This window comes from Pristis pectinata, chromosome 12 (assembly GCF_009764475.1).
Source record: "Pristis pectinata isolate sPriPec2 chromosome 12, sPriPec2.1.pri, whole genome shotgun sequence".
NCBI lineage: Eukaryota > Metazoa > Chordata > Chondrichthyes > Rhinopristiformes > Pristidae > Pristis > Pristis pectinata.
In genome coordinates this window covers 32,836,598-32,908,686 of record NC_067416.1, presented here as the reverse complement: position 1 = coordinate 32,908,686, position 72,089 = coordinate 32,836,598, and the positions used below count along the sequence as shown (strand labels likewise).

The 72,089-nt window shown below is 42.4% G+C and overlaps 1 protein-coding gene across 1 annotated transcript; it reads left to right on the top strand.

Moving 5' to 3' along the window:
- The first annotated feature begins 17,068 nt into the window (after window positions 1–17,068).
- Window positions 17,069–46,865, top strand: LOC127576938 (5-hydroxytryptamine receptor 7). Its single transcript, XM_052027765.1, has 2 exons — window positions 17,069–18,242; window positions 39,304–46,865. The coding sequence occupies exons 1-2, from the start codon at window positions 17,704–17,706 to the stop codon at window positions 40,055–40,057; spliced, it is 1,293 nt and encodes a 430-aa protein (XP_051883725.1). The 5' UTR covers window positions 17,069–17,703; the 3' UTR covers window positions 40,058–46,865.
- The last annotated feature ends 25,224 nt before the right edge of the window (window positions 46,866–72,089 follow it).

The window sequence follows — 72,089 nt, the reverse complement described above, 5'->3', positions numbered from 1 at the left end:
CATAGGAAGCTAAGGAAACAATGTAAAAGCAACAAATGCACTTAGCATAAAATCTGGACTAGAATCAAATAAGAACATAATGCTATTGGATATGAAGAATAGGCCAACTGAGAACAGAAAGATGATTCCCAACAATGCAAGTTTTTGATCCTATCTTGTCAAAAAGGGGAAGCTTACACGTCCCAAGCCAGGCCAGTGGCCCTCCAAATGCAATGGGAATGAACTTCCTATCCTGTGTGGGACACACTGTCTTCAGAATTACTGGGCAGCCAGAGCATGCTTTTGACAAACCACACCTTTCAAGTATTAAACTAGGGAGCCCGGTGGTAATCATAGGACCCAATTTAGCTTTATGGGACAGAACTTAGCAAAGCATGGTCTAGGAAGCTCTGCAAGTGGTGAATTACCTGTATCATGCATTAAAGAGTTTAATGGTGATAAGGAAGATTTATCAATGTGGCCCTTGGCAAAAGTGGACATTAGGAATTGTAAACATTCTTTCCACAAATTTCTCAACTAGTAATACCAATTATTTTCCCGTGAGAAGCATATATCCAGAAAATCAACCATGTAATGAAAATTCATCCAATGCCAGAGCCTGAATTTAACTGCTCACCCACCAACGTCTGTCTGGGTCTTATTAACCAGACCTAAAACATTGAAGAGCCTGACTGTAGCTCTTTAACCTAAATAATATAAATCACTGTAGACTTAGACTGCACAAGATTAACATTGATAGAAAGCAGAAAGCACTTTGAACATCTTCAAAGGTATATGCTGATAGGTGAATCTCAACTGGGAATACAAATTCAGAATATCTATTTTATTATGTATATCCACCTGTGGAATGCAAATAAAAAAAACCTGTAGATGCTGGAAATCTGAAACAAAAACACTCAGCAGGATGGGCAATATCGATGGTAAGGAGAAACAGGATTAATGTTTCAAGTTGTAGACCCTTCTTTGGAACTAGAAAAGTAACATATTAGTTAGTTTTACATTACAGAGAGGGTGGGGGAGGGGATTTTTAGGCAAAAGGAATATCTGTCATAGGACAAGGTCAGGATTGCCATGATGATATGCTGCTGATGAAGCTGTACAGTTGATGGAATTATGAGAGAGGAAACAAACAAATGGATAGCTATGAGGTCAGAGTTGTTGCAGAATATTCAGACCTGAAGGAGAATATTGGAAATGGCCAGCAGGTCACACAGCATCTGTTAGTAGTACAGACAATGAAAGGTTTTCAACCCAAAACATTAACTCTGTTTCTCTGTCCACAGGTTGCTTCTGACCTCCTGAGTGTTTCAGCATTTTCTGTTTTTGTTTCGCCTGTGGAATGTCTCAGCTCAATATCTACAGTCAATTGATTTGTCTTTCCTTTTTACCCGCTAATGGAACATATGGTGAAGATATTAAAGTGGAAAAGAAAGAAAGAACATGTTGTAAATACACAGCAGCTTAGTTCACAACTGGAAAGAGGAAGTGGAGATTAGCAAATACAATTTCATGACACAGGACAGGAAATTTTAGCCTGTCTTCTAATATTACAGTGACAGTCTAGAAGAAGCCCTAGGCAATTTCATCCCTAACCATTATCCTGTCCAACAATGAATTTTAAATTCAATTCCAGAAACTCCCCATCCCTCTCTTTTTTAAAAAAGTATTCATTTTGTTGGGATCTGGGTGTCACTGGCAAGGTCAGTATTTATTGTCCATCCCTAATTGCACTTGGCTGAACCTTTGTGAAGGACTGGTGAAGGTTCTTCCACAGTACTGTTGGATAAGGAGTTCCAGAATTTAGATCCGGCAGGAATGAAGGGACAGTGACATATTTTCAAATTGGAACGGTGTGCAATTTGGAAGAGGACCTGCAGGTGGCAGTGATCTCATGCACCTACTACCCTTCTCCTTCTTGGTGGTGGAGGTCACATGTTTGGCAGGTGCTATTGAGTAGCCCAGGTGAGCGAACTGCAATGCATTTTGTAGATGGTGCACACTGTGTGCCATTGGTGGAAGGAATGAATGTTTAGGGTGGTTGATGGAGTGCCAATCAAGTGGGCCATTTTGTCCCAGATGGTGTCAGATTTCTTGGTAAGTGGAGAATATTTCATCATGCTCTCGCCATGTGCTATGCAGATGGTGGAAAATCTTTGGCATGTTTGGAGGTGAGTCACTCACTGTAGGATAGTCAGCCTCTGACCTGTTCCTGTAGCCATGGTTTTATAAGGCTGTCCCAGTTGAGTTTCTGATCAATAGAGATTCCCCAGAATGTTCACAATGGGATGACACAGTGATGGTAATACCATTGAATGCCAAGGGTAGGTGGTTAGACCCTCTCTTGTTTGAGATGGCCATTACCTATCATTTTTATGGCACTTATCAGCCCATTCCTGAACGTTGTCTAGGCCTTGCTCCTTGCAGGCATGTGTCATTTGCTGAGCAGTTGTGAATGGAATTGAACATTGCTCAAGTGTCTGTGAATATCCCCATATGATGGAAGGTAGGTCATTGCTGATGTGGATGAAGATGACTAGTGCCAGAACACTGTCCTGAGGAACTCCTGCTGTGATGCCCTAGGACTGCAATGATTGACCTCCAACATCCACAACCATTTTCTTTTGTGGAGGTATGACTCCAACCGCTGAAGTGTTTTCCCATTGGTGTCTGTTGTCTTTTATTTTACCAGAGTGTCTTGATGCCACACACATTCAGATTCTGTCTTGATATCGAGGGCAGTTCTCTCACCTCACCTCTAGAATTCAGCTCTTTGGCCCATGTCTGTAACAAGGCTGTAATGATGTCTGGAACTGAGTGGTCCAGGCAAAACCCACATTGGACATCAGTAAGTGTCACTTCATAGCACGTTTGATGAAAGCTACATCACTTTGCTTATGATTGAGAGTAGGCTGATTGGGAGGTAATTAACCAGATTGGTTTTGTTCTACTTTTAGTGAACAGAACATACTCTGGCAATTTCACACATTGTTAGAATTCCTTTTTTAAGAATTCCCAAGTTAGACCCACCGTACCATTTTACTATCTCAGCTCCAGTCCTGAATCAAGATGGTAGGAGATGAGGAGATTCTCATCGTTTAGCAAGTTGCAGTGACCAAAATTGTGTTTGAAGGGGTGGTAGAAACAAATTTAGTGGTCCTGTTCGAAAGGTTTTTTGATAAAAACTTGAGAAGGAAACATTTGCAAAGACATGAGGAGAGAGCAGGGGAGCGAGACTAATAGATATCTCTTTCACAGAGCTGACACATGCATGTGGGCCAAGTGATCTCCTCTGTGCCATATTCTCCGACAATTATTGTTACAGCAGGGCATAATGATGAGATTGCATTTACCTTGTATGTTTGGCCTGTGAGATTATTCTGTGCAGTTTATGGGTGATCCTCCATCCTGAATTACAATTGTTTATAAATGCATAATTAAGTGTATAAACGAGGTGGCAACTCCCAACTTCTTTACACTGTTAGTGTCCCAAACCCTTTGAAACCCACACAACAGCTGTAAATTGTAAGTTAGGTTTTCAGTGACATTGGGAGAGCCCAATTTAGCTGTGTTAATAAAGAGTCCCATCTCTCCATAGTGGGGCACTCATTCACCAGGAAACTTGCAGCCATAAATTGGTTTTCCAATCCCTGTTTTCTCATTTTTAACCCATGACCCTTTCCTGTCCTTTGTGGGGTAATTAATATCAATGCCTCACTGTCCAGTTACTGAAACATTGAGGAAAACGTGGCAATTTTTCTTTGTGTGCTGCAAAAGTAAGAGGAAGTTTGACAAGTGACTCAGAAATAAAATTGGAAGCAACTGTTCTGAAGATTGGAGTTAAAAAAGTCAAAAGAAAGTTTTTTTTGAAATACAAGTTGAAAGAATATCCAACTTTGAAGGATGATGGGCCATTTGTTACACACCACACACAACTTTGCACAGCATGCATTCAAACTAACACTAATCATCTGATCCCCCAATGCAGGTAAACTTAACCTTTACTAAGATTCACTCCACAGAAGAGGAATGCAGTAATTAAGTACAATAAATAAGCCAAAATATGAACAATTAGAGTTTAAAAGAAACTATGCAACTACATGCACGCTGAAGCATCAGAGATTCCAGGAGAAATCAAACTGATTCTTAAAAATCCATCTTCACCTTTTATAAATTTAGTGAGGTCACATGGAAGAACGTCAGCATTCTGACACCATCACTCCACAGATACTGAAACACTGACTCCAGGATAATCAAAATCAGCCCTGCGGTCACTTGTGCACTTTAGCTGCTACAATATGCATGCCACATCGTAAGTGATTCTTAGGCAGGATGACCTGCTGATGCCTTCCTCTTCAGCCGATACCCACCGCATTAGGTTATCCCTGATGATCTCCCATCCAAGAGCCAATTGTGCTTGAGTCTCCATACCTTCTGAGACCAGATGATGCAGTAGTTAGTGCAGCCACCTCACAGCTCTGGGGACCTTGGTTAGTCCTAACCTTGGGGGCTGTCTGTGCAGAGTTTACATGTTCTCTCTGTGGCTGCCTGGATTTTAATAGAACATAGAACAGTACAGCACAATACAGGCCCTTTGGCCCACAATGTTGTGCCGACCTTTAAACCTCACCTAAGACTACATAACCCCTTCCTCCCACATATCCCTCTATTTTTAATTCCTCCACATGCCTATATAGTAATCTCTTGAATTTGACCAATGTACCTGCCTCCACCACCACCCCAGGCAGACCATTCCATGCCCCAACAACTCTCTGGGTAAAAAACCTTCCTCTGATATCTTTTCTCTGGGTGTCCCAGTTTCCTCCCACACCTCAAAGCCATGTTGTAGGATAATCGGCTACTCTAAGTCACCTCTAGTGTAGGTTAACGTCAAAAAAAATTAAAGTGTAATTGATGGATGCGTGTGAGAGAGAATAAGTTGCAGAGGAGTAGGAGAAGTGGAATGAGATTAATGGAGACACAAGAAATTCTGGAGATGCTGGAATCTGGAGCAATACACAAAAAGTGCTGGAGGAACTCAGCAGGTCAGGCAGCATCTATAAACAGTCGACGTTTTGGGCCAAGATCCTTCATCAGGACTGGAAAGGAAGAGGGCAGAAGCCAAAATAAGCAGTTGGAATAGGGGGAGGAGCACGCACCTACCCCCTGAGGCAGGGGATAGGTTGAGTTCAGGTGATAGGCAAGTCCAGGTGAGAGTGGGGAAAGTGGGTGGGGGAGGGGGAGAAGATGTAGTAAGCTGAGAGGTGATAGGTAGAAGAGGCCAAGGGCTGAAGAAGAAGGAATCCAGTAGGAGAGGGCGGTGGACCATGGAATAAAGAATGGGGGAGGGGAGGAGAGGAGATGGGCAGGTCATCAAGGTGGGGGAAGGGAGCCACAGGAATAAGGGAAGGCAAAGGAGTGGTGGGTGGGGGGGAAAGAAAAAGAAGGGGTGGGGTTACCGGAAGGTTACCAGAAGTCAGAGAAATCGATGTTGAGGCCATCAGGTTGGAGGCTCCCAAGGTGGATTATGAGGTGTTGTTCCTCCAACCTGCGTCTGGCCTCAACATGGCAGTAGAGGAGGCCATGGATAGACATGTCAGTATGGGAATGGGATGTGGAATTGAAGTGGGTGGCCACCGGTTGGTCACTGGCTGTTGTGGAGGACGGAACAAAGGTGCTCGACGAAGCGGTCACCCAATCTGCATTGGGTCTCACCAATGTACAGGAGCCCGCACCGGGAGCACCGGATGCATTGCCTCCTGGGATCTGGCAAGGAGCCAGTGGGCTCAATGGCTCCTTTTACGTTGCAATCAGATATTGTAAGATGGAGTCAGCATTGTTAGAATGGCACACATAGAGAGAAATAAATGAAAAAAGATTCTGATTATTTTTGTACTTTGGATTTATTGGAATTTCCTTATTAATTTTTCTTCATCTCTGACTCATTCCCACTTATTCTGCATTATGACTACGCCATTCTTTTCTCATTCTTGGTCAGTGTAATTGAAATGATTTTTTTAACTGTCTAAAAACATTTCTTTTACATTTTTACAGAGTAATCTGTATCTTCCCTCTGGCTTACCCTGCAATTTTCTCTGCATTGCTACAGCTGAGTCACTTTTCTCACTTGTTTCCATTCACATCACATCACTTATCTCTAAAACTTTTCTTTTGCAAATGCAGGGTGTATAAATTTCTCTCAAAGAGCAATGCATAATGTTCACCATGAAAGAGAATACGTGTTCATTCATTTGTACAAAATTATGCTTCAATATCCCTTTTTTTTCCCAGAGTGAAGACGTTCCTAAGACTGATTAGCTTTCACAACTAGTCATGTAGACCTAAAAGAGATGGACAATTTATACACAGTTTTCCTCTTAGCAGTAGAATATTATAAAATATATAATGCTTCTGTCATTATAATACACAATTAAGTAGAATTTCTGCTTTGGATATATTTGCACTAAGGTTCTGAATTAGTTTCCTCTTAATTCAATAGGATTGACTTCTACCATGATGCTTTTTAAAGCCGCATAAAAAGTTGCTGAGATATAATTTGTTCTTGATGTAACTTTGGGTGAATTCTGCTGCAGGATCTGTTCCCACCTCCTGAATATCGTTTGATTCAGCATGGTCAGCGCTATGGGGTATCAAAGAGTCATGGAGTCATACAGCAAAGGAACAAGCCATTCAGTCCACCACATCTGCGCTGTTGAGTGGGCACCCATTCAGATTAATCCAATCTTCCAGCATTTGGTCTGTAGCCTTTTATGCCTGGGAGATTCAGGTGCTTCTCCAGACACTTCTTAAATGCTGTCAGCGATTCTGCTGCCACCACTCTCTCAGGCAGTGTATTCCAGGTACTTACACTCTCTGGGTGAATAATGTCCCCCTCAGATCCCCTCTAAATCTCTTATCCTTTACCCTAAATCTATGTCCTCTAGTTTTATTCACCTCTGATAAGGGGGAAAGTTTCTTGCAGTCTACTGCAACTGTACCTCTCATAACTTTACATGATGCAGTCATATCCCCTTTTAACCTCCTCCACTCCAGGGAAAACAGACCAAGCCTCTCTAGTCTCTCCTGATAACTGAAACACTCAATCCTGGGCAACATCCTGGTGAATCTCCTCTGCACCCTCTCCAGTGCTATTACATCCTTCCTACAGTGTGGTGACCAGAACTGTATGCAGTACTCCAGCTGACACCTGACCAATGTTTTATAAAGTTGAAGCATAACCTCCCTGCTCTTGTATTCAATGCCCCAACTAATGAAGGCCAGTATCCCATATGGTTTCTTAACCATATTATCTACCTGCACTGTGACCTTCAAGGATCTTTGGATTTGTACACCAAGGTCCTGCTGTTCCTCACTACTCCTGAGGACCTTACCTTTCATAATGTATGCCCTAGCCTCATTAGTACTCTGTAAATGTATCACCTCACATTTATCATGATAAAGCAGAAGAGTAGAGGCAATAATCACTGATAAACTGAAGCAACTTCTAAATTAGGACTTGGAAATTGCTATATTACTGCTTACAGATGGGGACAGATTATTGCATCAGGTAGATAGGGACATACAGCACTGAGGCAACTCAAGCTCTCTCAAGTGGAAGGGATCTGCTCATAGTTCTGGAAGAATTTTCTTCTAGTGAACTTACCAGTATTTGTCCCTCAGACAAGCTCACTAAAGAAAATTATTTCACCTGTGTTGCTTATGGAAGTTTGTTGTGTGCATAATGGCTGCCATGCTGCGCTGTATTGCAACAGTTACTTGGTTTTGAAAGCAGCTTGTTGATTGTAGAGTGTTTTGGGAAATACTCATGTTTTGAAAGGTGATGGGTAATGTTTTCTTTGCAGTGGCATTCAGTATACCAACTGCATGTATTCTTCCAACACAGTAATTAACGTCAGTGGAGAATTTCTTCTCGAAGCTTTTCAAAGAAACCATTTTAAAGTGGTCTTAAGGCAATATGTTTTCATCACATTGAAAGAAATCAACATATTTGCTGATACACACTATTATAGTTGCAGAGTTATTATTCCAGTACTTAGTGTTACCTGAGGGAAAGTTGGATATGCCACTGAAGCAACATACACCACCATTGGTTTCTCTGTAATGCAATTTGTTGTTGGTAGATCAGATATATATTGCCTGCATCTTGCTGTTAGACAATCTCCCCTGCAGAGGGTTTCTGCACATGCAGGCAAGGACTTCCTGTCATGAGATGCCAGTCTTTAATATTAGATGAGAGAAATTCAGAACATATGTTCTCTTATCACATTCAACAGGTTCCATGCAAAATTTTAAATGACCCCATATGGTGACTGACTGAAAATGATTTCCCAGAGCAGGTCTCAGACTATTTGGTTTTGGTCACTTTGGGAGAAAAAGTATCAGAATTTTCTTATTGATGCATGGTTAAAGGTACATTGCAGAAACACCAAGATAAGAAAAGTCGCTGCACCTTTCGATGCGATTAACTTTAAATGTGCTTGCTGCACTGGTAGCAGCTGCTCTTATGTCTTAATAGCTGTTTACACCTCTTTGAAATAGCTCACTAACTGAATTTTACCAAAATCGGAAATTGTTTCTAAAGATAACCAAATATATAATTACAGGCTGTTTAGCTGATTCCAATGTGCTGAATCACAGAGATATGTCAGAACTGATGAAGATGAGCTGGTTACTTGGCAAAATGTTCTTTTTATGTTGTCTTAGTATTTGGTGAGGCTATAATAGACTTCTAGACCATAAGGCCATGAGATATAGGAGCAGAATGAGGCCATTGGGCCCATTGAGACTGCTCCAACATTCAATCGCGGCTGTTTTTTTGTCAACCTCATTCTCCTGCTTTCTCCCATAACCCTTAACACCTTTACCGATCAAGAACCTATTTATCTCTGCCTTAAATACACCCAACGAGTTGGCTTCCACAGCCGTCTGTGGCAATGAATTCCACAGATTCACCACCCTCTGGCTGAAGAAATTCCTCCTCATCTAAATTTTAAAGGGATGTCCCTTTATTCTGAGGCTGTGCCCTCAGAACCTAGACTCTCCAACTAATGGAAACATCCTCTCCACATTCACTCTATCCAGGCCTTTCAGTATTCGGTTGGTTGAATAAGATCCCCCTTCATTCTTCTGAACTCCATCAAGTGCAGGCCCAGAGCCAACAGACACCCTGAGGCAATGTTTGGTGGGTCTTTGGTGCTATGAATGATTAAGCAATAATTTGAACAATGACTGCAAGGGAAGGGAGTCTTGTAGCTCGACTTATGAACAGTAATGTTCCATGTTATCTGGAATCTCAGTCAATTCATAAATATTGTTTCTGAAGAAGGATTGTGTCCTCATATTGCCTCAGCTTTTAAGGCATTTCAAAAATATTTACTTGTATCTCACCAGAACTATGGAGCAAACCTTGGTGGCCCAATTTCCCTGAACCATCCACCCACCCATGCTTGGAATCACTGCCTTCCACCCACTCATCTTGTCCAGATATGGAGATCCCATCTCACGAGCCCACTGTATCCTGGAGTCCAGTTGCACTATGGCCTTTGGTGGCACAATGAGGAGCCCTACCCATGAAATGCCCTCCTCCCACTGCCCCACCAGCACCACCACCATGGGTGACAAAGCTGGGAGTGGGGTTTTGCTGGCTGTAACTGTAAATGATTTTTAATAGTTTTAAACATGTTTGACTCTCAGAGACATTTAAAGATGAGTAAAATTCACACAAATAATTAAAATCATTCAGTCTTTCAAATGTAAAATTACTTAAAACACAAATTAAAGATAGGAAAAATATTGAAATGGTAACTTGCATCATAAATCCCTTTTGCCTGCTAAATCCTGTTTGACCTGGCTCAGGGTCCCAGAGATAAGTCTCCAGCAGAATACTGGGGCATTTTGGTAAGATTGGACTCCATTGTTGGAGTCTATGTGAAGTCCAGCAGCAGAAAAAACTGATAAATTCAGAATTCCAAATTTGTCAATAAATCTTGGACTTCTGGGCTTGACATGAAATTGCAGGGGCTAAGGTGCAACATTTCAATGAGAAAAATTGAGAAACACGTTGGGGTAATCGCACAGCCTTGTTTGACTCTGGTTCTCACTGAGATCGGCTCTGTTGTAAACCCACGGGTTAACATCATGGCTTGCATGCCATGGTGGAGCAAATGTAAAACTGAGACAAATTCCCATGGGTAGCTGGATTTTAGGATGGTGTTCCACAGCCCCTCCCAATTGATGGAGCTAATTTAGTGAGTCTGAAAATGTATAGTGGCTGGTGCTGCTTCCTGTACTTTTCTTGGAGTTGCCACATGGTGAAGCTAATGTACATTGTGCCTCTAGATGACTGATTGTCAGACAATGAAGAAGGACCTTGGTGCTGACTTTCCCCATGGTAGACAACAGGGAAGCCCCTCTGTATCAGACTTATCTTCTTTCTTGAAGATAGTCAGGATCACAGTACTTCTGGGGTCTCCTGATATATACTCCTCTTCCCAGATGTAGACAACAAGATCATGGATTTGTGATTGAAGCTCTCCATCATAGTTGTAGGATTTCATTGAAGAAACCATCTACTTATGAGGCTGTAGAGTTTTTTTAGTTAGGGTGTGGCCTTTTCAACTTCTTGTCAGTAAGGTGTGGCGGCAATGCTGGTTCGGAATGGTTGAAAATCAAAAAACTGCAGATGCTGGAAATCTGGAACAAAACCAGAAAATGCTGGAAACATTCAGTAGGACCGATAGAATCTGTGGAAGGAGAAACAGAGTTAACATTTCAGGTTTTCAGGTTAACATTTTTGATTTTCGTTTATTGTTGAAGGGTCTTTGACCTGAAATGTTAACTTTGTTTCTCTTTCCACAGATGCTGACTTGTTGAGTGTTCCCAGCTCAAATAGGTTGTTGTGTGATGGAGTCAAAGGAACTCATGTCAAGTATAGCATTAGAGTGCAGTGGGCCCTGGGGTTTTTGGGCTGTAGATGGCTTTTACGGTGCTGACGAAACCATGCATGTCCTGGCTGTCAGTGAGTTCCTCAGCCTGTTCTCTCTCTCTTCTACACCATTTGTTTGAACTAGTGAGAATAATTCAGAACTAATGGAAGATTATTTAAACTAAGGCAACCTCATTCCAGAACCAAGGTACTTGAACCCCAGTAGTCCAGATGCTGTATGCAAATGGTGTTTGCATGTGTATACAATCAGAGGCTAAGTTCCCAGTCATTGTTCACCGCAGCATACGAAAGGATGCGCCTAGAATTCAACATTTGCACAGCAAAGGTCCTCTACACATTGCCCACCAACAGTAAAAGTCCAGGTGAGTCCTGGAAAACACAAGTCATCTCCAATGTCTTGGGAGCCATCTCTCAACAAAGGCAGACAGTGATGATAAAACTCATACCACCTTCACTATTCTGGAATAGCCCTTGGTCACTTGAGGAAAAGAGTATTTGAAGAGCAAGACCTCAGACCTGCAAAAAAGCTCATAGTCTAATGGACAGCAGTGATCGCTGCCCTCCTAATCAACTCTGAGACCTGGACTTCCAACAGCAGACATTTCAAGGCACCACAAACATACCACCAATGCTGCCTCTGCAAAATCATCCAAAGTCACTGAGAGGGTAAGTGAATCAATGTCAGTGTCCTCTCCTTAGGCCAACTTCCCCAGCTTTCAGGCCCTAGTTACATTCGGCAACAACAATCTGCTGGAGGAACTCGGCAGGTCAAGCAGCATCTGTGGAAGGAAAGGAACTGTTGACGTTTTGGGTTGAAACCCTGCACAAGTCCCAAGGCAACTCCTTTCCCCCTACAGATGCTGCTCAACCCACTGAGTCCTCTAGCAAATTGTTTGCTGCTCAAGATTTCAGCATCTGCAGTCTCTTGTGTCTCCCTGTCACATTCATTTGGCTGAACTGGTCCCGTCACATCACTTGTATGTCTATCTCCAAGCAGACATTCTATTCGAGTTCTGTCATAGGAAGTGATTACCAGGCAAAGAAAAAGATTCAAGAATGTGTGCAAAGCCTCTTTGAAACATTCTCACTTACTCTTAGGAGTCTCTGGCCCATAAAAATTCAAAGTGGAGATGGCGCAATCAGGATGGTATTGAAAACCTTGAGGTCATGCATCAGGAGCACACAGAAGCCCTGCGCAAGCAGTAGAAGGTTCCTACTTTGGCCTCGTTAGACACCTCAGAAACCACAAAACCATAAGTCAGTGCTAGTGTTAAAACCATCAGTCCTGAGAGAAGGCTGTAAAGGAGGAGGAAGTCTGGGAATTACTACAGTTTCAGTGTCTGAACAATGACCATTCCAATCAGAACAACCAGAGTTTGTTATGTGGAAATGTTGGAAAGGGCGCAGAGGAGATTTACCAGGATGCTGCCTGAATTGGAGAGTATGGATTATGAGGAGAGACTAAGGGAGTCAGGTCTTTACTCATTGGAGAGAAGGAGGATGAGGGGAGACATGATAGAGGTATACAAAATATTAAGAGGAATATATAGAGTGGACAGCCAGCACCTCTTTCCCAGGGCACCAATGCTCAATACAACAGGGTATGGCTTTAAGGTAATGGGTGGGAAGTTCAAGGGAGATGTCAGAGGGAGGTTTTTCACCCAGAGAGTGGTTGGTGCATGGAATGTGCTGCCCGGGGTGGTGGTGGAGGCTGATACATTGGTCAAGTTCAAGAGATTATTAGATAAGCATATGGAGGAATTTAAAATAGAGGGATATGTGGGAGGAAAGGGTTAGTTAGTCTTAGGTGTGGTTTAAAGGTTGGCACAACATGGTGGGCCGAAGGGCCTGTATTGTGCTGTATTGTTCTATGGTCCTATGGTTCTAACCTGAAACATCAATGGTGGGAAAGTTACCAGAGGGGATTCTGAGAGACAGCATCTACCTGGATTTCTACCCCACTGTGATAAGACTATTGAACAGTTCCCTTATACAATGAGATGGACTATGACCTCACGATCTACCTTGTTGTGACCTCGCACCTTATTGCACTGTACTTTCTCTGTAGCTGTGACACTTTACTCTGTACTGTTATTTGTTTTACCTGTACTACATCAATGCACTCTGTATTGACTCAATGTAACTGCACTGTGTAATGAATTGACCTGTACGACTGGTTTGTAAGACAAGCTTTTCACTGTACCTCGGTACAAGTGACAATAATAAACCAATACCAATACCAATGACTGATTAGGGATAGTCAGCATGGCTTTGTGCGTGGGAAATTGTGTCTCACCAATTTGACTGAGTTTTTTATAGAGGTGACTAAAAGGATTAACAAGGGCAGGGCAGTAGACATTATCTACATGAACTTAAGCAAGGCCTGTGACAAGGTCCTACATTGTAGGCTGGTTCGGAAGGTTAGATCACATGGGATCCAGGGTGAGTTCCCCAAATGGATACAAAATTGGCTTTGCAGTAGGAGTCAGAGTGTGATAGTGGAGGGTAGTTCTTCAGGTTGGAGCCCTGTGACCAGTGATGTGCCTTATAGAGATATATAAAATTATGAGGGGCATAGATTAGATGAATGGTCACCACCTTTTTCCCAGGATAGGGGAGTCTAAAGCTAGAGGATGTAGATTTAAGGTGAGAGGGGAAAGATTGAATGGGGACCTGAGGGTCAACTTTTTCACACAAGAGGGTGATGTGTATGCGGAACAAGCTGCCAGAGCAAGTGGTGGTGACTATACAATTACAACATTTTAAAGACATTTAGATGAATACATGGATAGGAAGGGTTTAGAGGGATTTGGGCCAAATGCAGGCAAATGGAACTAGCTCAAGTAGGCAACTTGTTTGGCACGGACAAGTTGGGCCAAAGGGCCTGTTTCTATGCAGTAGGGCTCTATCACTCTATAACTCTATGAAATAGCAGCAGTATCCTGCCCAAGGACATTTGCAAAGTAAAAACTGTCACATGGTACAATATTCTGTTTATGATATTTGGTAATTGCTCATTGAAAGGATGTTATCGTAAAATGGTTTCACATTGCAATGACTTCCACTAGCAGTGTATTGGCAAAAACAGATGTAATAATAACAAAAAAATAATATTTTTGACCCTCATGTTTGATTCAGCACTTTTAAATTATTATGTGACGTAGCTTTTACTTCTGTCTAAAAAGTTTTATCTACAGCCATGAAAATGATATTAGCAAGAATGAATATTAAAAGCCATTACTGAGCAAACCTCCAGCAATCATTTACTTTTAATAACTTATCACAGAATTACATTAAAATTCCAGTAATATGAGTTTTTTTTTAACACTTTAGAGATGGCAATTCTGGTAATATAACATGAGCCTAATTCCCTAGTTGCTTATTAATAATTTTATATTGACAGGGCCAATGATTTTCTGTGTTGCAATCATTGTTTACCTTCAGAGTATTGATGAAAGCACCACTGGGAGTGAGTAAAAAATCGTCCTAGGCTAGATATCTAAATTTAATAAATGAAAGATATTGAACATCAAAATAATTATTCAGAAAAGTTACAATAATGCTGTTGATATTCACAATAATAGTCCTCAGAACTAAAAGAAGAAATGTTAGAAATGTTCAGCAGGGAAGACAGCATCTGCAGAGAAAGAAACAAAGATGTTTCAGATTGATGACTTTTCATCTGAACATGAAAGGGTTAAGTAATACATTTTTTTGAGATGCAGAGAAAGGGGGAAGGGGGAAGGGACGAAAGAACAAAAGGAAAATTGAATAAAGACAAGTCAGGATCAGACTTGGGGATCAGAGTGCATTTGGTCTCCCCATCTTGTGAACACTGTGCTATGAGCAGCCAATACAATACACTAAATTGGAAGAAGTGCAACTAGATTGCTACCTTACCTGAAAAGAGAGCTTGGCCACCTGGTAGTGGGAATGCAGGAGCTGCTGCTGTCAAATTCTGTAATTCTTTCTGAAGGCATTGATTAACCTGCAGAGTATTTCCTGCTATGTTTTGGATTTGAAGTATCCACAATATTTTATTTTAGTTCCTGAGAATATCTAACTTTAGCTTCTCTTTTTCATGATGAACTCTACAGGCAGTGGTAATATCAAGCAGTTTTAACAAATGATGGAATATCTGTGCATCTTCTTGTAATTTGTTGAATTTGTTGTAATTTGTGTAATATTCAGTCTTAATTACCAACAATAACATATTAGAACATAAGAACATAAGAAATAGAAGCAGGAGTAGGCCATCTGGCCCGTTGAGCCTGCTCTGCCATTCAATAAGATCGTGGCTGATTTGGCCGCGGACTCAGATCCAACGACCTGCCTTTTCCCCATAACCCCTACTGTGTAAAAACCTGACTTCCCTGGGCTTACTTATACACAATATTACTTCTTGCAACTTTAAATTTTTAAAAATTATCTGGATGTGAATATGGGGAGTGAGGTTGCTTTTTAATCCCCTCTTTATTTTATCTATAGCATCACAACAATTCTGGCTTCTGTGGGGATTCCTTTGAGAAATGGTTTAATTATGGTTAAAGGAGCTGTCCATTGGTTGCTGCGCAGATGAATTGAAAGCATTTACTTCTTTCTCTCATAGCATTCAAATTGAATGCTCTGAGCAAATTCATTATTAATCAAATTATTATGAATTCAGCATTCTTAAGTGGCATTATGAGCTTTGTTCACAAATGGAAAAAAGTGAGATTCTATCTCAATACCACTCAATCAGCCATGAATACTAACTTCAAAATTTTGTGAATACATTTATCAGAAAAAATGTTTTATTTTAGTCTTCTGTACAAAATGGATCAAGACATACCATCACCTTGCTTAAAAGTTTTGATCTATTAGTAATTTTGATGGGTAGAATTCCAATTTGCCTGAATATAATTTCTGCACATTAAGAACACACGAGGTGACAAGGGCAGTGGTTTAGGAAATCATGTTTTGTTTGCGAGGTGGAGTTCACCAGGATGTGGTCTAGATAGGAGGACGTTAGTTATGCGAAGAGATTGGATAGGCTGGGCTTGTTTTCCTTGGAGCAAAGGACGCTGAGTGGTGACCTGATGGAATTATGTGAAATTATGAGAGCCATAGATAGGGTAGGCAGTCAAAATCTTTCCTCCAATAGTAGAGGAGTTTCAAAAAAGAGAACATAGTTTTAAAGTGAGAGATAGGAGGTTTGAAGGGGACCTTAGGGAAAAGTTTTTATTTACACAGGGAGTGGTTGATCTTTGGAATGTGGTGGAATCAAATACATCTAAGAGGCGTTTAGACAGGCACTTAAACAAGGCAAGGCATGGAAGGATAAGGTCCTAATGCGGGCAAATGGGATTAATATTGATGGGCAAAAAGGTCAGCCTAGATGAGCTGGGCCGAAGGGCCTGTTTCTGTGCTGTACAACTCTATGACTCTTTTTAAAATCTACGTGCATTATCAGCAGGGATCCATTAAATATCCCAGCGCTTATCCATTTAGCAACACTCCTTCCCAATATGACAATGGCGCATATGGAGAATTTCAGCCTCACGTAACAGGTCTCTGTTTATCAGTCGGCAACTGGGACTCTGCCAAGAAGCAGATTGCCCGCTGTCAATCTACACTGCAACGGGGAATTCATTTCACTTTGAGAATCCCGCCGGCAGTGAAAGACTGAAGTTTTTTTGTACTCTCCCATTATCGGAGAAAACGATGTCAAAGCAGGAATAATACTAGCGCTTAAAACAGGTGAAAAAAAAGTTTCGGAATGAAAAAGGATAAAGGCCAAATTAAATAAATCAATGCAGAAAAGAGATTAGCCCTCAGAAACAGTACATTCAATCATTTCGAAAGTAACTATTGTAATCCTTGTATTGCCAGTTTGTCTGTGGGAATAATTGTGAGCCCACACTTGTCATGAAGGAGGCAAATGAAGGCAGAGTTTCGGTTTGATTACCCAGCTGACTCAATGTGCAGATTAACCGCAGATCCGCCGAACCACATTTATATCATCTCTCAGCTTTATTCCCTGCCACGTCAGGCTGGCGGTCTATATTTCACACTGTCATCCAAAGTCTTCCAGTTTGCGAAGGAGCTGAGAGCTGCTTTCAAAAGCTGGCTACTAGAACAACAAAAAAAGACATCGACAGGGAGATAAAAAATACAGGTCTGAAATCACTTTGGAGGCGCTCTATGGGACAGACCCACCAATGCACCTCAAGGTACAGCAAACGGGGAAGGGGGTTCAGGAGATAAACCAGAGTGATGGAAAGGGTTAAAGCCGAGCTTGGACCATGTGGAACGTGACCGTACAGAGGGAATTTCCAAGGATATTTGGCAAGGAGAGATAAACAGTGAGTTTTCGATCTAACTTGCGTGTGTTAAACAGCGGAGGAGCGCTCTCTGTTCACCAGCACTGAGAATATGTTGATCCACCTCACGCCTGAGCGAGACTTCGCTTTTGTTCCAAACTGCTCACCTTTGGAGAGAGTTTGCGTAAAGCGAGGGAGAAAAGAGGGGCGGGCCAATTCCTCCACTGCCGTGCCCCGAGTAGAGGGATCTGCAGAACCCGTCCGCTTGCACGGGCTCCCCAACTAGTCCAATGTCCCGCAAAAGTGACTGAGAAGAAAGCTAATCTGCCGAATGATTGGCGCCGCGGGCAGGCAGGCACGGCCAATTCATCCCTGGGTCTGGATTCGCTCTGCACAGTGTGTGAACATCTTCAACGGCAGAGGTTCGGCGCCGACCCAATGCTGTGGGCACTGTCGGACCTGGTGATGGACATTAACGGCAGCTACATCAGCAAGCTCCGCTGGCACACCGTCGGGGGAGCCCTGGAAGAGCTGAACACCCCTCTGATGATCCCTGGCTCGCTGGGATCATCAGAGCTCCTCCACATCGCCCAGTACCCCACGCCCATCGCTGACACCTCCCCGCAGCGCAATGGCACCAAATGCGGGGCGGAGATTCTGCCCTACGGCGACACGGAGAAGGTGATCATCGGGGCCGTCCTGTCCACGATCACCTTGCTCACCATCTCGGGCAACTGCCTAGTTATGATCTCGGTGTGTTTCGTGAAGAAGCTGCGCCAGCCTTCGAACTATCTGATCGTGTCCCTGGCCCTGGCCGATCTGTCGGTGGCCGTGGCCGTGATGCCCTTTGTCATCGTTACCGACCTGATAGGCGGCCAGTGGATATTTGGGCAAGTCTTCTGCAACGTCTTCATTGCGATGGATGTAATGTGCTGTACCGCTTCCATCATGACGCTGTGTGTAATAAGTATAGACAGGTGAGCTCTTCACATACCTGACCCCCAGTCATGTGTGTCGGTGAGTGAGCACGAATGCAAGAGTTGCCCCGCAAAAACTGGGTAAGCAAACTGCAGATCAATTGCTATGAATGGGGGGGGGGGGACTAATAATAATTGCCCCGCTCGTCAGGAATTAAGTAAAACACAATTTCCATACACGGTAACGTGAACTTACCCAGTTTTAAAATTACACTGAAAAGCTTCCCGAACTATTTCGCTGCGTTCGGGTGAATCCTCTCAAGAAAGTATTTGTAAATAGAATACGCGCTTAAGCTCAATCAAAGGGAAGCGATGCAAACCATTTGGGTGACTGGAATGAGAAGGCGGATGAAAGTATGATACTGGACTTTATTCGGTTCATCTAAAAATCCCGCTTTAGCTCATTATTTAAGAGGCTCTTCAGGATGTAGAGAGCCGAGGGTATCCTCGGTCAATGGCATGGAAGAATAGAGTGGGAGCCTCGCTCTGTACCGACACGTCTGCGACAGCCTGTAACACATCTTCACGGTCACAGTGGCTACACCCCACAGACCACCCTTGTAATTGTCTGTGTGGGAGTACAGTGCCCCTGTTAGTGTTTATTTGTTTTGATCTTCACGTAGAAAGAAGCTTTTAGAAACACGCACACATTTTTTTTGCTACCTGTAGATTCAGAGAGCAGAGTGTGTCCATACCCGATGTCCCAGTTGACCTGGAGATTCTCTCGCCGGTTACTGTCCCCAGCTGGAGAAGGAGGAGAGATCTCATTGACAACTGGACGTCTGATTGCACACGTATGTGACAATGAGCGTCAGATTCTGCTCCTTTACAATAGAAGCATCCCCTTTCGGCTAGTGCTACCATAAGGTGCTATTTTGTGGGAAAATAAACGGACCAATGCACATCCTCGCCGGACCTGCGATGTTTATAAAATACACATTGTATGTTGCAATTTCAGATCCTCGAGGAAACAAACTCGAAACGAAGAACGTTATTCAACGTTCCTCATCCCTTTATGCTCCCTAAGTACGCACTGGGAGAGTGTGTACGTGAACTCAAAAGCTCGCTTTTAAATTTTAACAGCAATCCAACTGCACTATTTTTGTAACACCTATATAAAACTCTCAATGCCAAATATGGCATCAACCTCACTGAACTTAATTAGAAACTATCACTTTACGTTTAAAGTACCACAAGGGGTTCTCTTATAACGAATGCACCGGTTATCTTTCCCAGGTAAAACAAGTCCATTTACACATTAACTTAATTTTGCGCATCTTACGCTGTGTAAAAAGACAACGGTTATAAATAAATTCAGTTGATGGCTTTTAGCTTTGGCATTGATGTTTCCTTGAGATTTAACTCACCAGTTTCACTTTTTCTGGGGTACGGGCATGGGAAATTTATTGTTTTCTTACAAAGTAAATGGAAATGGGGATGAAATGATGACAGATCACTAAGTGCGTCACCTCTGTGAGAAATGCCGCAGTACGCTAACGTTGACTTTTGTAACTTAGATTCAAACGATCAATCCCTAATCATTTTAATAGAATTTACAGATTATGATCAACTAATGCATACATTCAACAGGAATATATATTTCGACGATTGCAATACCTGATGACATCCATATGACATGCATAAACTAACTGTAGACTGTAGACAAGATGGTCATGGTCTTACCATTTAGAATCCACAATATAAGTCTGAACTGAGGGCAAATTCCTTCACTGGGAGGATTGGGAGATGATTCTGGATACCCAGACTTTGAGTGCAATTAAGACTGAGAGGGATAGATTTTTAGGGACACTGAGAGAACCAGGGGCCATGGGGAGGTGGTGTTGATGCAGCACTTCAGCCATGATCTTAATTAATGGCAGAATAAGCTCAAGAGGCTGTGTGGCTCACTGCAGCTCTTAGAGTCAGAGAGCTTTACAGCACAGAAACAGGCCTTTCGCCCCAAATTGTCCATGCTGACCAAGTTCCCTAACTGAGCTACTCCTGTTTGCCCGTGTTTGGCCCATATCCCTCCAAACCTTTCCTATCCATGTAACTGTCCAAATGTCATTTAAATGTCATGATTGTACCCACCTCTTCCATGTCCTCTGGCAACTCATTCCATATACCATTGCCCTCTGTGTGGAAAAAGTTGTCCCTCAGTCCTTTCCCCTCTCACTTTAACCTATGTCTTCTAGTTTTGAACACCCCTACCCTGAGGAAAAGGCTTTGGCTATTCACCTTATCTATGCCCATGACTTTATAATCTTCAATAAGTTACCCCTTAGACTTCTGTGCTCCAGTGAAAAGAGCCCCAGCCTATCCAGCCTCTCCTTTAACCCAAACCTGGTAACATCCTCATAAATCTCTTTTGCACCCTCCCCAGTTCAATGACAGATATGCAATACTCCAAATGTGGCCTTTCCAACGTCTTGTACAGCTGTAACATGTCGTCCCAACTCCTGTACTCAACATTCTGAACAATGAAGACAAGTGTGTGAAATGCCTTTTTCACTACCCTATCTACTTGTGTAACCATTCTCAAGGAAATATGTATCTGCACCCTTTGATCTCTCTATTCTACAACAGTCCCGAGGGGTCTACCATTTATTGTGTAAGTCCTGCTCTGGTTTGTCTTACTAAAATGCAACACCTCACATTTATCTGAATTAAACTCCATCTGCCATTCCTTGGACCACTGCCCCAGTTGATCAAGATCCCATTGTAATCTTCAATAACCTTCTTCACTCTACCACCAATTTTTCTCTTATGTTCACAATGCCTACAAATGCATTGGCTACTGGTGATTTCATAGGCTTTGGTGATGTGAAAGTTCATTTATCATCTTTCCAATAAAACAATAGTAACTCATGGATTAAAAATAACAAATATACATATAAATTATAGTAGTGTTATACTGCTTCTCTTTAAACTCTAGCTATGAAAAGTTTGATTGAAAAAAGCAATCAAATAATATATCAGCTCATACCAATGATAGGCACTTGGAAAGACATAGAAATATATTCCAGTAATTTGTCAGCTGAAATTGGGTGAGACCACAGGCATCCTTTAAACTATTGGCAGCAAGATACTGATCAAGGTATCAAAAAACTATTACTGTCTTTGGAATCATATTCTAACTAGATATCAGGCAAGATACCATGGGAGTCCCAGGTATTCTTGGAATAACATTTTAGTACTAGGTAAGGGTATCAGAAGTCTGACAGATATTGTTGTAATGGACTCAATGTGACTTCAGAATCTTTGGAATACTAGTATGGAAAGATATCATGCAGTCATCTGATTTCATTGGAGCCATAGAAAAGTGGGGGAGGAGAGAAAGTAAACAAGGAAAGAACGGATAAAAACATAACAAAAGTGCAGATGAAAGGTTTCCTACTAAAGTATGATGAACCCTTTTGGATTCTAGCAGGTTCAGTCCCTTTTTCTTCTCGGTCACACAATTTAATGTTATAGAATTGCAAATAACTCTGAGAAAAATCTTCATTGTCATTAAAGTACTATTTGTGGGAAACACATGCCTTTCACAAAATTGACTGTTATTTGCTTTTTATCATCTACTTCCACTTCTATATAACTGGATTTCACCCTTATTTGGTGCACTAAAGGAGTGCTGCATTTTCTCTAACACCCAATCAAGGTGAGCCCCCAAAAATGCCAAAATTCATAAAACCCATTAAAGAAAATTAAGATGGTTTTCACCCTGATTTCTGGGTTAAAACATACATTGTGCATTTCTCCCAGGAAGATCCTGCAGAGATCACAGCTGCCACATCTTCGTGGCTTGGGTCCATGAGAAATGAGTCAAAACCCAAAGGAGTAACCGCCATGGCATCCACATGGGACACATGTGTTCAGAGTGTGTAGTCACACAGCTTCTGCAATTGTCCTTCCTTACCTCATGCCTCTGCAAAGCCCAGGCTCATTATTCAGGAAGAGACTACAGTATTATGGGTGAATTTTAAAGTCTATAATAAACATTGTGAGGTTTAACATGAGTAGTATTGGAAACTCTGGCAGACATACGCAAACAGCAACACATCGGTGTTTTAATCAACATTTCTCTGCTGCTCGGTTTGTTTGATTTATTGGCAGTTAAAATTGAAGGCTATAGGTTGCACATTATTGCTTCAGTTTCTCTTGGTACGTGAGTGATACCAGAAAAATATCAGGCCCACTAAGGTGAATTACACTTGGAAATGCCAAGTCCATTTCCCCAATATGCGGGATATCCATTCAGAATGGACACAATTACATCAAATAACTTTTACGTGCAATTTACTCATAACAAATGGATGCTGTGCTCTGATTCTTATGTTAATCTTCCTAAAGGTTAAGTGGGCACGTTTTTGTGTCATTCAGAATGCTACTTCATAACAATGGGTGAATATTTATCTGTATTTCAACAAAGAACATTTATAAAAGTATGATCAAACTTTTAACCTTTGAGTTGTTGCTTTAATATTAATCCATGGATACATCTGTGGGAATAATGGTGGTCTTGTATCGTCTGTTTATTTACACTTGGCTTTCTTGCTATTTCTGTCTTTAAATGGATTCCTTCAGTTCAATTTGACATGCCAACATTGGATTAATGTCAACTTTTGTTTAAGTGCCAGTGTCTAAATATGATATATTACTGATTGTTAATGTCTATTTATTTCTTTTCCAGTTGCTGTTGATTTTGTTAGCTTGTCAAAGCTATTTATTTTTGATGATCCATGCAATAAAACAATAGGGGTTTATTATTCTCAAAGAATATAAGAAAGTATTAAATTACTCAGCTTCAGAAACAATGGTAATCTATGTGAAATTGTGTTTAATTTTGATCCTTTGGTAGTTTCTGTGATATGTTTCAAAATAGAGATATGATAGCCAGAAATTAGAAAGCAAAGAGGCTTTCTCATGATACTGCCAGTCTTCAATAGCCTCAAGGATATCTTCAATGGATTCCATAGTGCATATGGAAATGGATCTTTATGGATAATTGTCCACAACTCCACTCAACATGGCAAGTAATTACCATATTAGACAGGGGCAATTCCAAGCTTTCCATGCACTGGTAGTCAAAATGTGAATGTCCCAGACCTTCTGGTCAATAGTAAGTGCCATATCTATCAAGATGCTTTGTGATGATTTTCAACCTCATTGATTTCAATGGGGATTGCAGGGCCATGGAAAAATAAGCAATGGAGTTATTTAATTATTTTGGCCATTTAATATCTGCAACTGTTGTAAATGTTTTATTTATTTTATGAAACATTATTAACTTAACATTTAAAAGAATATTTACCTCATTTCTATGTGTCACATAATATTCCTGACAGCCAAATTTCCATCAAAGTTGTCAGAGGATTTTAAGGGCGGAGCTTCCTCTGTGTCAGTGAGGCCCTGCTGCCATTTAGGCCACACCAGTGGAGTTGAGAATGCTTTGAGCCAGCAGACTTAGCCTTCACACCAGCACAGTGTGGGCTGATCCCAAGTATCTTATGCAGGCAATAAGATGAAAAGTTTTGGCTCAAGGTTTTCCAGTCCCTGACTGGACAATAATTCATGCACCTTTTAGAATCTCCATTTCGTGATTCAACCTGCAAATAACTGATAACTCGTACTAATATCCAACAATCTTGTGAAGATTTCACTTACATTTTTGAAATTGACGAATTGGCTCGACCTCTGACTCCGCTTCTTAGCTCAATGACCTGGAGTTGCTCTGAATGTAACTGAAGATCAAAACTGAGATTTTTCTGCCAAAAAAATCAATAAATATATATTCCTAAAAGTTACATTTGGACAAACGTTTTCGTGCAGTGGTTGGTTGGAATTTGGAATGCACCCCAAGAGTAATGGAGACGCAAGAAATTCTGCAGATGCTGGAATCTGGAGCAATACACAAAAAGTGCTGGAGGAACTCAGCAGGTCAGGCAGCATCTATGGAGGGAAATAAACAGTCGACTTTTCGGGCCTAGGCCTTTCATCCGGACTGGAAAGGAAGAGGGCAGAAAGCCAGAATAAGTGGGGGGGGAGGGGAGGAGCACACACAGGCAGGGGGATAGGTGAGTTCAGGTGATAGGTGAGTCCAGGTGAGCGGGTGGGGAGGGAGGGAGATGTAATAAGCTGAGAGGTGATAGGTAGAAGAGGCAAAGGGCTGAAGAAGAAGGAATCCAGTAGGAGAGGGCAGTGGACCATGGAATAAAGTATGGGGGAGGGGAGGTAGGCAGGTCATCAAAGTGGGGGAAGGGAGCCACAGGAATGGGGGAAGACGGGGTGGGGGGGTGAAGAAAAAGAAGGGTTGGGGTTACCGGAAGTTAGAGAAATTGATGTAATGGAGGCAGATTCATTTGTGGAATTTAAAAGGGAATGGAGTATGTATTTGGAGGGAAAATATTTGCAGGATTATGGAGAAAGGATGAACTAGGCAGATTGGCTAATGCCATAATCTTCCTGTGATTTTATAGCGGTCATTTTTCCCAAAGCTGTTGTAAATTTCTGATATTATGTATCTCACTGTATTCACATGACATATGTGCACTAACTAGAAATCATGTCCCCAAGCTGAACCTTGAGTCATGCTTTTGAGGTGGAGTTGTATTTGGATTTTTAGTTATTTGGGAGATTTTGTAGAATTCTATTTCCTCAATGATCCAACATTTCCTTATTGTTTATGATATGAAAGCTGTACTTTTCCTTCATTTTTAGGGTTAGCAATCATGTCAATCACCACAATTGATTTAGGTGATTTGCTTTCTTGCCTGCATAAGATACCAACGATCACTTCACACTTACTGGTGTGAAGACCTAGTTTGTGATGCCCTTTGCCAGGTGGTAAATATCACTAAAATGCTCATGGACAGCCAAGGCTTATGAATTAAGGTATCAGGTACATTTATCAGCAATTGATATAATTTGCAATGAAGTACCAAAGAAACAACATTTTAAGAATAATAGAAATAGTGAAAACATTTAAAATGCACCTTGTTTAAAAAAAATGTGATTGATTATAGGCTCTGTAGATTTGATCAAATTCTGCTTCTTGATACAGTAAATTTAATTTGTCTTGTCTTCTCCTGAAACCTCTCCTGGCAGTCCATTATCTCTGGTAAATCTCAATCAGGGACTGAATTATCACCTCACAGTTGATCAGCTGCCTGATTCAGAAATATATTTTGCCTGTTTCAAACTCTAGCCTTCACATCGTGAATAAAATCAAGCAAAGTGCTACTTTGATCCTTTAAGTAAATCCATCAAGTTATTCAATCTCCCTTACATTGACCAATCAATCAATAGGTCACACTTCCAGTATATTCATGGATTCAGCTGTTGCACTAAAGATCACCCTGCAATTGCAGAAAAAAACTATCAATCAACAGTAAAATACCATAAATGCTATAAACATAAAACAAAAAAAATTCAAAAACCTCAACAGGCCAGGCAGCATCTGTGGCAAGAGAAATTGTGTTAACATTTCCAGTTTGATAATTTTATTTTTCTCAGAATTGGAAAATTTTTATTGATGCACCATCCTATCTGGACGCATCACAGCTTGGTATGGCAACTGCTCTGCCCGTGACCACAAGAAACTGCAGAGAATTGTGGACACAGCTCAGCACATCACAGAAACCTGCCTCCCCTCCATGGACTCTGTCTATACCTCTCATTTCTTGGTAAAGCAGCCAGCGTAATCAAAGACCCCACCCACCCCAACAGATATTCTCAATTCTCCCCTCTCCCATCAGGCAGAAGATACAAAAGCCTGAAAGCATGTACCACCAGGCTCAAGGACAGCTTCTATCCCGCTGTTATAGGCTTTGAACAGTCCCTTAGTACAATAAAATGGACTCTTGACCTCACAATCTACCTCGTTATGACCTTGCACCTTATTGTCTACCTGTACTGCACTCTGTAGCTGTTACACTTCATTCTGCAGTCTGTTATTGTTTTACCTTGTACTACCTCAATTCACTGTGTAATGAATTGATCTGTATGAACGGAATACAAGACAAGTTTTTTGCTGTACCCAGGTACATGTGACAATAATAAACCAATGTCAATTCCAATTCCAAAATGAACAGCTTTTGAACTATGGTACAATAGACCTTCTCTTTCATGCTCATTACCATGAATGTGTCCTGACCTGCTGAGTACTTCCAGCAATTTCTGTATGATTGACAGCTCTGTATTGGTGGAGGCCATGTGTGATAAAGTGACGAAAGGACTGCTGCAAGGAGTTCTAATGACACACACCTAAAAAGAAATGGACCCAAAAGAGCAGACAGGAGGGGAAAAGTGGCAATTTGGCATGAAAAGATTCATGTGACCCAAAACTATGGTAAAAGAGAGGGTATTAGGCACCAGGAGCTCCAGGGATGCAGATCATCCCTCTAGCCATGTACTGCTAGGAAAACCTCACCCCAGGCACTCAGACGCACCTCCGGTACTCCCCATGTCTCTCCTGCTGCCATCGTCCATTACCAGTTCCAATTTTGCGAAGGGAAAAGGGAGAGGCATTTAAGATCTAAATTGTTAAACTTTATGTTGAAGTCAAAAGACCAATATATTTGTTTACCAATGCAGAACTAATTCCAAACCTCCCTGTCTTAAATTTAACCCTTATGAATGCAACTTGTGGATAACTGATGGATTTCTAACAGGCACACAATGAATGACGGCTTACAGTAGGGATTAATTCAATTACTTGGTATTGAACTGCCATTTATTTTTAGTGTTTTACTGTCTCTATAAACTGAGCAAGAAGCTGGGAGGAAGAACAAAGAAAGCTGTGGCAGATTTTAGCAGCAATAGGCAACTTAGATCTATGGATCTATTTAAGATGTGTTGCTTTAAGGATTATATTTTGCCATATAGCTGTAATGGGGATTCACAATTACTGTCAAAATCAAACCAAATTTATTTTGCTTCTTTCATCAGTTGGAGGAATCATAAATTGTCAAATCCCACAATACAGTGAGGCAATATCATCATCATGTAAAGCAAGAAGGATTTTCCTTTTCAAAATTGCAGAAGAAACATTAGTGTGTTGAGCTAGCACACAAAATGTGCTTCATTTGTGTAGGAACCAAGCTCATCAAAGGTCTTATTTAGAACTAGGAAACATGAAAGAATGTAGCTTGATATCAGGACATTGATGTTCTGCTGGGACTGTTGCCAATTGAAACCATGTGACCATTTCTTGTTCATGTTTTGACAATGTTGGAAGTGTAACAACAGGTCAGTCAGCATGTGAAGGAGAAGGGAAATACACATTTCCTCAATCAGATGCTGACCAATGAAATAGATATTTATGGCATTTGGGCTTTTATTCCTTTTCAAAGGATTTACAATTTTTCCTGTAGTTGTTATTTTTTTATATGCCTTTCTCTTCTAAAATGGCATTCATTTTATTACTGGACACTTCTTCAGAAAATGTCATAGTGTTTCTTTCAATGTTCCCAATTTCACTGTTGGAGGAATTGCCCAGTAAAGCACCTCACTAAAGTTTGAAAGCAGCCGTGGTGAGGCAGTAATCATACTGCAAATGTCATCCATCCTAACAAATGTTTAAGTGGCTGTTATCGTGGTTCAGAGAGCTATTTGAGTCGTTCTCAGCTGTTTTAATGTTCTCCTAACTGATTTCCACTATGTAACTTGACTCTTCAAAATCTCTCTTGCATGTCTGGCAACACACACCACATCTTGTTCACATATCACCCTTGTGCTTACTGATATAATCCTTCCATCATGTTGCCACTCTCTGCTTCTGTAATAATCAGCCTCACAACTCTCTGACATGTCTTGGCTCCCCAGGTCTAACTTCTTTTACTTCGGCAGCTGTGCCTTCAGCTGCTCCTGCCCGAATCTCTGAGATTCCATCACCCATAAACCTCTCTTTGTCCTTTCCACTTCTCCATTAAGCCACATTCCTTAAAATTCACCTCTTTAACAAAGTTTTTGTCATGCATCCTAATATTTGCTTAACATGGCTCAGTGTCAAATTCTACAAAACACCATTTTAAATACTTATAATTACATGGTATGAGGAGTGAGTTCACTAAGATAGATTGGTCAACTAGATTAAAATATTTTGTTGGTGAAAAGATGATACCAAATACTTAAAGAATATCTGGTGGCATTGGAGGTAGTACGGCTGTCTCACAGCTCCAGTGAACCAGGTTCAATGCTAACCTCCCAGTGTTGCCTGTATGGAGCTTACACATTCTCCCTGTTAGACATGTGCTCTGATCTCCCCTTCTCCCACATCCCCAAGACATGCTGATTGTTATGTTAGTTGGCTACTGTAAATTGCCCTTGCAAGTGGCTAGTGAGAGTATCAGGGTGAGGGGAGGGGGTGGGTGTTGTTAATGGCGGTTGTAAAAGTATAGTTTACAGGGAAATAAGTGGGGGTCTGAGATTGATGGGATTGCTCTAAAAAGCTGGCATGGACTCTCTGGGCTGAATGGTATCCTTCAATGTTGATAGGGAAAATGGAGTTAATTCTCATTGAACATGCATTCCATTAAGAAATAATTATCGAGAAGTTGCCTCAGTTGGATTTCACTCTCTCAGCACACAGAACGTGCAACAAATACAACTAAAATTTCATTTGGATCACCCACAAAATATTGTGAAATTGGGCAAAACTGTATTAAAGATGGTGCCTTTGCCATTTGCATGTAAGATCATGTACCAGAATTGGATCTGGCAGTTTCCATTGAGGGCTTCCTTAGATGTTCACAGTTGTCACATCATTGCTGTGCTGATCATTGGGTAGGGCATCACACTGAAAGAGCACATGGCACAGCACAGAACAGCTGGATAACAGGGTGTGTGGGGCTTAAAGACAGTGCAGCAATGGTGGGGGACAGGCAAAGGGGATTTCCAGTGTGTATGGGCACCACCCCACCCCACCCCCCCACCACCATGTGCTGATCTGACCCAAGTCCCATGCCATCACTGCAAGGGGTGGGCTGAACAAGGAGCCGGTGATTGCAACATGTAGTTCAGATGAGTTTGGTACAAAGAGGCTGTGAACAATGAAGGGAGATCCACTGATGCACTTTCCATCATCTTGACAATTGAAAACTGAGGTTGATGGATGCTGTGTGCAAGTCATCAATGTCATAGCGCTTTATTTTCTCATCTCTGCACAATATACTCCTAGCTTTTCTGTGAGAAGATCAAAAGTTGAGCCCAAAACATCCATTTTCTGTTGGCAATAGACAGGGCTCTATACTGTCTCTATACAGGGCCCTACACAGCAGTGTGGCTAATAGAGCTGCTGCCTCAAAGATCCAGAGAACCAGATTCAATCCTGATATCTGGCATTGTCTGTGTGGAGTTTGCACATCCTCCCTGTGACCACATGGGTTTCCCACAGGTACTTGGGTTTCCTATCATATCCCATAGACAGGAAGATTGGTAGATTAATTCATCACTGTAAATTGCCCCTAGTATGTCAATGAGTGGAAGAATCTGAGCAGAGTAGATGGGAAAATGAGGAAAATAAGATAGGATCAATGTAGGATTGATGTAAATGGGCATTTAATTGATGGCTTGGACTCCATGGTCTGAAGCAACTGTGTCTGTGCTGTACGATTCTATGACTGTATGACATATGCACTACATAATTGACACCAGGGACATGTCAGCAGTGCTAAGGCAAATTGCCCACAGTAGAGAGCAGGCCGATTTCCTTATGGACGTAACCTCACACAGAGATGATCACTAAGCCAATCTAACCTGGGTAAAAATCACTTCTATATGCAATTTGAGTATTAAAAGTTTGCAGAAATGGATGCAATTTCTCGACTAATAAATTGAGAGGAAAAGTGATCCATTTGTAGCTAATCAAAAGTTATTAGATTAAAAGAAGTTTTATAAGCTGCCATGTGAAGCAATGATCCTATGGATTGGGAGAGTTTTGAACAAACAAGCAGAAGAGCATAACAAATTATAAAATCAATAAGATATAGTAAACTTACGATACACCAAATAATAACAGCGAGGACTTGTACATGTGTATAAAAAGGAAGACAAAAGCAACAGAAACCATAGGTTCCTTAGAAGCAGTAAAATGCAAAAAGGTATAGGAAATAAGGGGCATTGATCATGTGGATTGTCAGAGGCTTTTTCCCAGTGCTGAAATGACTGTCACAAGAGGACACAGGTTTAAGATGCTGGGGAGTAGGTACAGAGGAGAGGTCAGGGGTAAGTTTTTTACTCAGAGAGTGGTGAGTGTGTGGAATGGGTTGCCGGCAACAGTGGTGGAGGCGGATACGATAGGGTCTTTTAAGAGACTTCTGGATAGGTACATGGAGTTTAGAAAAATAGAGGGCTATGGGTAAGCCTAGTAATTTCTAAGGTAGAGACATGTTCGGCACAACTTTGTGGGCTGAAGGGCCTGTATTGTGCTGTAGGTTTTCTATGTTTTTTTTACCACTGAAATGAGGTTTTATTATACTAAAGCTACCATGACAAAAACACACTGTTGCAGTCTAACTCCCTTTGCAGCTAGGAATTGCCAATTCTAAACATTGTTAAATTGTGTGGGAAAATTTGCATTTATTAAAATATTTTTGAATGGGTCAGGTATAGCTGTTATGAAATATTAAAGAAAATTAATCTGCAGAAGAGAGGAACAATTGAGTAATTCTTCTTCAGTCCATTTACCTAAGCCATGGATCCTTCCTTTGCCAGCCACAATGCAAAGCTCACAAATTAATTTCAGTGAGATTCCAAGCTAGGAGTGGCCTTTTCCTGGCCAGTTGACAGATCCAAAGATATTGCATGGTTTGCCTCTCAGTGCAATCCTAGGTCTTGGATATTGTGGTGTGTGTGATACAGTGACAGAGATGTCTTTGACTCTGGCATTGGAAGGCAACACAGCCTTCAGAATTCACACGCGGCTGCTGAGCACAGTGAAAGGGAGTGTTATTACACTACAGTCCTCTTCACTCTCCCAACCTGAATGCCCTGAAGTATGTTGATGCTATGGACAGTTCGCTGATGCTTAAAAAAGCATTTTTGCTCTGTGCAAGGAAGGATCAGAGAAACAGGCCTTCACTGGCAGAGAGATGGTGCAGATGCAATAGGATAGAGGCCTCCTGTTGTATAAAATTCTTTGATTATATCTATAACACAAACCACTGTGAATAATTCCCATTGTAGTTTGCAGCAGGGATGATAACTCTTTCATTTAGAAATGCACAAAGCTGTCGTCCGAGTTTGAGTTGATACATCTGAGTTTGGTGTAGTAGTACAAGGTCTGATACACAACATATGTATACTGGGAAATAACATGATTTATTCCCAGCACTGACTGTAGATTAGGATGTTTAGTGTTGCAGTGCTGGCTGCCATATGGAGTAGCTGAGGGGAATAGATAGATGGAGTTAAGGGGAAGGGAGATAAACAAGTAAGGGTAAAGCAATAGGGTAATATGCAGATGTATCTGGATGAAACAATGAGCTGAATGAGATGTTTCAGTGCTGTAAGTTCTATGAATCTTGTGTCCATCCCTTCATTTGCTAACACTAAGATCCTGCATCCAGATCTGCAGGAACCTGCCTTCCCATCACATCTCACCCCTCCCAGTCAGTTGATTCTGGTCTTTCTTTTTACTGGATACCAACTTGAAATCTGTAATAAAAGAAAGTTTTAGTCAGAACTATTACTGACCTTGTTTCATATAGAACATACAACCTTGGTTCAAACTCATCTTCTCTAAGTATTGACACTGCAGATTATAGGCTATTCTGTATTTTCAAAGATTCAGTAATTGCAGTATCCTAATCAATATGAAACAATCAGAAAACATAATTACTGATTTCTCACCTGAGTGATATTCAAAGTTTAGTTTTCATCTCATATAATTGCTGACTATTACAATGCACCAAGGAGTTTTTTGAATGCACGTGTTATCCTTCTGGAAACACAATTCTATCCAGCAGTGCAGATTTCCACTTTAGTGGTTGCCAGCTAGAATCTGATGCCACCAATTGTTACATATGTGATAGTAAAGCATTTATAATGTTTTTTATCATTTGAAAGCAACACACTATTTGCTTATTCCAGAGTCATAGAGTCATACAGCATGGAAACAGGCCCTTCAGCCCAACTTGTCCATGCCGACTGTGTTGCCCAGCAAGCTAATCCCATCTGCCCACGTTTGGCCCATAGCCGTCTAAAGCCCTCCTATCCATGTACTTGTCTAGATGGCTTTTAAATATTGCTAATGTGCTCGCCTCAACCACTATCTCTGGCAGCTCATTCCAAATGCACGCCACACTTTGCGTGAAGAAGTTGCCCCTGATCTCCCTTTTAAATCTCTCGCCCCTGATCTTAAACCTATGTCCTCTTGTGTTTAGCAACCTCTCCCTGGGAAAAAGACTCTGTGCTTTCACCCCATCTATGCCCCTCATGATCTGATGTACCTCTAACAGGTCACCCCTCAATCTCCGACACTCCAGGAATAAAGTCCATGTCTGCACAACCTCTGCTTGTAACCCAGGCTCCCAAGTCCAGGTGACATCCTGGTAAATCTTTACTGCATTCTTTCTAGTTTAATAACATCTTTCCTATAACAGGGTGACCAAAACTGTACACAATACTCCAAGTCCAGCCTCACAAATGTCTTATATAACTGCAACATAACTTCCCAACTCCTATACTCAATACCCTGACTAATGAAGGCCATCGTGCAAAACGCCTTCTTCACCATCCTATCTACCTGTGACGCCGCTTTCAGCGAACTATGCATTTGCGCTCCTAGGTCCCTCTGTTCCATAACACTCCCCAGGGCCCTACCAACCCTGGTTTGATCTCCCAAAATTCAATACCTCACATTTATCTGGATTGAAAGCCATTAGCCAGTCCTCAGCCCACATACCTCGCTGATCAAGATCCCCTGTAATTTTTCATAACCTTCTACACTATCTACAACACCATCTATTTTAGATCATCTGCAAACTTAGTAACCGTGTCTTATACATTCACATCCAAATCCTTTATATAAATTACAAACAACAAAGGTCCCAGCACCGACCCCTGTGGCACACCACTAGACACAGGCCTCCAGTCTGAGAACCAGCCCTCGACCATCACCCACTGCTTCCTACCACTGAGCCAATTATGAATCCAATCTGCTATCTCCCCCTGGATCCCATGTGATCTAACCTTCCAGGCTAGCTTGCCGTGAGGGACCTTGTCAAAGGCCTTGCTAAAGTTCATACAGAGTATTTTCTATTTCTTTATTCTGTCACCTGCAACAGTCCAGAATTATCATAATGATCGTTTACATATGCAAAGAATTGACTAAATTTAATCAGTATTGAATTGGAAGGAATTGAAAAGCAAAAAAAGACTGCAAATGCTGAAAATCTAAAACAAAAGTAGGAAATAGTGGAAGTATTCAGCAGGTCAGGAGAGAGAAAAACACAATGTTTTAAGGTGATGACCTCAAAACATTAATTCTGTTTTTCCCTCCCCAGAAGCTGAGTTGCTGAGTGTTTCCTATGCTTTTTGTTTTTATTTTATAATATAATTCAATTGGAGGAATATAAAATTGTAATGAAGATATTTGGATAAATATATGTATCTGCTACACAGGAAATTTCTTAATATTATGTTTAAAATTGGAAGAAGCTTTCTTAAGATGGTCCATGGGAGAAATAAAGTAAATGTGTCTGCTTAAAATCAGTCAATCTGCTTGATGACTTCCAATGCTGAATCACAATCATTCTTCCTTTTGATATTACATTTATAAAAGTCACACATTACTTACTTTAATAATGTATAACCTTTAAAAATTGGTTCCTAAAAGCCAACCTGTACACTCATTCATTTCTTTTCTGGTCCTTGCTTTTTACTAGTTTGCCGTTCAAAGTTTAACCTTCATCAGAATTTAAAATGATTTTTCAAAAAAATACCTGAGCTACAATCAGTGTCCAAACTTGATTCATTTTTTTCTTTTATTTAGCAATAAAGAATATTTTTGCTCATCATCTCAACAATATCCTCTTTCCTCTGACTTCAATGCCACCCTAGACAACTTAATTTCTCCCTCAGAATAAACTTCCAAATCAAACTTATAGCTCTTCCCTCAACTCTGCCACTTCACTTGCTTTGCTAATGGTTGTCATTTCCTTGTGTAGGTCTACTCACCTTCTTCTTTCATGTTCTCGATTCACTTTGCTTTCTTGGCCTGTTTTTCATAATCCCTTTAAAATCCCAGCTGTTTAATCTTTGGCTGTTCATTCAGCATTTCTGCAGGAACAATCTGCTCACCTCCACCACTGATGCCCATGACTCATTAGAACCAATATTCACTCAAACTCTGGTTGCTATGTGCCTGTGGTGCTGCTAGTAAGTTTTTCATTGCCCCTGTGCACACATGCATTTATGCATATGACAATAAACTCGACTTTGACTTTGGTAACATCCTCTGATGTGTCCTTCATCAGTGCTTCCTGCAGTTTGAAGCATGCCAACCGGAATGTTGATTTTGAAGCAAAATTTGGAAGTGACTAATTGGCTGAGCCACTCATCGCCAGATCTGATTAGACTGCAGGAAGCAATATCAAGTCTTGATCTTCTCTGCTGAAAGAGCTCAGTGTAAAACGGTCAGTGTAAAATGCAAAGAGAGCCGAGGCTGGTTCTACCTCATATCAGCTTATCAGTTGCTGAAAGCGTCATTCAGACTTTCGTTACCTCGAAGCTAGAGTACTTCAGTGCCCACGTGATTGGCCTCCCATCTTCCAACTCTTTGAATTGTTAGCATCTGCAGTGGTCTAATCCTAACTTGAACCAGGTCCAGCTCAGTCATCACCGCTGCATGCACTGGACAAAACTGACTCCAGTTCAGTGACAGTTTTATTTTAAAATTCTCATCTTTGCTTTCAAATCCTTCTACAACCTCACCCCTGTTTCTGTAATCTCATCTATAATGTATATGTACCTGTGGATTCCCAATCTATCGTGAAGTAACATGCAGAGAATCCAGAGTAATATGTGGGAAACACAAAAAGCTACAAATTGGATTCATTAGTGCTTGTTTTTATGCACATATTGTGCATAAAAAGCAATTAACCTGTATTAGATCCACCAACAATCATTTCCAGATAAAATTACGCCTATCAGGAAATTGGCTGGTGCAGTTCTGTGTGAAATTTACCATAAAGATTTTGATGATTTTCCAGCCTTGGTTGTGTCCCAACTTGAGCCTGACTTGGTTGTATGCAGCTATTGGATTGGGTAATGAATCCATGGTAAGTCCCTAGGTTGAAGTCATATCAAGGCTCTATATAAATAAGTACAGTAAGGCTGCACGGTAGTGTAGTGGTTAGCGTAACACTATTACAGCGCCAGCAACCAGGGTTCAATTCTAGCCGCTGTCTGTAAGGAGTATGTATGTTCTCCCCGTGTCTGTGTGGGCTTCCTCCGGGTGCTCCGGTTTCCTCCCACATTCCAAAGACGTATGGGTTAGGAAGTTGTGGGCATGCTATGTTGTCACCGGAAGCATGGCGACACTTGTGGGCTGCCCCCAGAACACCCTACGCAAAAGATGTATTTCACTGTGTGTTTCGGTGTACATGTGACTAATAAAGAAATCTTACCTCATCTCATCTCATCTCATCTCATCTCATCTCATCTCATCTCATCTCATCTCATCTCATCTCATCTCATCTCATCTCATCTCATCTCATCTCATCTCATCTCATCTCATCTCATCTCATCTCATCTCATCTCATCTCATCTCATCTCATCTCATCTCATCTCATCTCATCTCATCTCATCTCATCTCATCTCATCTCATCTCATCTCATCTCATCTCATCTCATCTCATCTCATCTCATCTCATCTCACCTCACCTCACCTCACCTCACCTCACCTCACCTCACCTCACCTCACCTCACCTCACCTCACCTCACCTCACCTCACCTCACCTCACCTCACCTCACCTCACCTCACCTCACCTCACCTCACCTCACCTCACCTCACCTCACCTCACCTCACCTCACCTCACCTCACCTCACCTCACCTCACCTCACCTCAGTAGTTGATTTAGACCCCGGCTATCCAACCGGAACCTGACAGGACTGGATTGTACGTGTTGAATTCGGGTCAGGTCTGATATCAAACAAGTCATGTCCTTGGGCTCAAGGTTGGATCAGGTTGGCTGTAGCTGGGTCAGGTTTGGATCAAATTTTAATTTTATGCTCAAGTAGATCTCCAATCTGGACCTTTCTAATGAACAATATCTTGTTTCCATGTCTGTCATCACTGAGTTGCAAGATGTTTTGGGAAAACCTTCTGCCATTCATGTGCGCCTTGACTGCTCTCCCCATGGAGGTCAAGGTCCCCTTGACTTAAACTTCCTCACCACTGGATCTTTCCAAACAATTGCAGCAGACACATGCCATAGCTTCCAATCTGCTGCTCGCTCCTGCGTCAGAGGGGGCACTCAGGCTGTGTATCCACACAGAGTCGAGGATATATATGACGGCTTTAGTGAGCTGCAGATGGCATCTTGGACGATGGGATTTGCTGGCATTTTTGCCTTCCCACATGTGCAGGTAGCCATCGAGTTCACTCATAATGATTCCCATTAAATAACTGGGGCATTTTTGTCAATGAGAAGGATTTTAACTCCCTCATTGTTCAGGTTGTGGATCAGTGGAAGGTTATCCTGAATGTGAATGACATGTTTCTGGGAAGCACACATCATGTGTTCATCCAAATGGATTCTGAACTGCCTAAGTATGAAGGAATGGACCATGGAGGCAAGGACTACCCTCTGCTTCCTTGGTTCCTCACATCAATCCACAGTCCTACAGAATTGCTGTGGAAGGCATCAATTCTTTTGAAGATGAGATACCAGTGCCTCCATCAGATGAGTGGCACCCAACATTATATGTGCAGGAAGTGCCAGGGCAAGAGCCAGAACGTGGACCCAGATCCTGAGGGGCATAGGGCACAGGGTGAAGAGCGGGTTTGTGTGACAGAGTGGCACAGCTGGTAGAGCTGCTGCCTCACACTGCAAGAGACTCAGGTTCAATCCTGATTCTCGAATGCTGTTTGAGTGGAGTTTGCATGTTCTTACTCTGACTGCATGGGCTTCCTCTGGCTGCTCCGCTTTCCTCCAACATCCTAAATACATGCTGGCTGTTAGGTGAATTGGCCATTGGAAAATCACTCCTGGTGTATATGTAAGAGGTAGAATCAGGGGTGGGGGGGGGGGGTGTTGGTGAGAATGTGAGGAGAAAACAAAAATGGGATTGATGTAGGAATAGTGTAAGTGGGTGGTTGATGGTCAGCACGGACTCAGTGGGTCAAAGGCCTGTTTCCGTGCTGCCTCGCCATCACTCTATGGATCTAAGAGCAAGAGGTGTGGGATAACCAGGATGGCTACTAAGGGAAGTCCCAGCGGAACACCAAGAGCCTCATCTTCCGGGAGGGAAACATTGCCCTGCCCAGGAAATAAGGGATCATAGTCTCCTATCCAGACAAAGTGACACTCCTCACATTCCAAGCCTTACAACCAACATAGCAGCATCGTTCACCAGTAGTCAGCTGACAGAGCCCAGATAACCTGTAATAATAATCCCTCAGTCCTCCTTTGTAGGACCAGCTGGACTAATCACAACTCATCAGTGAATGAATCCCTGATCAAATTACTGAAACAGTTGGTTTGAACTGTTTCCGGCTCTTCCTGGGTTGTCTTGTTGGGACATGAAATTTACTTCCACATTGTTAAAATGAGTGGGGATTTTCACACAATGAGGGGGCACCTCCTGTCAGACTATTCCTACGCTGATGCCCCTGGACCCTGGTGCACAAGATCTTCCTCCTACCATCAACCTCATAGATGATAACGCCAGGTCTTCTTTACTAAGCTTAGGGACTCGATCCCTCTCCTCTGCAGTTGGTCTCCCATGCATGGCAGACAGGGCATGTGTTATCTTTAAAGGACCAGTGCCTTTCTTAGATTCAGCGCAGCAACTTTTTGGAAGCTGCATTCTATTGAAACGACTTCACATAGATCCAGTTTTAGTTCATGCTTCTGGACGTTACCCACCGTAGGAATATTTCTAGTGTAGTTTTGGCTGACTGAATGATATTTTTGCAGGGGATCTGAGTGGATGTTAGTGTTACACACAGTTTAACCCACCATTAAAGGGTGAAATCTAATATCTAGGTCAAAGAGTTTCATCTTATTTAGAACATAAGAAGAAAAGAAAGTCAAAGCAGGAACAGGCCCCATGGCTCCTCAGTCTTGGACTGCCATTCAATGTGATTATGACCGATCTGCCACAGGCCTCAACTTCTCAGTTCTTTACAGCTCTTCTCAGCCACACATCCCACAGGAATGCTGAACTTATTTACATATAATACACTGCCCCTTTAAAAGAAAGGACAGAGTTCAATTCAATTCAACTTACTTCCTTGGCAGGGCAATGTCTCCCTGCTGGAAGATGAGGCTCTAATTCAATAGCATTTATAAATTTATAAATTTAGCTGATTATCTGGGTTTCAAATTCTCATCGATCTTTGTTATTTTGCTTCACCTGTCTAGGCTCCGAGTTTTTGAATATCTTCCCAAACCTTATCTTAAAGACCCTTATTATAAACAACTTTGACCCAGGTTTTTTGTCATATTCCTTATACTACTCTGTATTGCTGTGCATATCTCCTAATCCAACTTTAGGTTTTATACCTGTTTTATTTGTGCATCATACCTGCAGAGTGCATTGGCAGTATTCGCTGCGGTAAAGGTGCTGCATAGAAAGCAAGTTGTTGTTGATGCAGTGCATTCATACTGCCTCTTCAGTAAATGCAGACTGTAGAGACCCTCAAGTGGCACCAGTTTTATTTAATAGATTTTTATGAACAAGAATAATTTGGATCAATTGCACATTATTTTAACACTGTCTTAAAGCAGGCTACAGCCATGAAATGTAATTGCTGTTCTAATGTCAGAAACACAGTAGCCAAAGTGTGCAGCAGATGAACATGGGGGTTGTCAATCACCACTTTTTTTTTGTTACAGGTATTTAGGAATAACAAGACCATTGACATATCCAGTCAGACAGAATGGGAAAGGCATGGCCAAAATGATCCTTTGTGTATGGCTCCTGGCTGCATCTGTCACACTACCACCTTTGTTTGGTTGGGCCAAGAACATAAATGATGACAAGGTTTGCCTGATCAGCCAAGACTTCGGTTACACCATTTATTCTACGGCAGTGGCATTCTATATCCCCATGTCAGTGATGCTTCTCATGTATCACCAGATTTTCAAGGCTGCCAAGAAGAGTGCAGCCAAACACACCTTCACTGGATTCCCTCGGCCTGATGATATGAACATGATTGAGGCAGATCAAAGAGGGGTTAAGCCACACAAAGAGTCAGAGGAATGTACCAACTTCACCCGCCTTCTCAAAAATGAGCGTAAGAACATGTCAATCTTCAAAAGGGAGCAGAAAGCCGCGACCACTCTTGGCATTGTAGTCGGAGCGTTCACTGTGTGTTGGTTACCATTTTTCATACTTTCTACAGCAAGACCCTTTATCTGTGGCACCAAGTGCAGCTGTATACCATTTTGGTTGGAAAGAACGATCTTGTGGTTTGGATATGCAAATTCACTGCTAAATCCTTTTATATATGCGTTATTCAACAGGGACCTGCGGACAACCTATCACAATCTACTGAGGTGCAGGTATAGGAACATTAACCGCAAACTCTCTGCTGCAGGAATGCATGAGGCTCTGAAGCTGGCAGAGAGGCCGGAACTGGTACTGTAAGCAGAGCACGTTCTTTGAAACAGAAATACCTCAGGGAGAGAAGGATTCTCTTTGTCTGTAAGCTATTGTTGCTGTAAAGTGGACTCTTACACAGAAAATGTTTTATTATTCAGGCATCATTCATGCATCAGGGATGTTGGACTGGATCTATAGACAATATCGGATGGGTACAGCTGGCAGTGGGACTCACTGGCTCATTCCCATTGATGTTTTGGTGTCTCTTTTTTTATGTGTGTTGTGAAATGGATTATCCCACCACCACAGGCCTTCATTACCTCAGCAAACTGGATTTTAGGAAGTCAAAGACCACAATGCATTTTGAAAGTATCACTGGGTAGAGAACACTCTTCTTATTGGTACTTGGCATCGAGCAGCCTATTTGTGGTGTCAAATAGGGATGGTTACATTAATGTTTCTCCTGGGTCCACAGAGCACTTATTGTTGCTGCATGCTCTTCTGGAACCTTTCCTTGTAAAGGCTCCCTCCAGCCCACTCTCCCCTCACTCCCCCCAGCACACTCCATCCCTTTTAATCTACTGGGATAACGTGCACGTGAAGAACCCACCAGATTTCCTATTGCCCTTGATCAACAAACTTTCAAAAACACCAAGAAAATTCTTTGGGCTTCCCACCACTTCCATTGGCTTCCCATACTTCAAAAATTGGCATCACCATATGGATTTAAGCAAGCACCATATGGATTTAAGCAAGCCCCTGAATCTGACAGACCATTTGCAGAACTGCACACATACACACAAACATATGGATTAAGAATCAAATTTTACAGGACCTTTTGTCCTTTTCTCACGGAAGAACCCAGGATCTCCACAATAGAACATAGAACATAGAATATTACAGCACAGTACAGGCCCTTCAGCCCACGATGTTGTTGCCAACATTTTATCCTGCTCTAAGATCTATCTAACCCTTCTCTCCCACATACCCCCCCATTTCTCTATTATTCATGTGGCTATCTAAGAGTCTTAACTGTCCCCAATGTATCTGCCCCCACAACCTCTGCCAGCAGTGCATTCCATGCACCCACCACTCTCTGTGTAAAAGATTAGTGTCAACACTTTACTCCTTTGTTTTGGAAAATGACCTGTGACAATTCTCCAGCTCCTAGTGCCAGTCTTCACATCTTTTACTATTTTAGAAGCAGAAAAGAACAAGTTCAGAGCTTGCATTTATTTGGTTCCTATCACAAATGCAAATCCATCCTAAGTTGCTTTATCACCAGTGAGATAGTTTCTCGATGTGTTGCCATTGTTACATTGATGGAAAACTAGCAGGCAATTTACACCCATCACGATCTCACAAACAACTAAATTATAATGTTTAAATGCTCTGTTTTTAGATCTCACAGTAAGACAGTAAAGATTGTAAAGCCTAGCACTAGAAACTGGGGAATTGACACGGGATGTTTTAAAAATAAAAGGGGGGTGGTGGGGGGTGAAGAGTTCTGGAGATTCTGGGACTTCCATCACAAGAGAGCAGAAAGTTCTGCATAATTCAATTCCTAATCCATATGTTTGAGGGCATGAGGGCATGCCACTTTTGAGGGATAGTATATTGGGTAGTCGGATAACTGCACACTCAGCAAGCTGTAACGATGGTCAGGCCTGAAATTACAAGAGATTCTTGAAATAAGCTAAATAATTTGTTTCTTACTGAGCTACCAAAGCCACTGGTGCTATAAAATGATGCAACTGTCCGTGATCCACAGCACATCAGCAGTGAAATGCTCAAATTGTGTATCTCTAATACTGATCCATTATCTACTAAATTGTTACTGAGGATTCCGTGCCAATGGAAATGAAAATCAAAAGAGATGTACGACAAGCATTACCCTTGTGCATTTCTTATTATTATCCCAAGCAGAATTCTTTACACCTCAAGGAAAGGAGCTGAGCATCCTTAAGATAACTGGCTTGAGGGAGAGAGCATAGGAAAGTTGTCTCAAGCCTAATATCCTGCAGAAGGCCAACTAGTATCTGCTTATCTCAGCTTATATCTATTCAGCTGAAGGTGTCTCCACAGTTCCTCAGATGGGGTGAACATTGTTCAAAGGCAATCCTGAGAAAGTGCCACTAATAAGGTTTGGTGAAAACATTTTCTCTCTGGGAAAGAGGAAGAGAAAGGTGGAGGGCTGGAGTACGCTCTCTGGAAGATAGAGACCAGATAACGGCCTAGAGATTCTGTCATGTTGTGCAATGTTTACAACACACTGACATCCAGAGGCAGCTGAACGTGTGCAACATGTACATTGCAAGAATGCAGGTTTCAACATCACTTCTGAGAAATTCAGTCATGCCTGTGTGATATGTGGAGAGCACAGTGCCACTGATGCAGAATCAGGTTTTTGTGTTAAACCTGCGACTGCTTTGGCATTTCTTAAAGGGAACCTTCCTGAGCAGGTTCCTGCTTGTAGAGTCAGGTCCTTAATATTGGCAGAAGGCAGATACATGTTGTCAGGAATTCACCACTTGCTCTGGCTTTTCCTTGAGCTCTCCCCATTGTACTCCAGCTTTGTAGGGACCCTGACCATGTCTATCAGCTCTTACTCTATCTGGACCTCAATCAACTCTGTCTGATAGATAATGACCTTGACACCCCAAACTCACCACCCCCCGACCCTGCAGCCAATCACAAGCCCATTCCATGATGCCCTAGCCTGATCTTTGCTGTTCCAGTACTAATCCTACCTAAAGCTCTTCCCCTCCTCATATCCCAAGGCATTTCTCCACAAAGATCATCCTTAGGGTCTCCCCGCACACCCTACAACCAGTACCTGTGAACTACCTGACTCACTCGGGTCAACAATGCCTCATGAAAACAAGATCAATGGATCGATGAAGGATTCCTGAGACAAAGGGCCTGTAGAGAGCCGAGGGGCAGATTTAACTTTAGGGCAACCAACAGGTGGAGTGAGCAGGTTGCCACTTGAACAGAGTAAATATGCTGATGCCACTTTAAATGGACCTGGTGAACTGCAGATGCCAAGTATCCGGGTCCTGGTGAAATGCACCTGAACTGGGTGTGTGCAACTTGAGAGTGCGGAGGTAGAGCTGGGAAATACAGGTTATTTCTGTGGAAATGCGAGGAGCAGGGTGTAAGCTTTGGTAATATTGATGGGGCTGGCACCCTATTTGTGTCCAAGTTACAACCCACCCACAGTGGGCCAAATGGCTTCCTCTGTCCTCCACCAGGTTTTCCCTCAAGTCCAATAGCCCCTCTCTGCAGGTGCTGACTGAAGTAGCCTAACTCCGCAGAGCAGCAGGATACTGACGAACACTGCAGAAGCTGCACTCAGTGCTTGGCATCAGGCTGTAGATCGGAGATCTAATGCCATTCATTAGCTGGGGCCTTCAGCAGAAAACGCACAAGCAACTTCTGTAGAAACCTTTCAACTGTCTCAGGCATTGTGGCAAATAAAGGAGGAGCACTTACACAAAGTCAGAACTTCCCAAAGTTCTGCAATGTCAATTACTTTTTTAAGTAGTAGTCACTCCACCAATGTAAGAAACGGCATCCAATTCCCACAAATTGAAGTTTCACAAACAGTAATAAAATAGACAGATCATTTGTTTAAAGAATTTATGAAATCATTTTATCATGAACAAAAGCTTTTAAAAAGTGTTGGATTATAAGGTGAGTCTTAAAGCAGATGTGGAAAGATGAGAGTGAACTCCAGAACTGATGTGAGTTCATCAACCCAAAGCATTAACTGTTTCTTTCTCCATAGGCACTGCCTGACCTGCTGAGTATTTCTGGCATTTTCTGTTTAAATTTTGGGTTTAATGTATTTTTTTTCAAGTGCTGCTGAGGCTATCAAGGCCTTTAGTTCTGGGGAGGTAAAACACATTTTTGGTGTCTTGTTTTGTATGAACCATTATGTAGTCACATTTAAACAAACATTATCCAGTTCTTGATTCAAATCTTGACATTGTCTAATATAAGCTACTGGATGTACTGTTTAAACCTCTTGACCATGGAATTTAAAGCTTCTTTCTTATTAATGTCATCCAATTTTTCAGCACAGAAAAAGACTTTCCAGTCCAACTTCCTAGCTTCATCTCTGAAAGGTCTAATTGATTTTGTTATTAGTTTCAGCAGGCAATGCCAGTGAAGTGCTTGCTGCAGTTGGGGAATCAATCTTACTCGATTTGACTTCAGGCTTGGTTCTTGAGACTCAAATCGGAGTTACTTCTCAATTTCAATTCCCCATTTTATTGATAAATTAACTAAGCAACTTAGGTTCTGATGCGGAGATGTTCACAGACCTCTGTCTTAAATACATAAGTGCTCAGTGAATCTAGAAAGAGAGAACCCTACAGTGAAAGGGATATTATTCACCATATCATGTGCCTGAGAAACAGGTCATGAGTCCAGTTCAAATTATTCCACCCATTCAGTGCTTTTTACTTTGGTACTGATTTAATTAGGGTTTGGTTAAAGCATCTGCAAAGCACTGTTCATACATTTTCTGAACGGTTAGGTTACTAAGTTACTATGGTTACTAAGGTTAAAATCCAGTTAATTCATAAACAATGTTTCTGGTAAATTTGGTTGGAATTTTCTTGTTCTCTGGTATTATTTTGAATCCTTAAGATATGTAATGGATTCTGGAGAGAAGGTAATGTGCGTTTATTGCAGGTTTTTAGATCATTCATTAAATGAATGCCAACTGAGCTAAATTATGATCCTACCTGTCCCTCTCCTCAAAGTCTCAAGAAGGTTGGTCTTGTTGGGTTAGGAGTATGAACATGCATGCTTATAAATTCCATGTGAGATTAAATAGGTACTACTGTGCATTTGCCTGGGGAGTTATTTTGATCAAAGGGTGAAAACAGGTGCCAAATAGGTACGATAATAATATTGTAGCCCTTGTGAAAGTCCAGGTTCAAAAAATATTTTTGGTCCAGATTGTCATAATTTGAACTTGCCTTGAAACGGTAACAAATCATTGCGGGCTTGGCATTAAAGGATTGATCAGACTAATTCCTTCTGTCATATTTATATGGGCTCCTTACTCCCAATTGTGTTGGAGCTGAGGATTTGGCTGGCACACTGTAGCACTTTGTAGAATGACCCAGGGCAAAGGAAGAAGGTGCATCAGTACTCAAACAAGGTACTGGTGGAGAAGGTGCAGAGAAGGAGGGATATCCAGTAGTCACAGGGCCAGAAAGAAGTCTAGGTTAACCATGAAAGCAGAAATAGTCTTGCCAGGGCTATCATGCCTCCTTCCCATTCCTATTCAGATGGAGAAGGTCCCCATAGATGCCAATGACCAAGCTTTCCCTGTCTATCTGTGACACATGTATGACGTTCAATAGGCTGGACTAGCACTGCAATGGCTCTTGATAACTTAATTCTTTTATAGATTTCTAGAATAAACGTTGGTGTAATGCTGGTGAAACCTTGTTCCAGAAAGCCTTCCAATGTCCCCTTCAGATCTTCATTAGCGGCAACCACGAAATGGTGATACTTTCTGTAAGTGATGAGTATCCCTTCGTGGAATGTGAAATCAACGTCAACACCATATCTGCAACCAAACAGTCGGCCACTGTCAGGTGATTAATTGAAGCATTTACCATCAAATGCCATGCAGCCTCTTTTTAGATGAGCACCAGCAAATGTGTTTAAGTGGCAGTGAGGTGATAAATAAGCCAAATGCTATCTCCTCCAGCATTTTTGCTTCAGACCCCGTCCTGGGCACCTCTTTATCTCTTTAATAGTCAAAGTATTTGACAAAATTCATCCTCTTGGACTTTACACAATGAAGGAGTCGGAGATCTCAAGTATTATACTCACAACAGCAACATGTTACAATGTTAGGGGCTTACTTAAGCTCTTGCAAGTTGCTGATAAATGCAGCAGATGCTTACCTTTCAAAGGAATGGAAATGGTGACAAATAGTTAATCCTGTTTATAAAGTGGACAAAGATTCCATATACTGAGATAAATTGTATTGTATCTGGTTTTGTGCTATCCTTCCTGTGATGTATGTGGTATGAAAAATAAGCACCAAATTAATAATGTGTATACTTAAGATTTTGTCTTCTGTGTCTGATGTATATGTATATATTTCATATACGTACTGCAATGCAATTTTTAGATGGAGAGTTTCTTGATTGCCAAATGTATGACCTCAATAACAAATTGTATTCAAAGGAACTGAACAAATACTGAAAGACCTCCACCACAGTCCCCATTCAAACCTCCTACTTTGGACATAGTTTGAATCGCTGGTAGATACGTTCACAAAATATTACTATTTTGTGCTTGAACAAACTTCAAACAAATTTATTTCCATACATTCTGACAGTTACATCACTTTAGGCTAATTACATCAAAGCTAGTTATTAGTTGTTCATGACTACATTTGTAATTGTAGTTGCACATGAGTTATCATGTGAGATTCCAAATTATGTGAAGTATCTTTCCTGGTAATAATCCATGAAACAAACGATTGCAAGAGAAGCTGCTTTTCTTTAAATTGCCAATTACTAGTTCAGATAACATGCTGCAGTGAAGCTTAAGTTAAGCATTCATCTTCAGCATCGAACAAAATTGCTTGGTGCTCTGGATATCCCAGTGATTGAATCTTGGCTTGAGTCAGGACACAATCACTGTGATTATGCAACCAATCTACTCAGTGCTAGCTGATTTCTAGATAGGATCAAGAAGCAGGTGGGAATGAGTGATATTTCTGTTACTGCTTTTCTGATATTTCATTCTTGTAAATGCACAGAACCTGTCAAATGCCTGATTGAAAATTGATTAAAAGAAACTGGTTTAACCCAAATTACATGATGTAATGATTGCTCTCAAAATGTGCTCTCCAATTGGTATTTGCAATATATTTGAACCATTGCTTACCCAAAGAAAGTCTGCAGATTCGAGCATTAAGGCAGATCTGCCAACTTTGAGTTTTGACTTATATGATATATTTTAAGTATTTCTTGTTACTTGGGTAGCCATCCAAAGATATTAGTGTGAGAGACACATTATAGAAAAAAGATAAAGGACACAAAGAGATTCCCACATGAGAGTCTACATAAAGCAACCTAGGTGCCAAAGGCAAATATGTGGCAGCTCCCAATGAGACCATAAATTTGAAATATGGTTTCAGGCATATGCAATACTACTTATTTAAAAGTAAAGTAACTTATATAAGTCTTACAATGCAGCTTTGAAATCTTAGGTTCCTCATCTTTTATTTATGTATGCCGCCGAGTGGTTACACACAGTTTTTGCATTTCTTTTCAGGATTCAGTTGTATTTGCATTTGCTTGGATTTGTTTGAATGTTTCATTGGCTGGTGTCCCTTTGCTTTGGGTTTATTTTCCCTCTTTTTTCAAAAGTTGAATAAAGCAGAATGAGAATAGATCTGCTATAAATAGCTGGTTTGTTTCAGTAAAATGCAATCATCCTGCTCCTGAGATCATCACCATTAGTGAACTATGTGTTTGCATTAATAAAGAAACATTGCACCATGTTATATATCAGTGAATGCAATGTGCAGGGAGAGACTGTGGCAGCAAACACATTGTGATCTGTTGTTTTGTCAATGACTGCAGACATAGCGGAGATAGAAAGAAGAGATGGATTGTTAAATTCATTGGAACTCAAAGGAGAATTAGGACCAACCATACCAAAATAAGATTCGAAGCATGTCATGTTTGAAGTTTGGGATCTTAACAGGAAAACATATTTATGGTATTTAATATATGAGAGGTAGAAGTGTAAAGTGGGCCCAATGCCCACTTTAGCTGTTTTGCTGTTTTGCCGTTTAGCTGTTTAGCTGGTTAGCTGTTTTGCAAAACTTAACCATTATGTGTAAAAGTTGAACCTAAGTAAGGTCTTTTGATAGAGCTGATGCCCAAGAGGCAGAGATGAAAGAGATAGTGAAGACACTTTAACCTGAATGCCACCATGTAGATTCAGACTTTTATCATCAAGGCTGTGAATTACAACATGTAAGGAGGTTTGCAGGGTCTCGAGAGTCGAGGAACCTGCCCACCAAAAGACTACTTACACTGCCAAGGCACCATCCTGGTGGTGTGGTAGTAGCTCCACGGAGCTCAAATCAGCTGACCTCCCTCAGGATGACACCAGTCATGATTCCACCACTGCCTTTTCAACAGTTTGTGCGTGCTACCCAAACTGAGATGGTACAGTCTACGGCCAGGCCTTCAAGTTTGAATGGCCATTCCATCTGAAATTCATTGACTGAGAGCAGCATTGCAAAGAAGCACTGGGACAGAGATTGTGAACATTGTAATTGCCTTTGGCTGTTTGCTTTGCTTTACAGCTGCTCATTGAGTAGCTTGTGGCAGTTGTTGTCCACTCATGATGGCAAGATTGCTCAGCAGGCTACTAGGACAGCATAGGCAGCAGAAGCTTTGTTTCAGCCATCCATTCCATCTCCTTTTCTTGGGATTGTTGCTTCCATTGACTCCATTCTGTGTACCTGTGTATGAGTTGCCCATTAGAGTCACGAGCTCATGCTGTCAATTGTTCTGTAGCCACTCTTTGGTTGAACGTATTGGCTCAAATGTAAATAGCAAAGTGGGTTGCTGACTTAAGAAATAGTCACTGGAGAAAGTCACATAATCCCTTCAGCCTGTTCCATCATTCAATAACATCATGGCCAATCCTATGCCTCATTCCCCATATCCTATGCTCACCTTAATATCTTGATTCATCTGAGCCTTGAAAAAATGTACCTAACTGAGCATCCACAGCCTTTGTAGTAGAGAATACCAATGATTTAAACTTCGTTGCTTAAAGAAATTTCTCGTCATCTCAGTCCTAACTGACCCTCAGCTTATCCTAAGACTTTTCAACCAGAGGAAACAGCCTCTTGGCATCTACCCTGTCAATCTCTCTCAGCATCTTGTTTGTCTGAATAAGATCATCTCTCTTTCACCTAAACAACAATGACTATATGTCAATCTTCCTCATTCTTTGCTCACAGGACAATGGTCTCATTCTTTGAATCAATCTAGTGAACCTATACTTCACTAACTCCAAGGCAAAGAATGAAGGCATCATGGAAGCTGGTTTAAATTGAACATGAACCTACATGATGCTTTGTATGTGGTAACACATCAGCTGAATTTGGAAGGATTATAATTCTGTTCATCTGATTTGCATTTCAGATTTCATATGTGGCACTCACAAAGCACTGCATATGCAGCCAAAGTCACTTGGCAACACAGGGAAGCCTACATCCCTAGTACATTAGGAGAGGAATAGGATACTCAGACCCTTAAGTCTGCTTCGCAAGTCAACAAGATCGTGGCCAACTTCAACACTGCATTCCCATCAACCCATGGTAACCTTTTATCTTACACAACAATAGGGAAGCAATGTGATGTTGCAATATCTCAGTATCTAGCCTGGAAGAAGACCAAAAAACTGAAGCTTATTGTCATGGTCACCTTAACAGCAACTAGCTCTGATGCTTTTATTTACCTTTCTACCTTTATCTTAAAAACATTCAAAATTCGGCTTCCACCATCCTTTGACAAAGGAAGTTCCAAAGACTCATGACTCTCACTGTCTTAAATGAGAAAACTCTTATTTTTCAATTATCATTTCTAGTTCTAGATTACCTTACAAGAGGAAACATCATCTCCACATCTAACCTGTCAAGACCCCCCAGATCATACTTATTTCATATGCCGACTTCCACTCTTCTAGTCTCCAGTTGATACAAAGCTAGCCTGTCTAACCTTTCCTCATCAGACAACCTATCTATTTTGGGTATTAAGCTAATAAACCCTCCCTGAACTTCTTCCAGTGCATAACATGTTAAATGAGCAAACCTATACTATACAGGGTACTGCAGATGAGGTCTCACCATTGCCCCATATAACTGAAGCACAATCTCCCTGCTTTTGTATTTAGTTCTCTTTGCAATAATCAATAACATTCTGTTAGCTTTCCTCCTTTCTTGTTGTACCTGAATTCTTGCCTTTTGCAGATCATACACTAGGATGATCTGCAAAAGGCAAGATCATTCTAGTGATCCCTCTGCATCTCAGAGCTCTGTAATCTCTCACCATTTTAATAATGTTCTTTTTCTTTAGTTTTCCTGCCAGGTTGAACATTTTCTAATATTATGCTCCATTTGCCAGATCTTTGCGTACTTATTTAACTTATTTACAACTAACTTTCCTTTGTGTCATCAGCAAACCTAGCAACCACACATTTGGTGCCTTCTTCCACATCATTTACATAAATTGTGAAAGGTTGAGGCCCTAGAACACCACTCATTACTTCTCACTAACCATTCTTTCAGTGATGAAGATTGATGTCCATCAGCTCCTGGATACTTCCCAATCTACAGCGCCAACAATTTACTCAGTACTAATTCACCAGTGGTTTTAGCTTTTCTGAGTTTTTCCCTCCTTTTCAATTCCAAATTCACAGTTATTTCTGGGATTTACTAATAATGGTTTTAGTGAAGATTAATGCAAAATACTTGTTCAGTCATATGCCATCTCCCTGTTTTCCATTACTCATTGTCTATAGGTCATGCTCATTTTGTTAACTCCTTTTTGAAATACCTATGGAAACTCTTACTGATATTCTTTCTAGCTTTAATTTTACCTTCTTTATTAATCCATCAGTCATTTGTTCATGATTTTTGTATTCTGTCCAATCTTCTGACCTGCCAACTGTCTGTCCTCTGGCAAGACTGAATTAATTAATCAGTTCTGCTTGAATAGAAACATCAGCACTGCAGCAACTCATCAAGACTCCTTAGACAGCAGCTTCCAAACCCACGACTTCTACCAGGTAGAAGGATGGGAGCAGCAAAAGCATAGGACCACCACCTGGGAGTTGCTCTCCAAGCCACACATCATCCCAACTTGGAAATATATTGCCATTCCTTCACTGTCGCTGTGTCAAAATCCTGGCGCTCTCTCCCTAACAGCCTAATACCCACACCTCAAGGTCTGCAGCTGTTCTAGAAGGCAGCTCACTCCCTCCCTTCTCAAGGGCATTTAGAGACAGGCCATAAAACGCTGGCTCAGCCTCAAAGCCCACATCCTTTGAATGAATATAAAATGAATATAAAAAGGTAATCGCTCTTACACAACATTAAGGATGCAATGTGATGTTGCAATATCTCAGTATCTAGCCTGGAAGAAGCCCAAAAAACTGAAGCTTATTGTCATGCTCACCTTAACAGCAACTAGCTCTGATGCCTTTATTCAAATGTGGACTATTTCTTATTTTAGGTTCAGGTGAGTGAATGGCTTTCTGAATGGCTTGTTCAGCTAGATGTGGTCTTTTGCTGAGATTCCCCCTTCTCCTCCTCTTCCACCTTCCCCTCCGCCCCCGTCCTTTCTTCACCAGCTTGACCACCTTATCTCGCCCTCTGCTCATTCTCCCATTCATATTCTTCTCCAAGTCATGTTCAGGTGTGGGAGCATCTGGTTTGTACAGGAATTATAAAGGCAGGAGAAGCCCTTCTGTAACTCAGAAGTGCCCAACATACCTGTAAAATTGTATCAACAGTCAATAAAAGTCAATCAGTGACTAACCTGTGAGTGGCTGATGATCTTCTCTGTGATAACCTTGAAGTACTAAGGTGCCGTGTTGTAATCCTGTCATTATCAACACCCTCAGGTGGATGAGTAGGAAATAAAGATGACTGCTTCCCATGGCCAGCGTGGTGATCTCAGAATGATGATTCCGTATTTTCTATGATTGCTACTTGACACTTAGTTAGTGATTGGTGAGCTTCCACTTGTTTTACTGTGCTGGGCTGAGAGAGCACAAATGCAGCACTGAGCATCTAAAAATTGGCACCTAACCACCAATGCACATTGACAATGTGATCTGGTGGGGGGAACCCTTACCAAGGTGCTGCTGTGCACAATCGGGAGCCAAAACCTGTAAACACACATCAGATGCCTTTCTGGTCCCTATGTGATGTACACAGTATCTGAAAGATGGGTGTTCCTGGGTGTAGTTCTGTGGCCACAAAGCCTGGAATATTTTCCTAATGGTGGTGACAATGAACTTACTCAAGTGTGCATCCTGTGACTTCCTGTGATTATCCTAGGCCCTGCACATTGATGCAACTATGAAGAAGGCATGCCAGTGCCTCTACATTCTTAGAAGTTTAAGGAGATCCAGCATGTCATTGAAAACTCTGACAAACTTCTGCAGATGTACAGTGGAATTCATTCTGACTGGTTGCATCACGGCCTGGTATGGAAACTCCAATGCACGGGAACGCAAGAGACTGTGGAGAGTGGTGGACTCAACCAATCCCATCAAGGGTACAGATCTCCCCACCATCGAGGACATCTACAAGAGGCAATGTATCAGGAAGGCGACATCCATCATCAAGGACCCCCACCATCCAGGCCATGCCCTCTTCTTATTGCTGCCATTCTGAGGTACAGGAGCCCGAAGACCCACACCTCAAGGTTCAACAACAGCTTCTTCCCTGTTGCCATCAGGTTCTTGAACTGACCTGAAAATCCCTAATTCTACCTCTGACTATATTTCCCTCAACTTGCACTGATGTTATTATATTTGTTTTTGTTTATTTCATCGAGTAAGTTATGCATAATTTACGTTAACTTAGGTTTATGTAATTTATGTTTTCATGTCTGTAATGCACAGTGCTGCTGCTGCAAAAAGCAAATTTTCATGGCATTTATACCCTGGGTATATATGTCTATGACAATAAACTTGAACTTCAGGCAGTCGGTTAAAGAGCAGTCTCCTATCATATTGCCACAGCTTGTCCATAAGGAGGTCAGTGACCCAGCTTGTCACTTATTGGGTACCATTTTCTTCCCTGTTTTCCAAAACCCCCACCCAAAATGTGATAAACAGTTTGTCACCTGCTTTCTGCATTCATGCACAGCTGACTGGATGCTGTTTCTGATATCCTGGTCAAGACATGGCCACAGTATAGCCTGTAGTAAATAGGCTGTATTTAGTTTAGATTGCAGCGCATGGTTCACCTTATGAAACACAACAATCACAGCATGTGGATTACTTCATTCTGTGTGTTTTAGAGGGTATCAGGGTGGAGGCTATGTACTTGATAATCCACCTGCTAAATATCTCTCTAAATATTCCTCCTCTTCCTCCATGATATTTGCAACAGAAAAGTTCATTGAGGCTTCTGTAGAATGATGGTGGGAGAAAAGAAATCAAAGCCTCATCATTAAAGGCACAAAGTTAAATGGTGAAGTTGTTGCAACTCAGGAGAAATAAGAACAAATCAACAGAGAGATAATTTTTAATAAATTCATTGACAACGCCCACCCTTTAAATTGGCTTGTTCTTTAGCTTACCCCTTGATGCGCTGGGGTTTAGTTTTGTCCTGGTCCTGGTCCTGGTCCTGGTCTAGACTCTGAATTGAGGCATGGTAAGGATGAGATCACTGTGTCCTTCTTGCCTCATTTCGAGCACACCTACATATTATAGAGTGGGGCACTTTGGGCACTGGCTGGAAATTAAATCAGAACATCAGTCAGGAAGATGATTGGGTAGAGATCCAGCAAAACAAATCTCTGTACCATTTTCTTCCCTGTTTTCCAAAACCCCCACCCAAAATGTCTGGCAGTAAATGTCCAGACAGTTGGCTCCAATGTCCCAGATGAATGATACTTAATTAATAGAGTCAACCCACTAAATAGAGTTAGGAAATGTCTGCATGTCTCCTGACTTTAGTTCCACAATGCTCATCAATAATTCAGTTCAAGACCTAAAGATCTTTGGTTAGTAATAATTTAAACTATTTTAATGGACGCAAATTCATATAAGAATGTAAACAGACCCAGAAACAGGCAGGAAATACTGAGAAGGAGCCAATGAATAAAATTAACTAATTTGGAAATTGTAAAAAAAATGTTCTGTTCAGTTCTGAGAGAGATTCCAAAAGAGCTTAATTTGGTATTATAGATACAAGTTGCCAGAGAAGGCACATTTTTAATTTGATGGTCAAACTGTTTGTGAAAAAGAAAAGGTATTCCACATACTCAAATAGAGAGAAAGCACCGGCTCAACATGAAGGAGATTCCAACCACTGAGAGGAGGTGAGTTTTGAGTGGGTTGTTGTTTAACTTCCAAAAATACAAACCCACAACTTCCAGATATAACCTGAATGCACTAGCAATGTTCAAAAAATGCCCCCAGGAGAGGAAGAATATCAATTTAAATATGTAATGCATCATCAGGAGCAAGTTTAACAGTGGGTTTTCATTTTAAAGGAAGGTACATAGTTTTTATGGAATGATCTCATGCCCCCTTGATTGGAGTAGAGCAGTAATGGTCACAGCCTGAGTTAATGGTGCAGGGTTTTGACCCAAAACGTTGACAGTTTCTTTCCTCCCACAGATTCTGCTCGACTCACTGAGTTCCTCCAGCAGATTGTTTGTTGCTCCAGATTCCAGCATCTACAGTCTCTTGTGTCTCTTATTGACAGCTTAATCTGACAGTCAATATTTCAGCCTTACTAGAGATATTCAGACTGATTCTGCCCAATGCCTTTTTCACAAGAGTTGTTTTGGTTCCTTACAAATTATGAAGAAAAGGTTAGTGCTACCTTTGCTAACTTTATGTTCAGTTTGGAATCTTCAGGATCTGTCCATTTTTTCCCGCAGTTAGCAGGTCTCCATGGAGACTCACCCATGGGAATCAGAAGATGAGTAGAGAGGACAACCACAGGAGCTACAGGAATATCAGCAGGCTGTTCCTGTCCCTCCTCCATAGGAGCTCAGTCCAGGGGTGCAGTTCCCACAAGGTCATACACAGCAGACAGGGTCTACAGGCAGTGACTTAGCTTCCTAAACATGTCAAATATCAGTGCCTGAGGAGGCTCAAACTATCATATCCAGGTAGTGGCAGGTCATTGTAGTCTCCTGCAGGAGACCTGCTTCCTGCTCGACCTGGTGGATGTCTCTACATAGAACATAGAACTGTATGGCATAGGAACAGGCCCTTCAGCCCACAATGTTGTGCCAAACTAATTAAACTAGTAATTAATTGTCTAACTAAACTAATCCCTTCTACCCACACAATGTTCATATCCCTCTATTCCCTGCATATTCATGTACCTATCTAGGAGCCTCTTAAATGCCTCTTTTGTATTTGCCTCCACTACCACCTCTGGTGACATTGATAACACCCCTGATGAGGCCAATCAGAATGAATAGATCAGAGTCATTGAGTCATACAGCATGGAAACAGGCCCTTCAGCCCACCAAGTACGTGCTGACCATTAAGCACCCATCTACAGTGATCTTGTTGTATTTCCCCACATTCCTATCAATTCCCCAGGCCTTATTACTCTCCTGCACACTAGGGGGAAATATACAGTGGCCAATTAACCTATCACCCAGCACATCTTTGGAAAGTGGGAGGAAACCACAGTACCCAGGGGGGAACGCATATGGTCACAGGGAGAACATGCAAACGCCACCTAGTCAGCACCAGAGGTCAGGACTGAACCTAGGTTGCTGGAGCTGTGAGCAGCAGCACCACTAACTGCACCACAGCACCACCTCCATCTGCTCACCTTGAAAGCTGCTGAGTAAGGTATCAGAACTCTGAAAATGCAAAGTGCAGGTGCCTTGTCCGTTCTGAGGGAGTCCTTCAACCTGAACTTGGTAGCGGTGATCTGCCGTACTCTCCACAACACTGTGGACCAACGAGGGAAGGGAGACACATGCCAGAAAAGACATAGCCTCTTTGCAGAAGTAGGAAGAGCAAGAGGAAGTCAGAAGAAGCACCCTTTAAGGCCACTTGCTGTTTAGGTAACATTATTACTGCAGACCAGAAAATGTTGTCAAAAAAAACTATTGGGTTATGTACAAACTGCAGAAACTTAGCACTCTGGTATTATATTAATGACCCATACATATACACTGCTGCTAATGTGACTCTTTACTCTTTTTGCCAACAACTTTGGCATGGTGCAACCCCTGTAGCTTCAACAAAAGTGGAGGGAAACTGCTCAGAGCCACCTTCAGAATGTCCAACAGCCTGTGGATGTTGGAGCCCAAGAACCTTGTGTCTGGGCGAAGACAAGCTCAGCCAATAGGTCACTGGGCAGCCTGTGGAGTTACCACTGGGGAGGAGCAGTGGATAAGAAGTGGAAGCATCCTGATCAGCGGTGGCACGATAGCACAGTGGTTAGCGCGACACTATTACAGCGCCAGCGATCGGGGTTCAATTCCCGTCGCTGCCTGTAAGGAGTTCGTACGTTCTCCTCGTCTCTGCGTGGGTTTCCTTCGGGTGCTTTGGTTTCCTCGCACATTCCAAAGACATAAGGGTAGATTAACATGGGTTTAAATGGGCGGCGCGGAATCATTGGGCCAGAAGGGCCTGTTACCGTGCTGTATAAATAAAGCTTTTTTAATAAAGTTTTAAAGTCATGCTCCTGTGGTTACTGACATTATCATTTCTCTCATCGTCTTCCCACATTTCCCTGCAGGCAATGAACTACTCTGCACTTTGGTAGCAGTCAGTGGGTCACTGAATGATCAAGGTTAGTATGTAAAGGTGGCAGTCAGCATCCAAGCACTTGTCAGGGCCCACATTCACGTTGCCACTCCTTGTGGGTATGGCCACCTGTACCATGGCTTAAACATCATCAAGAAGGTCTGCAACATAATGGCCTTCATGACTGAGGCAAGCTCTTCCAGTGTCTCCACAAAAGTGCAACAGTGAGTCTGAGACATTGCCCTTCACACACTCCTTGCTGCTCCTCCTGCTTCCAGCAGAGCAGAGATGAGTTCTTTATCATGACCTTTCTGCTGCTGCCTCTGTCTGCACCGTCCACTCCCACTCGTTTGTGCTGTGTGAGTCACCATGAGAAAACCCAGCTATCTTCATACTGGACCCATCATTGTGCATGGAAGGCATGAACTACATGACAGAACACTGCCAGAGATAGTGGTTTCATCCACACAGGAAACACCACCCTCCTGCTTCACGTGCTGGGGAACAACAAATCAATGTGGGGGATTAAACTCATGAATCAGAACTTTTGAGGAAGCAATATTTCAGGAAGCGGGGCAGAGCACATGCCCCTGTATGTATCACTGGTGTTGAGGTGGAGATGATCGAGACCTTCAAGTTCTTTAGTGTAAACATCACCAATAGCTTGTACTGGTTCAACCACATAGATGTGTGGCCAAGAAAGCACACCCGTGCCTCTACTTCCTTAGAAGGCTAAGGGAATTTGGCAGGTACCTGTTGACCCTCACCAATCTTTATAGTTGCACCACTGAAAACATTGTATCCAGATGCATCACAGCTTGGTATGGCAACTGATCTGCCCGAGACCACAAGAAACTGGAAAGGGTTGTGGACACAGCTCAGTCCATCACAGAAACCAGCCTCCCCTCCATGGACTCTGTCTACACTTCTCACTGCCTTGGTAAAGCAGCCAACATTATCAAAGATCCCACCCAACCTTGACATTCTCTCTTCTCCTCCCCCCCCACCCCCACCCCCGGGCAGAAGATACAAAAGCTTGAAAATATGCACCACCAGGCTCAAGGACAGCTTCTATCTCGCTGTTATGAAGGTCTTAAGTAGACCTCTTGTACATTGAATATGAACTCTTGACCTCACAATCTACTTCGCCATGGCCCTTGCACCTTATTGTCAGCCTGCACTCTGCTTTCTCTGTAACTGTAACACTATATTCTGCATCCTCCTTGCAAAACACAGTTTTTCGCTGTATCTAGGTACACATGACAATAATAAACCAATACTAATACCAATACCAATATTTAAGGTGTTCGTTATTTCACCACTCCAAACAAGTGAGTGTTGGATGCAATGTGGCTGGAGTGGAGTTCTGTCACCAGGAATCTGTGAGCCTCACAGCTCACATCTCCAGTGGGTGTGCATTCATTTATCTTGGTTGTCTCCAGGGCCACCTCCCCAACAGTTGTCTGTTGGCTGATAGGTAAAGGACCATCTCCCTTGTATCCCTCTGATGTAGACAGTAAAGTGGTACTTGAGTAAGAGTGAAAGCATGTGTTGAATAATGGGTGCTAACTGTATGAGGGTGTATCACATTGCCAAAGGATGGGGCTAAACATAAGTGGTCACGAACAGGGAAGAGGAATGGGTGGATCTCGAGGCAAGGTGAGCAGGTGCAAGGTGTGACATGCTAGAGTTTGCCTCAGAAGTACGGAGTGATGGATTAATACACAAATCAACAAGAAGATGAACATGCCACTGCAGCATCTTTCCTGATCTAAAGAGGATGTTAAGTCAGTTGTAGCACTGATCTGGAGCTGAGACTGTATTACCTCTGCTGACTTTTGCAGAAACCTCCAGCCAAGTGTTCTTGGCACGAATTGCATAATTCATCCCCCCACCAGCAGGGAAGATGATCTCCCTCCCACCACCTCACATCCAGTGAGGCATCAAATGGCCATTATTCTCTCTTTTTAAGATAAGGAGAAACATTTACACTCTGGAGAACGCACTGAGGAACAGGATTAGCTGGGTTACCCTGACAAACACTGGCACAGGCTTGCTGGGCTAAATAAATAACTTCCATCGTTCCATGAGGTGGTACAATTGCAGATTCACGGGACGTAATCCTCAAATTAGGATTCGTCTTAAAAGTAATGATTGAGTGGACAAACAGGAAGTCGCCAGGCTATGGCAGGATTCGATTCCTGAGAACCGATCATAACCCGAACTGTGCATAAGTTGGAGCTGAACAGGAACCGATGTGATAGGAGAGCGAGCAGGTGCAGGATGTGCGGCTGTCAGCTGACCTCACTGACTCAGTGAGTGAGCGAGCGAGTGTGCTCAGCGCTCCCAGCTCTGCTCGGCTCCACCCAGCCCTTGATTGTTGCGGCTCGGTGGAGGGGTGGAGTTGAGGGGGATTGGTTGGGGAGAAGGCATGCGGAAATGCTCCACCCCCACCCCCAGCAGAAGCTGCCTTCTGCTCCGCAGCAGCTTGCTGGCTAACCTGCTCCCTTCCATTCCATTGGTCTCCCAAATGCTTGTTTATATGTAGGGGGTGTCCATGAATCAGGTGTTTGTAACCTGGGGAAGATCTGTACTGGATGTTAGAAAATTCAGAGATGACTTAATTGAAACATTTAAAATTCTGAGAGGATTGACAGGGCTGAAGTGAAAAAGTTGCTTCCTCTGGGTGGAGCGTTTAAAACCAGGGATTGTATTCTCCAGATGAGGAATTGGTCATGCAGGACTGAGAAGTTTCTTCTTTCAGAAGGTTGTAAATTTTTGAGATTCTCTGAGCCAGAGGGCTGTGAAAGTTCTCTGAGTACATTCAAAGCTGATATCAATACATTGGAGCCGGGACAGTATTGGGACAAGGGAAAGTGGTTGAGATAGGGCAGGCAAAAGCAGGTTACCAGCTCCTCCCTAGTGTGGATGTATTGGTGCATCAGTAGGTGTGAACAAGTAACACTCCATGCAGCAGACCATTAGCAGTGTAAGCAACTTGTGCCTGTGGCTTATCCACCTTCTTCTCAATTAATAAACATGCGTTCTATTACCAGCTCATCGCCTTTGCAATTTTCTTCCATTGAATTTCACCTCTTTCTGCAACATTCATTCTTCTCTTTCTTTTGTCTCTTTCTGTCTCCTGTACATGTTGTCTCTCTTTTCTGATGCCATGTCCTAGTGCCCCTTCACTGCCAAGGTTATTGCTGTGAACTGTTAAGGGCAAATTGTGGCGGTCCAATTGAAAATAAATCTCTATTATCTATGCTACAAATTCAAAAGTCCTTGATAACTTTTTTTAACATCCTTGTTAACATCATGGGAACTGCATATTTCTTTAGTTGTTATTGAATAACATTGTGTGATAAATACTAATAATCTCACAGCTACACAGAGCATGTAATGTATTGGAGATACTGCATAGGAGATAATAATGCAAATGGAGTTTCCTATGAACTGGTGGCATTTGGAAAACATTCATGCAACTATAGTGCAGCATTTGGGGGCAGCGAGTGCCAACTGTAACCATAGCAACTCATGGAGAATAACGTCTTCCTGTGACATCAATACCCCAAAAAAAGCATCCTTATGCTACTAAACAAGCACAACGACCACCCTCATGCTGATTGTCGGCATCTGTGCGCAGCCCACCTATCATCATGGCAATGAGGAAAGCACTTCATAAAACTACATGCCATGCAAGATGCAGAGACTATGAAATTCAGACAAGACTCCACAATTAAAAGTCACATTTTAAATTTTTCACCAAGGAATACAAAACTAGAGCAATATGCTACGGATATATAATAAAAGGCAGGAACTCGTGGGACAAAATGATGAATTAATATGCAAAAGTATGAAATTTTACGACATGAAATAGCTACTTGGAAACTATTCAAATTCCTCTGCTCATGGCAACAAGCTTCATATTCCATTACATCTGGTTCAGCTCTCCTTGTTTAATCCGACCAACTTGCTGCAACAGGGATCGATATTAATCGATCATCTATTACCTTTGATCACAGTTCACAACCCTTTCATGCTTTCACTCTATCGACGGTACTGAATTCCCTGCACGTTGTCAGTTTTTATTTGCTTTTAGGCTATTAAATGAGGAAGGTGGTCTCCAGCTAATCATAAACAGTAATTAGTTGCTGAAGAAACAGCAAAAAACTGCAAATGCTGGAAATATGAAATACTCTGCAGATCAGGCAGAATCTGCCGAAAGAGAAGCAGGGTTAACGTTTCAGGTCCGAGACCCTTCATCTGAACTGGGAAATAGAGAAAATAATTTGCAGTAGCAAAGAATGTGGGGGAGGATGGGTAGAACAAAGGCAATAACTCTAATAGGGTTAGACCAAATGAGTTAACGTGATAGAGTCAGATTATGTTTCTTCGTCTGTGTTGTGTGTTACAGATAACATGGCAATGGGAAATGCCCAGCAAGTCACACTAATGGAAAGAGAGAAAAAAAAGACAAAAATTACTTTGGTATCAAAATATGGTAACATGGAGGGACAGGATACTTTAACTTTCCAAATGACATGTCTCACTTCTCGGGCAACTTATCTATAAGTTGTTTCCTTAGTAGGAGGGAGTGAAGTACATTAATTAGCATGTAGCAAAGACACAAGTTTTTCTGGTGATGAAAAGGAAGAATAAAAATATTATTTAAAAAAGTCATGTTTGTCATAATATTGTTCCATTGATTATACCCTGAAGAAGGCAGAAATATCATAAAAGGTTTAAATTCTGTCATCATTATGCACAATAATACTGCAGAGCTTTAAGTTACTGGACTAATCTTTGAAATGTATTTATGTTAATAAGTCATGTTATAGAGCATAATGTATATGTCTATATCCCACATGCCAGTATACCTTGCAGTTGGACCAGAATAAAGTACTCATCCTTGTTTTGAAGCTCTCTGTGCCCTGTAGACATTATTCTGGTTAGAATATACCAATAGATCAAAGGTTACCCCAAAGTATATGACAGTATCCGGGTTCTTGGACTATTGATACATTGATATGAATTCAAATTCCACTTAGCATCTGGGAGATATAAATTCAAGTTGTTAAATAAACCTGGAATAAGAAGTAAACAGTGATGACAATGTAAGTGCCAGGCTGCTGTAAAAATCCATCTGGTTTTCTAAAGCTCTTCTGGGAAGGAAATCTGCTACCCTTACATGGTGTTCCAGGGCCACTAACATGGTTGACTATTAACTGCCTTCTGAAATGACTTAGCCAGCCATTCATTTTCAGTGGAAATTATGGTTGGTTAATAAATGCTAGCCTTAGAACATAGAACAGTACTGCACAATACAGGGCCTTCGGCCCACAATGTTATGCCAATCTTTAAACCTCACCTAAGACTAACTAACTCCTTCCTCCCACATATCCCTCTATTTTAAATTCCTCCATATGCTTATCTAGTAATCTCTTGAATATGACCAATGTACCTGCCTCCACCACCCCAGGCAGCGTATTCCATGCCCCAACCACTCTCTGGGTAAAAAACCTTCCTCTGATATCTCCCTTGAACTTCCCACCCATTAATTTAAAGCCATGCCCTCTTGTATTGAGCATTGGTGCCCTGGGAAAGAGGCGCTGGCTGTCCACTCTATCTATTCCTCTTAATATTTTGTATACCTCTATCATGTCTCCTCTCATCCTCCTTCTCTCCAAAGAGTAAAGCCCTGATTCCCTTAGTCTCTCCTCATAATGCATACTCTCTAAACCAGGCAGCTTTGTCCCATGGAAGAAAAAATAATCCAGCTCCATTACTTCTGATGGAGGAAGCTCCCCAACTTCATGCTGCTTGCTCATTCACTCAATCGCTGCGAGCTGCTGACACTGATAGTGCCATTCGTTAGATTATTACCAGAGAAAGGGCCCAATTACATGATAGTTAGCAACAATTAAAAACAGCCTGCACGATTTAAATGTGGTCGCAACAGGTGCAGTAAATATTTTGGCCTGGCAGACCTTGAAAAATTGTACAAAATAAGAAAAATAAGGTTCTATGGCTTTTTTGATTATTTATTGGAAGAAGTATAAAAGGTGGTGAGATGTATCCACAGGGAACAGAAAAACAAGCCCACTGGCTTCCAGATTCTGTGAATGGTGACAGAAGGTAACTGAGGTGCTCAATTTCACTAATTATGCCTTATAACCTGATTGCAGTACCTCAAAAAGTTTAATGACCTTATGTCTACTCAATAGTCATTGAATTGAATATTGAATATTCAAACCCAGCTTTCTTAGAAGCTTAAGGAGATTTGGCACATCAGCAAATACACAAACTAACTTCTACAGATGCACTGTTGGAAGTATCCTGACTGGTTGCATCACAGCAATTCCAACGCACAGGACCGCAAGAGGCTGCAGAGAGTTGTGAACGCATCCCGGTCGATCACAGGCACAGCCCTTCCCACCACTGACAGCATCTACAGGAGGTGCTGCCTCAAGAAGGTGACATCTATCATCAAAGATCCCGCCATCCAGGTCATGCCCTCTTCTCAGTGCTACTGTCAGGCAGGAGGTACGGAAACCTGAAGTCCCACACCACCAGGTTCAGGAACAGCTACTCTCCTACAACAATCAGGTTCTTGAATCTACCTGCACACCCTAATCCTATCTCAACAATGGAACACTATGGACAACCTCTTGCAGTACTATTGACTTGTCTTTGATTGTATCTTTGTATTTTATTTTTCTTCACAGTATTATATATTTTTATGTATAATCTATATTTGGTGTTATTGCCTGTTTCTACTTGCCTGTGGTGCTGCTTCAAACAAATTTTTCATTGTACCTGTACCTCACTGTACTTGTGCACATGACAATCAACTCAACTTGACTTGAACATCAGTGGATGCAACTTCAAATGCCATAGCTTACCACTTGCACTGCCAGTCTCAGACACAGTTCAGTCTAATACTCAGCTATCAACAATCATCATCAATCAGGACTCATACATAACATTCATAAGCTCCACTGCACTTTCAAAGACTGAGCACTTCTGCAAGCCTCACACCCACATCTCACTGCCTGCCCATGCTGCCAGCTATTGGTCAAGAGTGCTGCAACACATAAACACATCCCTGACCCTCCCGAAACCCTTTTCTCTCTCATGCAGGACAAGGTGATGCATAATGTGGGCAGAAGCAACGAACTGCTGGGGTCAGGCATGGTAGCACTATGGCATCAGTCTGTGCTTCACATGATGGGAGCAGTTACTAATGAGACCTTGGCCATCAGCAAGACTAAATTTGTAGAATTTGATGGCTCTTTTTAACACATCCCTCTTCCCTCTGGGCCACTATACCTCCTAAGACACAAGTTGCAGATGGTAGAAGCTTAACTCTTTTACTTTCTAACTTCTTGCACTACCACCTTGTGCCTTTCCTCCTACCAAAGCCAGAACTACGATCTGGCCAGGGGATAGTATAAGAAGGAGAAGAGAGTAAAGATGAAGACAAACTATCACTTGATTTAATATTCTCAAACATTAGCTGAAGTGCTGAGAGTGTGCATAATCAAATAGGGTGGTGAGTCACTTAGCTCTGGTGATCTGCAGCTGGGTTAGGAGGCAAGAACCGTGTAAGTACCAGCTCCCTGGAGAAGGAGTTCTGCAGCAAACCACTCAGATGAGGATTCATACTGCAACTTGCAGAAGCTGATTGATGAGCCTGGAAGAAACCTAGTGTGCAATGTCAAGTAATATGAAGTCCAGCTCCATACTTGCACAAGAGAATGTGCAGAAGTTTCAGGTCAACCTTTTGAATGTGGAAAAGGAGAGGGCCTCTATTAGCACACCATCATGGCTGATGTCTTTATGGCAGCAAAGGCTTGGATGGTGTTGCAGAGGTTCAGAATTCTGTCCTGCAAGCCACTTTGTTTTTCAATTTGTTGCCATAAAGCTGCAGATACCGGTCTTCAAAGGGACTTGCTGTATATTACTAAAGTCAGTATGCATTGTCAGTTTGCCAGTCAACCAAATCTGACTGCTTCTATTTATGCCAATGAGCCACAGTCTGATGCTTGGCTTCAAGGGTTAGTGGTTGTCCTCCAAGAGCTTCTCCAATCTCCATTATTGAAAGTTCCAGCTATACTGCAAACTCTGGATTGGCAGTGCATAGGAGCGCCAGGATAAATAAACACACACAGTTGACAGCCACCAAGGGGATACACAAGGGTGTTTGCATTATTTTTCTAAACAATTGGGGTTTATACGTTTGGGTTAGAAGGTTTATTTAGACACAAGAAATTCTGCAGATGCTGGAATCTGGAGCAACACACACAGAAAGTGCTGGAGGAATTCAGCAGGTCAGGCAATATCTATGGAGAGGAATAAACAGTCAACGTTTTGGGTTGCGATCCTTCATCAGGACTGGAATGGAAGGGGGCAGAAACCAGAATAAGAAGGTTGGGGGAGTGGGAGAACAGGCTGGCAGGTGACAGGTGAGTTCAGGTGAGAGGGGGAAGGTAAGTGGGTAGGGGAGGGGGGAGATGTAAGAAGCTGAGAGGTGATAGGTAGAAGAGACAACGGGCTGAAGAAGAAGGAATCCCATAGGAGAGGGCAGTGGACCATGGAATAAAGGGAAGGAGGTGGGGAATAGATGGGCAGGTCATGAGGATGGGGGAAGGACAAGAGAAGGAGGAGGGAACCACAGGAATGAGGGAAGACAAGATTGGAGGGAAAGGAGGGAGGAAAAAGGGGGAGAGGAGAGGGTAGGCCTTACCAGAAGTTAGAGAAATCGATGTTGAAGCCGTCAGGTTGGAGACTGCCAAGGCGGAATATGAGGTATTATTCCTCCAACCTGCGTGTGGCCTCAACGTGGCAGCAGAGGAGGCCAAGGATAGACGCGTCAGTATGGGAGTGGGATGTGGAATTGAAGGGGGTGGCCACCGGGGGGGGGGTCCTGGCTTTTACGGCAGATGGAGTGAAGGTGCTCGACGAAGCGGTCAGCCAATCTACATCAGGTCTCACCGATGTACAGGAGGCCGCACCGGGAGCACCAGATGCAATAAATGACACCCTTGGATTCACAGGTGAAGCACTGCCTCACCTGGAAGAGGCTATCTGGGGCCCTGAATGGTGGTGAGGGAGGATGTGTAGGGACAGGTGTAGCATTTAGTACGGTTGCAGTGATAAGGGCCGGGAGGGTCATCAGTGGGGAGGGACGAGTGGACATGGGAGTCGCGGAGAGTGCGATCCCTATGGCAAGCAGAGAGAGGTGGGGTGGGGAAGATATGCCTGGTGGTGGGATCCCGTTGGAGGTGGCGGAAGTTGCAGAGAATGATGTGTTAGATGCGGAGGCTCATGGGGTGGTAGGTGAGGACAAGGGGAACCCCGTCCCTGTTATGTTGAGGGGGGGAGGATGGGTGAGGGCAGACATGTGGGAAATGGACGAGACGCAGGTGAGGGCAGCATTGATGATGGTGGAAGGGAAACCCCGTTTACTGAAAAAGGAGGACATCTCAGACGTCCTGCAGCGGAAAGCCTCATCATGGGAACAGATGTGGCTGAGGCGGAGGGACTGGGAGAAGGGGGTGACATCCTTGCAAGTGACAGGGTGGGAAGAGAGGTAGTCAAGGTAACTGTGGGAGTCAGTGGGTTTGTAAAAGATGTTGGTAGTTAATCTGTCTCTGGAGATGGAGACAGAGAAGGTCTATTTAGATTTGATTTGATTGTTTGCATTTTGGCCAAGTGAATGTGGTGATGGCAGTAGGATGTGGGAATGGATGGAGAATTGGAGTTGATATAACACCGGCACATCTGGGTGAGTTGTTCACAGAGAACCTGGCTGGAAAGGGGTGCTTACGACATCTTCCTTTTCCACCACCTCTTCTTCTACCGCCTCTTCCCCCTCCTGCTCCCCCCCCTTCCCCATTTACTCGCCATCTGCCTGCTGTCCAACTGATGACATGAGGGGAGCCCCCTGGTGACGGGAGAGTTGTCCAGCAAACAGCAGACCTCCACAAATCTTGACCTGTTATGTCAACATCTGCAGGGGGTTTGCAGAGTGATGCAGAAACAAACACTGAAATATTTGTTTCAGGACATTGGTGGTCACTCTCTAATATTTTGTGCTGGCAAGGCATTCTTGGACGCACCCTTCTCTTGTCTGTGTGGGTTGCACACAGGAGTCATGCAGTCACTGGAATGCTCTTGTCACCCTGTGGCCATCATTTGGTCTATGGTAGGTGATCAAATGCAGATGGCACAGCGGGCAATGGTAGAATGATAGAGTGTATCATAATTCCTGCTGGAACATTGGGCTGTTACCTGACTTGATGCCCTGCGTGTGGTCACACCCCAACTGGATATCGAGGGAATGGAATCCCTTCAGCCACAGTGTATTTCAGAACTGACTTGCTGTGCCCATAAAGTGACATGCACTCAGCAACTGGCACATACATGGCGGGCAAGTCTACAATGTTTGCAAAGCCACATGCTCACTCCTCTTGCCCGTCTTCAACAAGCGTGAAGAAACTGTCAACAGTTCTCTTTGAATAGAGAGCTTCAGTGACCCATCTTAAGCAACAGCTGAAGGCAAACAGTGAGATACCACTACAGGTGAGTAGAATCCAATGGATAATTTGTCAAGGCCATGGCGGATTTGACAGAGCAATTGATTTGTGCTGAAGTCTTAAAATGAAGATAAAGTCTTTCAGCATTCTGCACACCTTAGGTAGACTTTAGCAACTTTAAACGACTCCAGAAGGCACAAAAAACTTGTAAATTTATTCAGTGGAATTCAGCAACTAATTTGAAAATGCTTGGTGATATTTTAAATAGGACAGGTGGAGAGGCCCCTCCTGCTGGTGAAAGTCATGCAAGGTTAAGAGAGGCCATTCATTGAACCATCAGGTTCCAGTTGGAGCACTATCTATAAATCCACAGGAAGGACTGTTTCTGCCCGCTCTTGCCCCACGGAGCTCGTATCCTCCTACCTGGACACTATCCTGTTCCCCCGGTCCAATCCCTTCCCCCCGTGTCTGTGACATATCAAACGCTCTCCAACATTTCCATAGCTTTAAGTTCTCCAGCACATACAACCTCATCTTCACCATGGAAGTCCAGTCCCTATATACTGTACATCCATTCCCCATCACGACAGCCTCACCACCCTCTGCTTCTTTCTTGATCAGAGACAGAAACAGTCCTCTTCCACTAACACTCTCCTCCGCCTGGCTGAACTTGTTCTCACCCTAAGCAACTTCACTTTCGATTCCTCTCACTTTCTACAGACCAAAGGCGTAGCTACGGGCACCTTCACGGGCCCCAGCTATGTCTGCCTTTTCGTTGGCTACGTTGAACAGTCTCTGTTCCAAGTCTACTCCGGCCCCATTCCTCAACTCTTTCTCTGCATTGGTGCCACCTCTTGTACCCCTGTGGAACTCGACAGTTTCATAAATTTCGTCACTAATTTTCATCCAGCTCTCCCATTCACTTGGACTATCTCTGACACCATTCTCTCCTTCCTTGATCTTTCCGTCTCCATCTCAGGAGATTCCTTATCCACTGACATCTTCTACAGACCGACTGATGCCCACAGCTACTCTGATTACAGATCCTCCCACCCTGTCTCTTGCAAGGATGCGATCCCTTTTTCTCAATTTCTCTGCCTCTGCCGCATCTGCTCCCATGTTGAGGCTTTCCACTCCAGGACATCTGAGATGTCCAACTTCTTTTCTAACAGGGACTTCCCCCCGATTGTGGTGGAGGGAGCTCACTCCCGCATGTCTGCCATTTCCTGCACCTCCGCCCTCACCCCCACCCATCCCGGACCCAACAGGGATAGGGTCTCCCTTGTCCTCACATTTCATCCCACCAGCCTAACGTATTATTCTCCGCCACTTCCACTTTTCGCAGGGACTGCTCTCTCCGTGACTCCCTCGTTCACTCCTCCCCGCCCACCCATCCCTCTCCCACCCTGGGAACTTTCCACTGCCCCCGCCATAGGTCCAACACCTGCCCCAACTCCACCTCCATCAAGTCCATCCAGGGACCCAAACAATCCTTTCAGGTGAGACAGAGATTCACCTACACCTACCTTAATATCATCTACTGCATTCGGTGCTCCAAGTGTGGCCTCCTCTACATTGGTGAGACCAAACACAGACTAGGTGACCATTTTGCAGAATACCTGCGCTCTGTCCGTAACCGCGATCTGCATCTTCCCGTTGCCAGTCACTTCAACTGCCCATCCCACACTGTCACAGATATGTCAGTCCTCGGCCTCCTCCACTGCCAGGAGAGTTCCAAGTGCAGACTGGAGGAACAGTCCCCTATTTTCCGTCTTGGAACCTTGTAGCCTTATGGCATGAATATTGAATTCTCCCACTTTAGGTAATCCCTACAACAACCCCACCCAACCCCCCCCCCCCACCATGCTTCTTCCCTTTCCTAGCCCCCTTTTTTTCTCTCTCTCTTCTTACCTTTGACCCATCCCCCGGTGCATCTGCTCTCCCCTTCCCCGCACCTGCCAATCACTATCTCTTACCTGCATCTGCCTATCACCACCCCGTACCCACCCTGCCTCCCCTCTTTTGTCCACCTATCACTGCTCTGCTTTTCCCTCCTATATACTGGGCTTCCCCTTTTCCTATCTTCAGTCCTAAAGAAGGGTCCTGACCCGAAACGTTGACCGCCTGCTTTTCTCCACGGATACTGCCTGGCCTGCTGAGTTCCTCCAGCATCGTTGTGTTTTTCATCTCGATTCCAGCATCTGCAGTCCTTTGTTCCTCTATCTATAAATCAACGTGCACATCATGTCTACTCTGCAAATATATGATGAGTGTTTGCTGTTCACAGGCTAATACGTCTCCCACTCAGATGAGATTAGTTTATTGTCATATACACCAGAGTACAATGAAATTCCTTGTTCACATGAAGCTCACAGAGTAAACAGTATACATGTTAATAATAAACAGAATTACTACGATAAATACAACAATGAGCACAAAGCAGCAGAATGGTGCAGAGATTGCAGTGCAATCTGAAGTAGGTCAAAAAGAACTACTAAGGTGACAATGACGGAATAACCGAGAGAGGTAGAGTTAAGAGTACAAGAAAGTGGCAGCACCACCGAGAAGGGGGTGTGAAAAAGGTGATTGGTTCAGGAGTCCGACAGCAGTGGGGAAGAAGCTGTTCTTAAGTCTGGATGTCCAGGCTTTCAAACTCCTGTGTCTTCTCCCAGAGGTAGAAGAAAGACAAGGGAATGACCAGGGTGGCAAGTATCCTTGACGATACTACCACCCTTTCTGAAGCAAAGCACTGTGAAGGTGGACTGGACTGAAGGAAGTAACCAGTCTGTGATGGACCATGCTGTGTTTACCACTCTCTGCAGGTTCCATTGGTCAAGAGCACAGCAGCTGCCATGCCAGGCTGAGATGCAGGATACTTTCCATAGCACTTCTCTAGAAGTTTGAGAGAATCCTCATGGACATGCTGAATCTTCTCAGACACCTAAGAAAGTTAATATGTTGATGTACTTTTGTGATAACTGCATCAGTGTGAAGGGACCAGGTGAGGTTGCTGGTGATATGGATGCCAAGGAACTTGAAGCTGTCAGCCCTCTCAATAGCAGCTCTGTTGATGAGGACAGTCTTGTGATTACCCTCCTGCTTCCTTAGGTCAACGACAAACAACTTTTGCTTTGCTGCTGCTAAGGGCAAGGTTGTTGTTCTGACCCCATGAGATGAGGTTCGTGATCTCTTTCCTGTACTCCATCTCATCATTATTATTGATCTAGCCCATAACAGCAGTATCGTCGACGAACTTAAAGATCGAGTTGGAGCTGTATCTGGCCATACAATCTTGGGTATACAGGGAGTAGAAGCAGGCGACTGAGCACGCAACCCTGGGGAGCACCAGTGTTGAGGGTCAGGGTGGACGAAATATTATGACCAATTCTAAGGTCAGGATAACTAGAAGCCAGTTGCAGATAGCACTTTGCACCTTGACTCATGCCAAAAAATGTGTCTGACTCATACACATTTTATGTGTATGATATGTGTATTTTAGTGATATATTAGAATTGATTTTGCACACATAGTTTATATTTCCTGATGACATAGAAGGAGGTGATTTGGCGCATCAAGATCAGGCCAATTCTCAGGGTAATCCTATTGAACCCTTTCCCTGCCCCCCCTTATTTCCCTATAACCTGTGCTCCTACCACCTTCCAACACTAAGAGTAATTTACAGTCACCAATTAACCAAACAACAAATATGCACTTTGAATGTGGGAGGAAACTGGAGTATCAGCAGGAAACCCATGCGGTCACAGGGAGAATGTGTAAACTCTACAAAGACAGTACCAGAGGTCAGAATCAAACCTGGATTGCTGGACCTGTGATAGTGCACTACCTGCTGTGCCATTGTGCCACCCACTTAAATTCAAAATCAGATGAGTTTTACAAGAACCTAGTAGTTTCATATTGCATGTACAATGGGAACGTTGGAGTCGGTTTTTCCAGCCTTTCATTTCAGATCTTATCCATGGTTTTTGATGGGATTTTGAATGGAATTTATGTGGAAGCAAACTACATGAATTCCTGAAAGTCTGTGAAGTTGAGAGAATGAGAAGTAGAGCAATGAGGAACACAGAGGAGTATGAGCTTTCACCTTTTACATTCATGGTAAAGTAAGTTTATTTGATAATTGAACAGATTATTCTTCATCAGCCTATTAAACCTTTCTAATAAACTTTTCCGAATTGTCATATTCTTATCAAATCCTCCTTGACCTCTCTCCTCCTAACCAATGAAACCTACACCAACCTTACAATTGACCAAGCACTCTGCATTGCTTGAGTCATGGTCTCTCATGCATCCCAGATTTTCTTCTTCCCACTTGCAAGGTAGAATTCATTCTATGATGCTAACCAAGCAACATAATGTTGGCAGCCATTGTAACCTCATGGTAATCTGTTCCACAATGGAACTGGATATTCAACAAGGGGGCTGATCCTATTATGCTCATTTCAAGGCTGGCAACCAAAGACTAATTTCTGCATTTAACTCTTTGTGCAAGTTTTAGTTAGCTGCCTTTGAATTCCCTTATATGGTTCAATGTCATATTTATTGTGTAAAGTATCTTGAAGCATTTTACTTTAAAGCTGCTATAGAGAAACAAACTATCACTGTCACTGAACTGCTCTCGGTAGCCTCCCGTCCATCAGATGTGCATTGCTTTTCTTTTCTCTGCATCTTAATGCTTTGCTGCTTTTAAGATTTTAGGAAGAAAATAGGCTTCAGTCACTAGTGCCAAACACTTGGGAGAGTACTGGCTGCCAGTTGTACTCAGGTTCATATGTTTGATTCTGTTGAAGACAATAGGTTTCAGTGCCAGGAGGTGAGTTGAGCTGGCAGGTGATATTCTCACATGGGCTTAACACCAAAAAAACAATCTTTCCACCTGAACACCTCTCCTAGACCAAAGCCTCTTTAAAGGTCTATTCATTTTTGATATATTTTATTCTCCAAGGATTCTGCCTCGATAAAGCAGCCAGTGTAATCAAAGA

Excerpts from the sequence above, each read along its gene's own strand:
- LOC127576938 (XM_052027765.1), top strand. The coding sequence starts at position 17,704 with ATGCTGTGGGCACTGTCGGACCTGGTGATGGACATTAACGGCAGCTAC. Across the intron at positions 18,243-39,303 it reads TGTGTAATAAGTATAGACAG|GTATTTAGGAATAACAAGAC; the intron begins GTGAGCTCTTCA and ends TTTTTGTTACAG.